The sequence below is a fragment of the Stegastes partitus genome, unplaced genomic scaffold, assembly GCF_000690725.1.
Source record: "Stegastes partitus isolate 25-593 unplaced genomic scaffold, Stegastes_partitus-1.0.2 Scaffold534, whole genome shotgun sequence".
Taxonomy (NCBI): Eukaryota; Metazoa; Chordata; class Actinopteri; family Pomacentridae; genus Stegastes; species Stegastes partitus.
This window is the reverse complement of record NW_007578265.1, coordinates 336050-397732: the sequence shown is the minus strand read 5'-3', so window position 1 is coordinate 397732 and position 61683 is coordinate 336050. Positions and strand designations below refer to the sequence as shown.

General features: G+C 39.8%; 1 protein-coding gene across 1 annotated transcript; it reads right to left on the bottom strand.

The window, feature by feature from the left end:
- Nucleotides 1-3393: 3393 nt before the first annotated feature.
- Nucleotides 3394-51091, bottom strand: acsl6 (acyl-CoA synthetase long chain family member 6). The gene is made up of 21 exons (XM_008287996.1): nucleotides 50886-51091; nucleotides 37314-37534; nucleotides 36146-36260; nucleotides 32340-32404; nucleotides 28548-28649; nucleotides 27694-27793; nucleotides 26792-26970; nucleotides 25364-25396; nucleotides 24359-24410; nucleotides 18873-18946; nucleotides 18601-18678; nucleotides 13075-13209; nucleotides 12511-12645; nucleotides 11694-11789; nucleotides 9088-9160; nucleotides 7188-7276; nucleotides 6719-6835; nucleotides 6461-6604; nucleotides 6143-6244; nucleotides 5971-6042; nucleotides 3394-5557 (listed from the first exon to the last, which is right to left on the bottom strand). Exons 1-21 carry the CDS (start codon nucleotides 50929-50931, stop codon nucleotides 5417-5419), a joined length of 2169 nt encoding a protein of 722 aa, XP_008286218.1. The 5' UTR covers nucleotides 50932-51091; the 3' UTR covers nucleotides 3394-5416.
- Between the last annotated feature and the right edge of the window lie 10592 nt (nucleotides 51092-61683).

Here is a 61683-nt window from a genome sequence, read left to right as displayed (position 1 = left end):
GGTTGTGGATATACAAAACACACACACACACACACACACACACACACACACACACCATAGGTTTCTTTTCTGAAGATCTCTGGGGAGGGAAGGCTGCTGGAAGATCCAAGGGAGTACCAGTCCTCCTCCTCCTCCTCTTCTTCTTCTTCTTCTTCTTCTTCTTCTACTTCTTCTTCCTCTTCCTCCTCCTCCGAGTTAAAAGTGGTGTCTGACTCCATGATAGAAGATATGGCGTTTCTGTCCTCATCTTCTCCACTTGGCATTTCATCATCTCTCAAAGCCTCTGGGCTGGCAGTCACCTTACTGTATAGGTGACCTGATTGAGACACTCGAGATGTTTTATTAGCTGGTGTGGCGGGCGAGGAGGCTTTGTGTTCAGGCTTTTTGGTGAATGCAGGGATGCTCAAGCGCAACACAGATTTGCAGTGGACAGGACGAACGTCAGCCTGTACAAGTATAGGATAAGCATGGAAAGTGAGGAGAGAGTGCAGCAAAACAAATTTGAAAAACATTAGAAAACTTAAATTATAGAAAAATTAGAAAATGATATTTACATTGAAATATAATGACTGCACTGACAGCTTCATTAATGCTCCTTAACATTTGCCCTTATGGCCTTTACCATGAATTTCCACATAGGGAAACATGGTTTTGTATGTCAGTACAGTAACTCTGCGAAAAACACTGGTAGACATCTGAGTTAGTTGCTCATAAAAGGGAGGAAAATATAAAATATGTCTTAAAATCAGCACACTTACCCACTCTGGGTTGTTTGGTTGGACAGTGGGATCATTCATGTCATCTACCTCATGTTCTTCTTTAAGTGCTTCATAATGCTTGCTGGGCAGAAATCTTCTAATTGCTTAAAGTTTTCAAAGCAAGGATGTAGAGATTACCGAGATGCAGCTCATGGTTTAGATAGATAGATAGATAAACAGATAGACAGACAGACAGACAAATATTCATCTCCTTGTGGAAATTCATGGTATCCAGTAGCTCACACATGTTACATTCAAGAATGATCAGGAAGCCAATGTACAAAAAAAGAACGTGCAATATATATGTATATTACAATAATAGGCATAAAGGTGCATGGTGAACCCAGGATTACTAGTTTTATTGCACAGTTGGGTTGAAACCGTTTTACCTGCGTTTAAGCGTTTAAAAAAATTATACCTATTGGAAAAACCACTTCAAAACAATTGCTTGTATTAAAATGAGTTTAAGGTAAATATATTCAGAAGCTAAAATGAGAGACAATTTCTGATTTATTTCTGAGTGTTTCATTCTTACCGTTTCTTCTGCTCAGTGCTGGTTTCACGGGTGTATCTCGTTTGTTAGTTAATCCACTGAGTCTAACGCTGCGCTTGCATCGATTCATTTTGCAATGAAACGGATTTCCAGCTCAAATCTACACTTCCTCCTGGGTTAACTACCGAACTTTCAAATGGCTGTAGCTCAGAAATGCACCTGTTAAACGCCCAAATAACGCCTAGAAGTGGAGGATAACTGTCTGGTAACTGTCCTTAACGTCACCTCGCTTACTGCCGTATTGTGCGCTGCTTAGCAACCAAACACACCTGCAGACTCAATAAACCGCTGATAAATAATCCAAAAAAAAAAAAAATTCACATTGCTGGCCTAGATTTTTGTGAAGAAAACAACTAATGTTATTAATACCAGCGCTAAAAAAAAAAACAAAAACGCTATTTCTTGCAAACCTGAGTCATGAGTAGTAACCCTGCTAACCACTCACTACTGCCATGCGGTAAACTCGTTTACCTTGTGACATTTGTGACTCCGGTTTGCATGAATATAGCCTAAATAAACAGGAGAATAAGAAAGTCCCTGTCATAGCATGAGAGGAAAACATTCTGTCAACAACAAATATTAGGTTTTTCACAGTGTTGCTGTTTTTTCTTCTTTAAGTTTAAAGTTGCTCTGATTTTAGCTAACATAAATGTTAAACAACACATTTAGAAATAATTTACTTGCTTTTGTTGTTGTTGTTTTGTGTGTTTTTTTTTTCAATGGTTTGGTTATTTCCAATTAAATAAGATTAGAACTTTACTGTAACTTATTTTTTGTCACTTGACATAAAATTCCAATAGTGAAGAACTCAAGCTAACCAGCTAGCACTACAGAAAGCTAATATAGCAAAATCCTATTATTGTTAGATAGAGTCAGCAAGTTAGGTTTTCTTTGGTGGATAATAATACATTTTGAATGCTAGTTAGCTATAAACTGAAACTGAAAATAAAAGGGAAAAAACGGGAAAAAAAAAAAAACAAACCAACCCACATTCCTATTTTTGATCTGGTAAACTGTTTCCTTCCATACTACCATCAAATTCAGTTTCCTGTGATCAGGAGTTACATCATGTTAACCTATGATTCAAAATACGAAAGCAGAGACATTTCTGTAGTGTAAAAACAGTAGACTAAACACATTTGGTTTGAAATTCTTAAGATTTAAAATTTGGGAAAAAAAATTAAAAACTATTTTCTAAAGTTGTTTGATCATCGTGTAGTTCAAAGTGTGCAATTGGCTATTTCACACAAAAAAATACAAACGAACAGAAAGTGGCCGAGAAGTAAATACATTTTTTTATGTTGCTACTTTTTCTTCTTTACAGCCTCATTTATCATGTCATGATCAGATTAATCTTGTGACCTTTTATACCCTCAGGTTGATAATCAGGGGACAATTCTGTCCAACTATACAGGTAGTTTAAACTTCCTCTGCTGGATGAAGGCAGCAATCTAATCATTTATATGTCAGTTGCAGGTGGTATTATTTAACATTTGTCATTTTTGTGTGTTTCCTCAATGGCGTATTTTTCTGTTATGGTATTAGTACCCCTAGTCCAAAGGGTAATGTAATTGTTTTGTACTTGTACTGACAGCTAGATGTTCAAAATAGGACCAGTATGCAAACAGCTTTGAATACACAATACAAAAATGAATAAGACACTCATTTAAAATCATTCCAGAATATCTTTTATTTCACTGCCCTCGTCCTATTCCCCACCCTCCCTCATCCCTATTGCTGCACTCAATCATTACAAGGATATGGTGCTGATTCCATTTTACAGCAGAATAGATAAATAAATAAGTACAATTCATCTCACTACACGCAAAAAGAGAGAAAAAAAAATCCATTCAAACCATTGATTTAATAAATATGCTTACATCTAGCTGTCCTCATTTATGTACATCCGCATTGTTTATGCTTTGGGACGGTAATCAACTTAAAAAGCTTATACATTACTTCTATGTGTAAACCCTTTCAAAAAAATGTTTTCTTTTGTTTAAAAGTTGATGTTTGTTCTTTTTACCTTCAGTGAGTGGAATTCATCATCAGCTTTGTCTAAAGTTACAAGGCCCAGCGCTGGCAGCTGTGGCTGTTGGCAGCTGCAAACAACCTATTAATGGCCACAAAGAAATACTTGTCTTTTTCAAGTCAAATGCCAATGGTCTCAGCATTGCAGGGCAAACTGCATGCATTGCCCTGAGCCCTGGTTTTGCATGATTTCCTTTGTTTTCTTTTACCTGACATACTCTTTGTGCAAAGATGGGTGAAAAGAACGCTGTGATTGTACCAACTGTAAAGTGTGAGCCTCGATGACTGTTACACTGGGCCAGTCCTTTACATAAACAGGGAGCATGCACGCTAAACTTCTGACCACAGCCATGTAGAGATGACTTCATGAACGAGTGAATACGTGACATGAGTTGTGATTTGGATGTGACTCAGACATTGAGATGCTCTACGTGGAAGAATGTGCACGGCAATCATTTGAAAGGCAAAAGCTACTACTCTCTCAACCTTGTTATAGTAATCGTGGTCTTGAACAGAAGGATGTATTTTTTTTTTTTTCATCTACTTGCATTATATCTGGGTTAGACATAACTTTAATCTTTGTGTCAGATCAGGGTGGTGTTTCACTGCCGTAAGCAGCTTTTTGATTGAATGAAAATCTACTGTTTTCTACTGGGGGATGAAGTCCATTACTGTCCTACAAAGTGTCAGCATTATTACACATTTAGACATCTCCTGGAGCTACACTATACACAAAGACATCACACTTGCTGTCGTACGACTTTGTTACTCTTGTACAACTGTCGGGCTGCGTTTGGCTCGTAGGTTCAAACGGATGGAGAGAAGAGAGTGGCGGGAAGTAGAAATGGACTGCTCAGTGCTCATGTGCTGCTGAGTTTCTGCTGCTGGGGACAAGAGCGTATGATTTGTTTAGGTGAACAGCAGGTAGCAATGTATGGAAGATTTCAAATGCCTAAATTAAAACTAATCAAACTAAGCATTCCTATATGTACAGTATTCCTCTTGTTGTATACATTTACAGACATTTAAACGAACAACAAATGTTAAAAGAGCAGTTATTTCATATTTTGTCTTTAATAACTGAATGAATGGTCTTTTATGGTGAAATTAATTTTCCATGCCACATTAAAATCAATGCATATACATCGAAGTAAAGCGGCGTATTGCATTTGAAAATGAAATGATTAAATAAATTACCTAATTGTACAACATGACAATCACATTAGGTATTTTTCTTCTTAATGAAATGGGCACTTTGTTGTGTTGTCAGAACAAGAGTGATATTCTCAGCTGTCTGCAGTAGTAATGTAATGCACTCCAAAATTCATTCATCTTGTAGTCTCACATTCAGAGATTAAGGCAATTTTACCTATCAACCTTGCGGGCATCTGATGTAGCTAAACGTACAGTCAGTAGTCGTGTACCTCCAGCTTTCTAGCCCACAAGAAACCTTTGTTTGCTAAAGCTGCCATTAGCTCATGTAAGCTATGATAAGCTCCACTCGCGGTTCCAACCCAAAAAGCGATTTCATTAATTCCCTCAAAGTGATTGGACAGTTGATTGCTTTTCATTTTGGCATTGACACGTGTCTCCACCTAAAAAAAAAAAAAAAAAAACAGAAAAAGCTTCCTTATACTTCCTCATGTAAACCAGTGACAATGTTTTGCATTTAATATTGGCAAATGAATGCTGCCCTCTGCTGGACAACACTGAAATGCACCACTTTGTAGCAAGTGTGCTGATACGTTTTTAATGTGGCGTGGAAATTCATGTCACAAATCAAGGAATTTATTCAGTTATTAACTATTTGAATTAAATAATTATCCTTTTAACGTATGCTTTCAAATGCATGAATAAAAAGGAAATACATATGACAATGTGCATTGTATTTCATTTTCTTTCTTTAATTTGTTTTTATCTAGGCATTTTAAATCCTCTACAGTTGGGCCAGTTTTGGTTTGCTCTCCAAAAGCATGTTAAGCCTCAGGTGACACGTCTTTGTCCCACTGCAGGTCACTGGTCGAAGCAGATCTTAGAGTTGGGATGCTCGGAGGAAAATGAGGTTCGCCGGCTTTCACATGGAGATGCTGCTGTAGAGCTTGTCAATCTTCCCCTTGAAGAATTCCTTCAGCTCCGGCCTCTTGGCCTTTAGCGTCGGAGTCAGGAGGCCATTTTCAATTGAGAACATCTCATTGTGGATGTAAATGTTCTTTACCTTTAAAGGAAAATGGAAAAGAATAGAAAATATGTTAAATGAAACCAAGATCCTCCCCTAAGCACATTTGGTTAATAACAGACAAGGATCCCAAGTTAGTGTAACTGTACGCAAATATTGTTGTAGATAACACAAAACCAAGAATAGGACCTGTGTATATACACAGTATTTCATATCGTATTCATCTGGTAAACCATTGCTTATCCAAGGGCACAAGAAGCTACATCAATAACCCTTTTTATTTATCCTAGTTCAACTTTATTGTTTATAACACAATAGTCCTTAATCCTGGAGTGATGCAGATATCCACATTACAACAGGATCAAACAGATCCTACTTGAGATACTGCTGACGTGTACTTTTTATGGTCACAGAGCTTTGAGACTATTGTTGTTTTACACATAAATACCGACCTGCTCAAAAGAGTGGAGGCCACTGGCTTTGCCCAGACGCACCAGATCTTCAAGGATTGCCTTCTTTAATTCCTGTTAGGAAAAGAAGAGAGTTAGCTTTGTTAAACGTCTGTTACCTCCAGCATATTTTACCAGGAGTTTTAACTGAAGGGTAAGTTTCTCAGCCACGTACTGTGTTTTTACATAGGTCCTTGTAGGTGCCCAACATGCCTTTCTTCTTGGCCCATTCAGGCATAACTTCAGGGTCAGGAACCACAATTCCTACCAAACAGGACTGAGAAAAGCACACAAAACATTTGTGGAAAGGTTAAAAAAAAAAAAGGGTACTGATCCAACTTGAAAAGCAACAGAAAATAACACATAGCCCAGATATACTCTCAGGAGTGATGAGTTACATTTAGGCCTTGAAAAGCTAGAATCTGAGCAAGAAACCTACTCCTATCAATATTTCCAGGGTATTAAGATGCTGTGTATGTGGATGTGTCCTTACCTGCAGGCTGTCTCCATGAACATAGAGCTGTGCCACAGGTTCGCTCCTAATGTAGATGTTCTCGATCTTCTCAGGGGAGATGTACTCACCCTGTGCCAACTTGAAGATGTGCTTTTTCCTGTCAATGATCTTCAGCGTGCCGTTCTGCAGGAGAAGATGAACCACAGTAATAATGAGAGGAAGAACTCTTCCCATGTAAGCACAATGCAATTTAAAAAAATAAATAAAAAAATACTCAATGGTATAATGTGTACTCACAGGCAACCACTTGCCGATGTCTCCGGTGTGGAGCCAGCCGTCTGCATCCAGCGTCTCTGCCGTTCTCTCCGGGTCTTTGAGGTAGCCCTTGAACACGTTTGGTCCCTTCACACAAACCTGGATGACAGATTAGATGAACAGAGGTTAGAGGTAAAGTGTATACACTCGCAACCCCATGGAACACATGTATTTACAAATCTGCAATGATAATACGTTGTCCCTTATATAAATCATGTCTGTCAATTTGTGGTGTACAGGTGCTCTAGCAATAATGCCAAATGTTGCTCTCTTGCATGCCTAATATCTGGTCTTGTTTCTTTGCCTGGTATTTTAAGAAATTTAAGTCAAATAGGGTGTTATAGCACTTTAAATGAGCTTACAGTTGGTCTCTGAGATGAAAACACACATACTCTTGCATATAAACATGTACAGTGTGTGTATTTCTTCCTTTTGAAACCACTTTGCGTACCTCTCCCTCTCCCTTTGAGGCAAAGTAGTTCTTCTCGGGAACATCCACCAGTTTGATGAGGTTACATGGCAGCGGAGCCCCAACGTGACCTAAAGATCAGCACAAGTAAACCATTAGAAACTCCACAACTCATTTTTTTCTTGTTTTTTTTTTTCACAATTTCAACAGTTCATTTCTCTCTGCACTTTGGTTCCACTGGTAAACACCAAGGGGGATTACAAATGAATATTTTCTTGCATTAAATACTCAACATTGACCATTTATGACGTTCAAATGAAGTCTAATATGTGGGGGGTTTATGTGTCTATTTAAAAAAAACAAAAAAAAAACAATCAGCATATTTTAACACATATCTCATGAAATATCAGAAGTGAGCAGCAGGGGGTGATGCTAGACTACTACTTTGATTCCACTAAGAGAATGTTCTTTGTTCGTTGTTATTGCCCCACTACAGGTTCAGGCACTCTTATATATTTGTCTGATACCTTGTAGTATCTTATGATATGCAGTAATGCAATTAGTATCCCCCTATACCCTTTTCTTAGTGTTGCTTCATTTATCCTCAGTCTCAAAAAGTATTGTGACAATAGAGTACAGCTTCCAATTTCCAGAAAATGTTTTAAGGTGAGTAACTGTACTTTTCAAAACTGCATCTCATAATATTTCATCAGCAGATAAAGTTGTATGGTTGCTCAGCCATTTATCAAAAAAGAAACAACATCCAGTAATTCAAAGTCAAAGAGGCCTAGATGAATAAATCTGTTGTCTGGAGTCAGTTGTAGAAGCCCACTTTCAGCAATGTTGTCTACTCTTAAGTGCAAAGCCAGTAACTTTTCTACCATCAGATTTTTACACAGTAGAAACTCCTCTTTTAAAGAAACATAATGGATGTTTGGTGCTACATGTGCAGCACATACATTTGTCACGTATTAATGTTGACTTTTACAATTATTGACTCATCACCAGACTCTATTGTGCAGTTGATTATGGCCCTTCCACCCCCCACCCGCCCCCACTGGGTATGTTGTGTAATCAGCTTTCATTGGAAGGAAGAGGGCACTATATTTGTACAAGTGTCATGATTCCAAATTGGTCCAACAACATTCCTTCCACTGATACAACTTCCTACACATACACTTTTAATATGCTAACTTGCTTTTGAGCTCTAAGACACAAAAGTGATTAAAATACATGGTTTATTTAAACTAGATACGGCACATCCAACTATAATTACTAATACAACTGATGTATATATATATATAGACCACATGGGAACTTACTCCAGTGTTCAGTAACACAAAGTTATGCAACACACAGAGAGAGTAAATGCATGACAGCTACTGGTTTTTAGTATTCACTTGTTGATGTTGGAAACTCCCTAATCAGGCATTATGTTTGTTAATAATGTGGCCTAAAAACTCTTTCTTTTCTGTCTTTCTCACACTTCCAGGCCACTCCCGTTTTTTGATCCCACAACTACTGGATACAACAGCCTCTCCCTCACTTTCACCCTGAATTTTTTTTCCCCCACTCGGTGCAATCCATAAATGATTCACTTGGAGGAGAGCAGACACAGCTTGAGTGTCTGAGAAGTTACATCATTTTATGAGTGGCATTGACCCCAACACTGCAGTGGCCTGTCCTAGTTTTGAGCTTCGGCTTTGAAAGATGATGGTAGCGCAGTGCAAAAAACAAAAGAGTAACTTATTAAGTCCATAGATACAGTGACCTCAATTAAACACTCTTAAAGTGTGAGGGTTGTTCATGCTTAAGATTATGACTTATTCATCACTGTAAGACCTTTGAACTGTGTTGCTGCACACAAGTAGTGTGCGGTGATTCGAGCAGAGTCTAAGGAGACCTGTCTGAGGTTTTCTAGGCCTGTTGTGTAAACACTCACCTGGGGTCCAGTCTCCAGGTGTGGTGAAGGTGCAGCCAGCTGTGCACTCTGTCTGGCCATACGCCTCGTACACCTACACACAGACAAAGTTGAGATGAGGGCTGTGTCAAGAACATACTTTACTATCACATGTGCATGTTGCAATCTGGTAGTTTGTACGAAGACCAATTCTAATTTTAGATCCAGAGATTGAGGTCATTTTATCTGATCCCCACATTTTTTTTTGCCTATTTTTGATTTCCATCCACTCCTGAGGAAAATATCTTTCTTTTCAGCTGTTCAATGTTCCACTATGTTCACCAACTGGTCTTTTAGGTTTTAAAGCTTTTTGTTTGAAAACAGCTGACTGCGACGGAGAATCACACAATGAGAGCGGTGGAGAGAATCAAAATAGTAAAACTGCAGGATGGAGAGCTGAACAGGCAGCTGGAACTCACTGTACAGCTCTGTAAAGCCAAATGGAGCTGCAGATTCAGATGATAATTCTCAGCGGGTTCCCCACTACAAACTTATTTATGTTGTCATTTGATGGCTGTGATGGTTAGAGACCAGCCTGGAGAATTTATTATGATATTAAGACTGAGTTGAAGAAACATAGAAGTATGAACACGTGTGTGGGTCTGACCTGGCATCCCAGAGCTGCTCTGAGGAATCCCAGGACACTGGGTGAGGTAGGAGCCGCTCCTGTTATAATCATCCTCAGCCTCCCTCCCAGACTGGCCTGCACGACATAGAAACACATTATTAACACAGAGGGGTCATTATTTTCTGTATGGCAGTAAGAAACCAAAGAAAGTTTCAGGATTTAGTAACATTTGAATCAGAATCTGATGGCAGACAGTCCCGATGAAGCAGATTAACTGTGCAAAGGGTAAAACTCTTAATGAATATTCAGTAAATAAACACTTTTGGGAATATTCTATGTTGTAGAGAAATACTTAAGACACACAAGTGGATACATGTAGGCAGTTATAGCTATGTATCTTTTACACCTGCTTATTTATACTGACACATTTAAAAGATTGGTTGCAGGCTTGCAAGGTGTGAGTCTTTTTGAAAAGACAGTTTGTTTTTTTCTTCAGTGAACATTTGTACTACAACAACACACACACAAAAGCTGTTGTGGTTAAAAAAAAAAATCCTGGTGCCACTCTAGAGCTGCAGTAGTGAGATGTGTAATTTGTTGTTTGTAATTTCAATTTGTAAACTTGCTTTAGAAATACACAGGAATTAATCTAAGTGTGTCATTAAAGGTAAAAACTGCACCTTAATCGTCCTAAATTTTCACACAGTCTCCAGGTATTTGTCCAAATGCACTGAGCCTACAGGAGTATATATGTTGCAGTGTTGTTGTTGCAGTAGGATAACAGCAGCTGTCGTGACAGATGTCTTCAGTGGCACATGTGACAGGCATTGTAGGGCCTTAGGGAAACACCGATTACCTGAATCTTACTGAAGAAGATTTTGTCCCAGATGCTGTCACTACGGATGATCCCGCTGCTGACCTCAGCACCTTTTCTCTTGGCAGCAAAGTTGAGCAGCCAACGCTTCAATGGGCTGTTTGCCTGGCTGAAAATCTGCACAGGAGACAAAGATGACACACATGTTGTGGGGGCTGGAGACAGTCCTGCTTCAATCCAGTTGTTAGAAACTATTTATTTCAATGACTTGCTCTGAATTCTCTGGAAGGAGACACCACCAACTCAAGCACAATAACTTCCTAGGAACTCTCTGGTATAATTTTGGGGTTTGAACTACAGACATAAATACTCCTGGCTTAAACCACAGCTACACTGCTAAGAAAGATCTTTGTATGACGAATAAAGAAACCAATCCCATTTAATTTTCCAGGTGCGACCCTGTGTCACACTAGGAGTTAGTTTCCAAACAGTGCCAGTTTTCTGAAGAAACCCACAGAAAACTGAACAAGCTTAACCACTTCATCTCCAGCCAAACTAGCAAACAGCCATTTCTTTAAAAGCCCTCTGTGTATGTGTTCATCTCACCTTGTCGTACATGCGGTTGAGCAGTCGAGGCACCACAGGGAAAATGGTCGGCCGCAGGGCCTTCATGTCATCTGGGAGGAGACGGATGTCACCCTGATAGAACCCAATCCGTCCTCCATGGCAGTACACCACAGACTGCAGAGACACACACACACACACAACACAAACAGTGAGCTTTATACTAGTAAAGCTATCTGGTATCTTTGGAGACAAAATCTCAGCTCAATAAGGAGAGTTTTTAAATACACTGTTCACCATGANTCCACTATGTTCACCAACTGGTCTTTTAGGTTTTAAAGCTTTTTGTTTGAAAACAACTGACTGCGACGGAGAATCACACAATGAGAGCGGTGGAGAGAATCAAAATAGTAAAACTGCAGGATGGAGAGCTGAACAGGCAGCTGGAACTCACTGTACAGCTCTGTAAAGCCAAATGGAGCTGCAGATTCAGATGATAATTCTCAGCGGGTTCCCCACTACAAACTTATTTATGTTGTCATTTGATGGCTGTGATGGTTAGAGACCAGCCTGGAGAATTTATTATGATATTAAGACTGAGTTGAAGAAACATAGAAGTATGAACACGTGTGTGGGTCTGACCTGGCATCCCAGAGCTGCTCTGAGGAATCCCAGGACACTGGGTGAGGTAGGAGCCGCTCCTGTTATAATCATCCTCAGCCTCCCTCCCAGACTGGCCTGCACGACATAGAAACACATTATTAACACAGAGGGGTCATTATTTTCTGTATGACAGTAAGAAACCAAAGAAAGTTTCAGGATTTAGTAACATTTGAATCAGAATCTGATGGCAGACAGTCCCGATGAAGCAGATTAACTGTGTAAAGGGTAAAACTCTTAATAAATATTCAGTAAATAAACACTTTTGGGAATATTCTATGTTGTAGAGAAATACTTAAGACACACTAGTGGATACATGTCGGCAGTTATAGCTATGTATCTTTTACACCTGCTTATTTATACTGACACATTTAAAAGATTGGTTGCAGGCTTGCAAGGTGTGAGTCTTTTTGAAAAGACAGTTTGTTTTTTTCTTCAGTGAACATTTGTACTACAACAACACACACACAAAAGCTGTTGTGGTTAAAAAAAAAAATCCTGGTGCCACTCTAGAGCTGCAGTAGTGAGATGTGTAATTTGTTGTTTGTAATTTCAATTTGTAAACTTGCTTTAGAGATGCACAGGAATTAATCTAAGTGTGTCATTAAAGGTAAAAACTGCACCTTAATCGTCCTAAATTTTCACACAGTCTCCAGGTATTTGTCCAAATGCACTGAGCCTACAGGAGTATATATGTTGCAGTGTTGTTGTTGCAGTAGGATAACAGCAGCTGTCGCAACAGATGTCTTCAGTGGCACATGTGACAGGCATTGTAGGGCCTTAGGGAAACACCGATTACCTGAATCTTACTGAAGAAGATTTTGTCCCAGATGCTGTCACTACGGATGATCCCGCTGCTGACCTCAGCACCTTTTCTCTTGGCAGCAAAGTTGAGCAGCCAACGCTTCAATGGGCTGTTTGCCTGGCTGAAAATCTGCACAGGAGACAAAGATGACACACATGTTGTGGGGGCTGGAGACAGTCCTGCTTCAATCCAGTTGTTAGAAACTATTTATTTCAATGACTTGCTCTGAATTCTCTGGAAGGAGACACCACCAACTCAAGCACAATAACTTCCTAGGAACTCTCTGGTATAATTTTGGGGTTTGAACTACAGACATAAATACTCCTGGCTTAAACCACAGCTACACTGCTAAGAAAGATCTTTGTATGACGAATAAAGAAACCAATCCCATTTAATTTTCCAGGTGCGACCCTGTGTCACACTAGGAGTTAGTTTCCAAACAGTGCCAGTTTTCTGAAGAAACCCACAGAAAACTGAACAAGCTTAACCACTTCATCTCCAGCCAAACTAGCAAACAGCCATTTCTTTAAAAGCCCTCTGTGTATGTGTTCATCTCACCTTGTCGTACATGCGGTTGAGCAGTCGAGGCACCACAGGGAAAATGGTCGGCCGCAGGGCCTTCATGTCATCTGGGAGGAGACGGATGTCACCCTGATAGAACCCAATCCGTCCTCCATGGCAGTACACCACAGACTGCAGAGACACACACACACAACACAAACAGTGAGCTTTATACTAGTAAAGCTATCTGGTATCTTTGGAGACAAAATCTCAGCTCAATAAGGAGAGTTTTTAAATACACTGTTCACCATGAAGTTGGAATAAAATATTTTTTTACCTCATCTCATGAAATGATTGTGACAATGCGATTTATTCTTGAAAAACTGTGTTGATATCACAATATACATACAATACAAATCGTATTAAAAATGAAACCACAATTTTGCAACCTGTGTATTCAGGCTTAAACAAAATTGGGGGTATTGAACAACAGGATTTAGCTTTTTTTTTCATTTTTCAACCTTGGTCAATGTAACAGGAAACACATATTCGAGGGAATTTCATGCATAAGAATTTCCAGTATTATGGATCAATGCGTTAAGACATGGTGGCATACTGTCCAAAAGCTTGTTGATAGTGTCAATGAGCAGGGCATCTCACTCTTCGGTCAGATCCCGAAGTCAGAATTCATTTTACCTGATAACTGGGACTCAGTATGAAATCACTGAACCTGATCAAAAGTGATTACTGATGTGTATAAATTATATATATATATATATATATACACACACACACACACACACACATATATTTCAACTTTTTGGGCAACAGTGTATAAGTATAGGCATAGATATAGGTAAATGTGTTTCAGAACCTATCGATATAAAAGTCATAAAAAATCAAGTCAAATTATTTCCAAAAATGTTGAAAATTATTAGAAGCAAACTTCACCTCTATTGCAATTTTTAAAACAACAGTCCAAAGAGCAGTAATGAGAAAATAAGCAAATGTGCACAACATTAGTGGGCACATTCTTAAACCCTGACAGGCACTTGTTGGACATGTGACATACCAGTGTATGCCTCTGTCATCAGACTGTGGGTCAAGGTTCTCTTTCCCACACTAGCAAGTCTGAGGTCACATAGCAAAAAGAGGAACTTGTCAGTTTGCATGCACTGTTTCAGTCGTGTTTTTGAATTGTGATTTACTGGATGATGTTGTCTGACCTTGTCGGTGATTTCTAGGCAGAAAAAGAAAAGAACCTACACACTATGATCGACACATTTTATTTCGTAAATTTGCATAAGATTTACATTGTCGTCAAGTTAGTTAAGTGAAAGCGCAAGTATTTATTCTGCTGAAAAATGACTTCTGTAAATAACTTATTACAGATGACATGAGCAACATTTTATCGTTACAGCTGCTTTTAGTGGAGCCGGTTTTAACTACAGTTCACTAGTTTTAGTTCAGTATTTTCCAGAGGTCAACTCCAGTGGTTCATAACATAACTCTCGGTTATGCCACACTCATTTCTTGTGATTTATTTCTCATTGATAGAAGACAAAAGTAACGTAATATGCAAACACTCAAGTAAAGTCCTCTAAAGTCTCTCTCCTGTGATTGATTAAGTCCCGAATAAGTCAGCTCTGTCTATCAAAGCTGCACATTTAGATTTTTTTTCAGTAAAAATAATCCCATCATGCCTTAAAATAACCTAGATTTAATTCTACATGATTGCTTTCTCTGTGACATGTGAATCTATGAGGTCTCTGCCTCTGTCCCCACCACTTCTTGCTGCAGCCCGAGCACACCAGCTCACCTACAGCTCTGTTCAAACACTGTAAAACCACTCCATGCTACACAATAGCAAGTTGTAATATTGGAGTAATTCAGCCACGTGTATTTGAATGGGAAACTAATTCTAAAAAAAAGAACAATGATACAGAAAGCCCCACCTTGCAAGATGACAATTATTTCATTATGTTTGCTACATATGAAACCTCAGAATCAGTCTGAATCTGTTTTTTTTTTTTTTTGAGATGGTCACTGCAGTTTTAAGGTGGAAATGGCTTCTAGCATATCCATCCATCCACTACCTATCCCGCTTAATCCCATAGACTGTATAAAAGATGGACGTAGCTACCGTGACGTCACCCGTTGGTTTCTGCACTGAGAAAATGAAGTCAGCGTTTTGCTACTTCCTGGTTGACATCTTGGATTTTTGGAGCCAGTGATGCAAAAATCGTCGGAGGGGGGGGCGGAGCCATAGGAGCAGCGATTGGTCAGGTGAGATTTAGAGGCAGGCCCTCTTTGCCTGTCCACATTTACCGCCTTCTGCTCGCTTCGTCTGTATCATCGCTGCCGACTGTCAATCAAGCCAGCCACGCTCCTTGCCTCGCAAAATTCAGTATTGATTTATTTTCAGATGGGCCACCTGATCTCTGAATTTGACTATGAAAACTAATAAGAAAAAATCCTGAGCTGTAGGAAAGCAGTATTTCGTGACCTGTGATCACTTCTTTTCCAATTCAAGTCTATGGGAGCCAGGGCTTTTTGGACGTAGTGATATTGCAGGTTTTTGACACTTCCGGGTTGGCTTCATTTTTCAGGGCGGGTTGCTACGTCCATCTTTTATACAGTCTATGCTTAATCCTGACTAGGGTCACGGAGGGGGGGCTGGAGCCTATCCCAGCCGACTTAGGGTGAAGGCAGGGGACACCCTGGACAGGTCACCAGTCTATCACAGGGCTACACTTAGAGACAGACAACCAAACACACTCACATTCACATCTACGGACAATTTAGAATCACCAATTAACCTCAACATGTTTTTGGGCCTTGTGGGAACCTTGAGAGAACCCACGCTGTACGGGGAGAATATGCAAACTCCACGCAGAAATATCCCGGGTGTGAACGCAAATCAGCGACCCTCTTTCTGCAAGGCAACAATGCTAACTACCGAGCCACCTTGCAGCCTGCTTCTAGCATATAAGAAACATAACTATAGACATGTCAAAAGAGTGACAAAACTTGATTTTCACATGAAGTGGTATGTATCCTACATAGTCTGGTTTCTATGTGTGACATTTTCTATCTCAAAACTTCCAAAATGTTGAGGCCAGGTAGTTTTTCTGTTTTCAACAAGGCACCCTCGTGCATATGTTGAAGCATGATTTCTCTGTGTGACATTCATGTGTTAGAAGAGCTCTCAGTCAAGTTAGCAGCAGAGGACATGACTCATTACTCAGAGAGGATAATAATCTGTGAAACCTCAAACTGCCACTACTCCTCACAAACTCTGCATCCTGCACCCAAAGGAGTGAAATAAAGGTGGTGCTGCTGGGAACATTTTTAACAAGTGTGACTCAGAAAAGCAACGTGCTGATGTGCAGTTTGCAAGTTTTGCTGCACGATGGAGGCTATTGCGGATTCTGGTATAAAATGGCAGAAATCTTTTGTAGGTGAGGATTACTTTCTGCTCAGTTTGCCTGGCCTTTCAAAGTATTTTCCATTTTCTCTCACACACACATAACGCACATTTCTTTACACATCATTTGCAGATTGTGCCACTTCCCCCCATTTAGAGGATCAAGTCTGCACACATTCTTTGGTTGTCAAGTAAATGAAAAACGGCCCCACATGTGGTCTGTTTTTTTTTTTTTGTTCAAAGTCACCTGGGGGCACGGCAAAGCACAACACTCTAACTCGCTTTTATTTTTTGATTGAGACATCACAGTTATCAGATCCAGAGCGGTGTGTCTGTGTGGGATTGTTGAACATGCCTCTATTGTGTGATCTGATGCGCTGCTTTCCGGGGAAGTCAGGTGGTTTCCTGTGTCTGAGTCTAGCGCAGTGAAAAACACTGCTTACGCACTACATGCAAACGAACAAGGCTGGTTCAACCTGATGCAACTTGTTTGGCCACACAGACATGAGGCACACACTTCCCCAGAAATGTATACACTTAGTCATTCACTAATTCTAATAAAGATATGTAGACTTTACAGAGCATTAAAATGGTTCAGCGGGGCTTAGGGTCAATTAGGCAGACAATAAAAAAAAAGCAAACTCATCATAAATTTTGGCTGTATAAGTAGTTGATGTCTGGGTTTATGTCTGTTTCCAAGTTAGTGATAAAGAGCAGCCAAAGCACAAACCCAGAAGTCTAGATTGACAGGCTTTGGCTTCAGCAATACACAGTAAATAAGTGCATGATGCCAATTTGTCTCTGGAGTGTAACCACTCTGTTTACTGTAAGCATTTAGTCCAAGCTTGAATGGTATGAAACTACCCCACGGTGGGTTAAAAAAGAAAAAGAACTGATGCCAAAGAGCTACAAGTAAGTGAAGATTTGCTTCACAATTAAACATTTTAGTTTATACAAATCAGCTGCTGCTAAAATGATAAACCCATAAAAAATGTCAGCCACTCACACATTTTGCATGATGATTTAAATAAAAAAACAGGAAAAGCCAGAATAGCTGCACTGTATGTGACGTTGACAGCAGTGCTGATGTTTGCGTTGTGCATTTATGTTACTGGGCTGTTGAAGTCTGATGCAACTCATGCTCTGTCTTTGTTTGATCTGGGTTTCACTGCACAAGTGTGTTTGTGCTTTCTTGTTTCTCAGACAGACAGCTGTCCTCACAGGGACAGAAGTACAGGGGAAACCACTGAACGTGGGGACATATTGTTTCTCTTCTGTTATATAGGGTTAAGATCAGAGCGATATAGACTGTGGTTTTAGCGGTTAAACATGATCCTCATGCTTACATTCAGCCAGGTGTCTGCTGGCATCCTGCAGTGGTGTGACTTCTTATACCTAAACGATTGTGAAAAATACTGTTTCATTTTTAGATTCTGATTTCATTGGTCACTTGAATGCTTCACTGAGTTTCTAGTGGACGGCTTGAGTGTGACAAAAGAAACCCTGAGGACAGAGAAAGTATCCGTGTGGCATGATGGATGGAAATTCATGGAGGTGGTCTCTTACAGTAAGTGCGATTGCTGGATCCAAACTCTGACTAAGATTGAAACTGAAAAATTGTTCCATAGCTGAACAGTGAGTTCTTTCACAGTAAAAACAAGCAGTGCACTGTCCAAAAACTCAGACAAAACTTAACTCTTCAGTCTGCAGTTGCACTAATACATTTAAATATACCAGCTTTGATACAGCAAAAGGATAATAATAATTTGGGTGCATGTAAATGTTTTGTCTGCCTTAACGTGATTACTATTTATATAAAGTGATTTATTGTACATATATGATTAGATTGACAATATTGTATGTGTTTGTGTGTTTTAATAGTCTGGTAGATGATGCAACATGTACACCCCTGGCTGTAAAACTCAGGGATGACATCCTCAGAGTTGGAAAGCGAAACTCAGGAACAAGAGAAAAAGGGAGGATAAAGACTTCTACGCCCACTCTTTTTCCAACCCACACACACTGCATTAATAACGCCCAACTTCAATATCATTCCTCCTACAAAGATCCTTCCTCTGCCCCCGCTAACATCCTGAACTCATAAACACACAACTATCTCATTCCTGTGGTCACAGATCTCGGTTCAGCCCATTTACCTCGATAAGTCTCTCAAACATGTGAGCCAGTGGCAGGAAGGAAATGAGGCAATCATCTTGGTTGGGAAAAATGACTTTCTGCAGGACACAGAGGAGGGAAAACAAAATCAGATGACTTAAAAATGAGCTTACAATGCAGCTATTTAATAAACATAGATTAGAAAAGAAAACAAAGACAGTCAACCTTCATTAAGCAACGAGCGGGGGATTGGTATGAAAGACTTCCTGGAAACTACAGAAAAAATAAAAAATAAAAAAATAGGGCAACTCACGTCTGTTACTTTGAGGAAGCCTGAGAAATCTGCCACCACGTTTCCATGGGTCAGCATGACTCCCTTTGGGTTTCCTGTGAAAGCAGACAGAAGAACATGCACCAACATTACCCAGGTGAAACTCCCCTCACCTGCCCAAGGAGCACCCAGTCATCCAAGGAGAAGACAAAAGGAATGTGACATGGAAAAATAAACCTGGCTCAGCAGAATACCGTCTACATTTCCCACACACTTCATGTTTGAAACCCGAGATTGACTTGTTTTAACAAAGGAGCTTTTATTGCATTTTTTTAGCTGTAAAAGTGTCAAGTCTCAGGTGTAGAGTGTATCAGGTATGATAATCAAAAGCACCGCCAAATACTAAAAGCAGAGTCGCAGGCTACTGATTGATTGATGAGTCTGTATATTATATAAATATGTGCACCTTTGGACATATTATTTGACCACCTTTTGTTTGCCCAATAAGCATCCATCCATCCATTATCTATACACCGCTTAATCCTCACTTGGGTCGTGGGGGGTTGGAGCCTATCTCAGCTGACTTAGGGCGAAGGCAGGGGACACCCTGGACAGGTCACCAGTCTATCACAGGGCTACACTTAGAGACAGACAACCAAGCACACTTACATTCACACCTACAGACAATTTAGAATCACCAGTTAACCTCAGCCTGTGAGAGGAAGCCAGAGAACCCGGAGAGAACCCACGCTGCACAGAGAGAACATACAAACTCCACACAGAAAGATCCCAGGCGTCCTAACTGGGACGTGAACCGGGGATCCTCTAGCTGCGAGGTGACGATGCTAACCACTGAGACACCTTGCAGCCTCCAACAAGCCTCCAGCATTGATTATTTTGATAGAATTGTATCATAGTGGTTAAATAATTAAATCATCTTTTAAGAGATAAGAGAATACTTTATAATAATTCCATAATGACGTTATTCTGTTTAAATATATGATGTATTGAAACTGAAAAAAATGTCAAAAATCTCAAATGCATAGTTGATGGCTTAAAACAGGGCTGCAAGGTGGCTCGGTGGTTAGCACCATTGCCTCACAGCAAGAAGGTTGCCGGTTCGTGTCTCGGTGACGACACCCGGGATCTTTCTGCGTGAAGTTTGCATGTTCTCCCCGTGCAGTGTGGGTTCTCTCCAGGTTCTCCCTCCCACAAGGTCCAAAAACATGTTGAGGTTAATTGGTGATTCTAAATTGTCTGTAGGTTTGAATGTGAGTGTGCTTGGTTGTCTGTCTCTAAGTGTAGCCCTGTGATAGACTGGTTACCTGTCAGCTGGGATAGACTCCAGCCCCCCTGTGACCCTAGTGAGGATTAAGCGGTGTATAGAAAATGGAAGGCTGAAACCCTTTTTTTTAGTCCCCATCATTTTGTGCACAAGCTGTAAAGTCAATAGATAGTCCAAGCCACACTATCAGTCAACAATGCCTAAAAGAGGAGAATTGCGAAATGATGAAAAACAAAGAGGGACACAGCAAGAGAATCACTGCTAACCGACTTGGAAAAAAGTAAAACAGCCGTTCATTGCAAAAAAGAAAAAGCAGTATTGCTCAACCAAGATCCATAAAAGAAGAGGCAGAAAACGGTGGTCACAGCAGTCTGATAATTACTTCCAAAGCTGTATATATGTGGTGTTAAAATGTCATGCCATTTTTTATTTATTTTATTTTATGTATTATTCTAAGCCTTATCTGTAACCGCTACTTCAAACATGTCACATTAACTTTTGGGTATATTGTTGTCTCTTTTTTTCGCAAGTTACTCCGCCCCTAAAATGCCCCTACAAGTATATGATTAAATAAATACTTACATTTACATATTTTGATGCCACATGTCATTGTTATTTCAAGTGGAAAAACTCGCCACAGTATGTCCCAACTTAAAACATCACTTTCCCTTTGAGAAAATCCCTACATCAGGCTTCTTGTGTTGTGTTTGGTAATTCCTACAGCACAAAAAAACTGACCTTTTCTTTTTTCTAACTGTAAGGTCATTTCTGCTTAGCCTCCCCTCTGTCTTTTTTCTTTTTTACACACACTGTGGTTTAAGTGAAGCAACGGCTCTTTTAAATAAAGCGTTCCTCTTTCCGAGATGTCATCTGACCCAAACAGCTGTGAGCAATCTTGGAGGCTAAGAATTGAATGCATGTCGCAACAAAGACGGAGGGAATTCTCGAGAAACGCAGGGTCACTGCAGGAAATTGAAGCCTTGTGTCTGAGAGGCTGCTGCATGTCTCTGTTTGTGCCAGCAGGTGGCAGCGTTTCCAGCACATCCTGAATGTGGGAGGAGCTGCAGCTGGTGTCACTTGTAAACTGACACCAGTGTGTCCTCACACGACCTGGCTTTTCTCCATGTCTGCTGCTGGAGTTGCTGCTGCTCTGGAATGAGCTTCACAAGGAGCAGCCGCGCTTCATCGCCCACATGAACAGTTGGCGTCTGACATGATAGAGCACGCTGGGAGTGGACATTTATGTAATGAGGCAAGAGTAAATTACTGTCTCACTATCAGATCACTCCTGATGTGAAGAGATTGATTTACAGTAAATGCTTGCCCTCCTTTTCACCCTGTAAAGTATTTTAACAAATCCTCACGATCCCCCAGCAATTAGAGTGTGTCTAATGCGAATTATAAAGTGCCATTCCTTTGTTGTGTTTTACTTAAGGAAAAAAAAAATCAAAATTAATTTAATATTATTAGAAATTCCATGCAAGCCCTTCTGTTAACAGACACAATAGATTTTAAGTTCTACCCTCAGATTCTGGGTGTTGTTTTGGTTCTTTTCTTTGTGCTTGTCACATTTCCACTCATTTTGAGCTCACTTTTCACTGCAATACAAAGTCCTCTATGCAAACAGCACAACCATCGCTAGAAGTAGTGAGAACTCAGAAGTGTCTTTTGTGCAGTACACTATAGTTATAATACCCTAAGTTAGAAAAACAGTAATAAACAAAAAAAACAAAAAAAACTAAAGTTGAATTTCTGTGTTTATTTATTTTACAAATATTCAAAATAATCTGGAATTACATTTCCAAGTGCCCACAGGTATTACCAATACTGGGGTGGAGGGGAAAAGGTGGGTCCACATATATATAGACTATCTATTTTAGTTTCCATACTTTCCTTCTATCTGCTTTGCCTGCAGTTCAATCAAAAAAACCCTTCACTTTTATCATGTAACTGTTTGTCACAACTGAGTCATGAGCTCAGATTTGTTTTTTGTTTTTTTTACAGAATCTAGTCACTTAAAATTGTTATTATGGGAAAAAAGAAATCACACAAAAGGTCATGATTTTAAGCTCACATTTGTTTTAGATTCTTGATCTAATGGTACGCCACAAATGAGTAGTTCAAGGACAACTGCAAAGTTGATTCTTTATGTTTTTATAGTTTCTGCCTCTGATAAAAGCTGTCCTTTTGATGTGTCTTTTTTTTATTTTTTTAGAGATACCATGACTTTCAAACTTGCTGGCGGGTTTTGGGGTTCGAAATGTGAAGAGAACTTCAAGCATTTACAGCAAAAAGTGCTTTGGAGTCAGAGTATTTATCTACTGAATGATTTTATGTTCTTGAAAGTGCACATTAAATGCCTAAAACAGTTGTAATATGCCATATTTTGAGGACTGCACACATTGTTTTGTTATTAATAACTACATGTTTAATGGAAAGCACTCAATGAGGCCAATGAGTGATTTTATTTTTAGCATGGGTGAGTCCACTTTGAACTGGCACACTGCCTGAATTCAACCGTGTCAGTAACATGCTGCTCCCACTGACTCAGATGAGGTCAACATCTAAAACAAAGCAAAGGGTGGATGGTTTGTGTTTGGTATTAGTTACATGCAGGATTATGCAAATGTCCCACTTTAGAATTAATAACTCATTTTCTTACAAGGAAATGTTAATGCATTGACCGCATTTTAACACATGGTGATTTAGAATCAGTGGCCTTAAAGGGAATTTTGGTAAAAAGGTGTGTCATCAGCAGGTTTTTCTCTCTGACTTTATAATGCAGAAGACATGCTTGTTAAATTAAAACCAACTCTGTTTGACTGTTAGTGTTTTAAACTACTTCAACGGACCTGTTTATACAAGTTCTTATATTTTGAATGTGTTCAGAACACCTTGGTTAACTAACTCTGTCTTATTTTGTTTATTGATGATTCTATTTGGGATCTGTGAAGTCTGGAGGCCAGATCATCACTCTGGACTTTTTGTCATGTTCCTCGAGCTATTTCCTGAGCAGTTGTTGCAGAATGTCCGGGCATGTTGTCCTACTGGTTAACACCTAACCCTGACATTTGGGTCAAAGAAATATCCACATAATGTCAGAGCCCAAAGTTTTCACTTCACCTGTCTGTGAAGTGAATGATCGTAAAGTTGTCACTGATCGGTGCAACTTGTCTAAACCACAGGGAGAACGAGCTGTTTATTAAAGTTTAGTTATGAATCCGAGAGCAGTCAGTATATACTACAGTCGTCCTCAAATGTATTCATACCCTCCCACTGAAGAAGGAAAAAAAACAGCTGTCACTGAAATAAGCTGAAATTGACAAAAGTAATAATACATTTTAAAAAATTAATGAAAATCATGACATTGCTTTTTAATTGTGGTTCATCAGAAATATATATATATATATATTAAAAAACAAAAACAAGCAAATAAGCATGATGGGACCCGTTCACTAATATTTTGTTGAACAACCCTTTGAGCCAATCACTGCAATCAAGTGTTTTCTGTAACTCTCAATCAGACTTCTGCACCTGTTCACAGGTATTTTGGCCCACTGCTCATCAGCAAAGTGCTCTAAGTTGTCTGGGACAGATTTGTTGTTGTTGTTTTTTTGTGTGTTTTTAATTTATTTATTATTTTTAAAATTATTCTTTTCAACCACAATGTAAAAGCAATGTCTTATTTCACTAAATTATAGTTTGGCAATTTTTTATTTATTAGGATTTTTTCAGTTTCTAGTTATTTGAGTGACTATTGTGAATTTTGCCTTTTCTTTAATTGAAGGGTATGAATACATTTGAGGACGACTATAGTATATGTAATATAAGCCAATAGTGAAAGAAGGGGGGCACTAGTTTTATGTTTTTTTTAGCTTCTTGCTTTTTGTGTGTGACTTTCTACTTTTATCAATTGTTCTGTATGCTTATTGCATTTTAATTTTAATTTATTTTACTGAAAAGCACTTTGTAACATTTGTTTTGAAAAGTGCTCTATAAATAATAATAAAATATGTGATATTGCTGCAGCAAGCAGGGGTCCTTGCCCGCATTGTTCCCGCTTCATTTCTTTTTTAAGTTAAAAGATGCATGATGATACGACAGTTCCTGTAAAATGACAGAGATACTGACAGCATTGCCAGCAGCTGGCCGCATCACCTGTGTCCCAGAATGACTGGCATGTGATTTTCTAGCACCGAACACGAATGATGCATGACATGCACGCAAATCGCACAACTACTACCTGTGGTTCCACTGGTGAAACACACAATGGACAGGTCATCTGGTGCTGGTGGCTGTGGAGAAAAAAAAATTGCATCAGTCAGATGACACGTCATGAGACTTCTTGTGAAACTGCACTGACAACACGCAGCTGAATGTATATGTTGAGCTGTATGTGCAATCTCCGGCTCGATCTGCTTTCTCTGCCATCGCAGCATCACCAGCGCATGCAGCGTTAATGAGTATGTTGTCTCTACCCCGTCATCAAGACACTTGAATCAAAATGCATTCAGTGTAGTTACTGTTTCAGGTTGATGTCTCTCTGAATTTGAACTGAAAGAAAATGTCAGCTACAAATTACTATATAAATCACTTGACAGATTCTCAATAAGTTCAGCTGCATGTGCTGTTAAATCATTTACATCCGTATATATGCCAAAAAGAAAGAAATCATCTTCATTTATAATCAGAACAAAACGGTAGTCTACAGCAATGTTCGCCTGAAAAAACAAAAAACATCTTTTTCTATCCAGGTAGCTGGCGACCTGCCATCTTTGTTTTCACTCTAAAGCAGAAAACCTGGGAAATCATTCAATGGATGGAATATTTTGGTTTAAAGAGATTTTACAGACAGAACTATTGATTTTACATTGTACAAAGGGCTGATATGGTTTAAGGTAGATTACTTCCCAGGTTTACCATGTTCACCAAGGCCCTAACAACAGCTGTGCTGGGATTTTGGTGAAGTAGCTAAACTGCAACTTCTGCATTGATCATATGCGGCACATTTTTTCAATTTCTTTCCCAGTGCATAATTATTAAACTATAAGTAGCTTTAAAATGGAATACATTGTCACTAACTCTCAGAATTTACTCCATTTGGCCCAGTAACATTTAGATGAGCCAAATGATTTGTTTATTAAAGCCCACTCGTGTGTGTGCTGAACCATCCTTGTCTGCTAGCATGGATAAAATTGTTGTACAGTGCATTGAGCAAAAAGGAGAATTTGGAACTAGTTGTACTTACTATAGGTTTTCTGTAGTGCTCTCTGCCCAGAGCCTGCAAAAAAAAAAAACAACAACATGAAATGAATATTTCCGGTAAACTTTGGCATGTGCAAATCACTTTAAAATGATATCGCCAGATACAGCTTTAGGGTGATTTCCAATTTTCTATGTCAGTGAATTTTCTAGACCAAGGACTTTAAATTCTAGGTAAGTCTTTGCATTTGTCATCATTTGGGAACCAAAAGTCCAACATTTATGGTTCTCAATGTCAGAATGTAAACACACTTCAGAATGCAGCAGTGTTTTCTGGAACTCGTCTCGCTGCTTTTAAGTGTCAGACATGTGGTAAACCAGACGAGCTGCCTGTTTGTCATGCTGGCACAGTTGAAAGACTTCCATAAAGGTTGATCATTACAGAAGAATGCCAGTTATGTGCACAAGACTGGCAGATACGTTTCCCATGTTCGTATTTGCTTCCTGCAACTCATGTTCTCATAAGCCAATAATTTTTGCAAACTCAGAATGTTGTTTGGATAGTTGCACACTTTGTTTTTATTTCAAGAAAGCTTTTATCTTAATTGTCTTTTAAAAGAGATGCTATTGTCTGGTTAGTGATGATTAAGAATATGAATCACTATCAGTAAGAGAAGCAAAATTACTGTAAATACACGCCCGGATACAAAGGCAGGCCTGTCCATTTAAATACAGTAATGTTGTCTATCTTCCATTTTCTGTCTGTGATTCTGTACCGCCAGAGACGGGCAGATAAGCATCATCTCACTCAACACACACTCATCTTGTTTGTACATGTCCATATCTGAACATCACTTTGTTTTGTCTACCTACAAATTCCGTTTGTGCAAATTCTTGACTCTTACCAGTCTACAGAAGCATGGCATCACTGCAGCTATTACTGCAGGAACAGTCAAATTGCACTGACAGTCAAAGTACAGAAGTTCTGGTTAATCACTAATCTGAATTCTGGTTTTGATGCATACTTTGTGATGAAACACAAATTTATGTCTATCGTGCACAAGGTGGGTGAGAAAGTCCTGAGCAAAAAAAATGAACCACAGCCGGAATAATTCAGCCAACATCAGCCATTTTAAAAGTTATCTTGAAAATATATGTGGTTATTTAAAAGCTGCTGGAATAGAAAGCAGCACCAGAATATAGTAGGGAAAGAGTACTACTTCTTGAATCACAGCAAATATCAGTCAAGTTTAAGTGCAATTACACTGCTGTTGACAGCCATTCAGGAGAACATATCACAGCATTTAAAAAAAAAAAAGAAGTCATTCAGACCATTATTTTGTAGCCTCTGTGAATGAGAAATCTGGTGGTGACTATTTGTTATTTAAAGCAATATGCATTACTCGCACTGAGCCAATTTCCCAATCAAACTCTCCAGAGCTTTGCAGTAATTTGCTTTTCCTACTCATCGTACCTCGACTTCCTGCATGGCCTGCACATGGACGCCAAAGCTCTTGCCGTGCTCCACGAGGGCGGAGTCGAAGGCATCCATCAGGATGATTCTTCGTAGGCCAGGGGTCTCCTTCCGCTCCACGTTATCCAAAAGCACTTGAGCTTTCTCTACTTTGTCGCAGATGACCGTGGAGATGTCAGCTGAAATGAAACAAGCACACAAGAGCCCACGCACCCTTGTGTGAATATCAGTAAAAAAAAAATAAGAAAAGGAACAAAACAAATGCGGAGTGGGAATTCAGGTGAAAGTTTGTTAAATTACTGTTTAACAAAGGAGCTCAGAAAGAATTTAAGATGTCCAGAACATTCAGGTGATCTTGTTAGTCAGCTCTTGTGTTTAAGGTCGATTCAAATTTGAAGTTTTGTAGCTTCTGACCGCAGTTCATTCAGCCAATTCACGGCTCTGATGTTTTCACTATATTCAGTTCAGTTCATTTATTTTCACAACACTTAGATTCAACTCTGTATAAAATCAGGTACATACTCTATACATGTGGTTAATGGCCCAGCAGCCACCATTTGCTACAGAATTACACTGTAACCATTTGAGCCGTTAAATAAGCCTTAATCCACAAAGCAACACATGAACAAGATGCTCTCAGTCACCAGTGAGGGGAGCTCTACTCCTGAAAGCTACTGATGCTGATACATACAGACATACACACACACATATGCACACACACACACACACACACACTTGACATGTACATGTGCACACACACACTGCATCTGTAGCAGCTGTAATTCAAATATTCAGCTACAGGCTTTGTGGTTTATTCCTTCCACGAGGATTGGACTGTTTATTGTGTTTACATGGCCGCCCGTTTACACTCGTTTGACTAGTTTGTGTTTGTGTGTTCTTACCGGTGTTAATGATGAACCGTATAGCATCTGCGCCTAGCGTGTCATAAAGGGGAACCACCACCATGGAGTAGGTGTAGCAGGCTAGCTCAGAGATGATCCACTGCAATCACACACAAGGTAAAGGTCAGAGGTTACAGTTCATGCATACTTTTACTTTCTTAATTCACTTTTTAGATCATGCATATACAAATTTTTCTAGTTCTAAAAAAAACCCCTCTAGTGTGGTGTTTTTTATAGTCTGGAAGACATGTATTGTGTGAAATATGCAGTCAGCATCCAGGCTGAGCACTTCCACCTTGAAACTGCAGTGTACCAATGAATCTTAAAAATACAGACTCCTGAGGTTTCATATTTAACAAACTTAAGGAACCAGTGTGGGCAGTTTGTAGGGTGGGGCATTACATTCCGTTGTTCCTCTCCAGTTTCCAATTCAATCATGCATGACTGAGTGACTTCAACATTACAACTTTCTATCATGTAGCACGGAGCAGTTTGAGCAAGTCTGAGTATCTATGTGCACAATTGAGATAAGGCAACGGTGTAGAGTTACATCTAAGTCATTTTAAGGCAGGATGGGGTTATTTTTACAGGGAAAAAAAAACCTTTAAGATGTGAAAAGTGGTACATTTTTAGGGCTTAAATAATGACTGGAGATTCAATGCATTTTTGCGGTTGAAGAAAGAAAAAAATTGCAATAAGACGAGACCCCGGTATGCCAACATGTATGTGAGCGTTTGTAGCCAATCTGTGTAAAACAGTGAAGCAGAGAACCTGTGAGAAACAGAGTAAAACAGACAAAGCGATGGAGAAACAATACGAAACGAGCACAGATTGAAACAAAGAGTGGCAGTCACCTCAGGTCTGTTCTGAGCAAACACTCCAATGAACTGGTTGGGGTTGGGCTGGCAGCCCTGGTGCAGAAGGCCTGAACCCAGATGCTCCGCCCGGGCTGTCACCTATGGAGTGGACAGATGATTCAAATGAGTGGAACAAAACCAAACAAATGCAGAGAAAATACTTTAAAAAATACCCTATTTGAACAGTGCATAATGTTTCTCTTCTTTATACTTGTATATTTTGGGGGGATAATATAGTAGGAGTTGATAATGTTTCTTGGTGTTGATAAGCTTTTTTGGATCATTTAGTACAATTAGTAGTAAAGGGAAATAAAATGATCTCCTCTGGTAACAATTTGGAAAAAAAGGGACACCCATACTTGTGTTGATCATATGACTTTCATTTTTCACCATTTTTCAGCTATGAACACAACACACTGCACACCACGTTTGGAGAAGTGCATCACATCCTATTGTGTAAACTTCTGAATTGCCGGAATTGAGTTTCTCAAGTTGCCGTGATGAGAAAGGCACGAGTGGAAACATGATTGATGTCGCTGTGTTTGGGCAGCACAGAAAGTTGCACAATAGCCCTCTCCTGCCTTTTCCATGTTTCAGCACAAGTCTTGCACCTTATTTTCCAACTTGGAATAATTAGTTCAGTTATCGTAAAAGGCGGCTTCTCACTGAATGAGAATGTAAGCAGGTCCAGATCTGTCTGGTGGATCTATGAATTACAGCAGAATGAAAAAAAAAAGTAACAAAAGAACCTTCCACCCACAGGTTTCTTGTAAAATAACATGATGTCACAGATAAATGTTGACGATGGTGTAATTCTCACATCGTCTACTGTAGATTACTACATCACTTGTCTAAATGAAATTTCCCTCTAACCACCAACGCCGCTCCAGTGACTTTCCAAAAATGTGTCAGGTTTTCTCCTGCACTCATTGATTTGTCACAACCTGAAACTGCTTCAAGGCCCACTGAAAGTTTTGTTTTTTGGCTACTCCAGGAACTGAATGACGACTACTTTCATATAATATTTAGAAGCAATAGTAATAGAATTGGAAGATGGAACGTTGAGAACGATATGTGTGCTGGTGAGGATATTCTGTTACACTTTATATTTGTAGTTCTACAGCTAAAATCAACCAATAACCTGCAGATTTTGATCCTAAATTGACATTGCCAAGACTGACTTTAGTTCAGGTTTTCACCAGGAATCAGGAATTTCCCAAAAGATCCCAACTCAACTGATTCCTCTAAACATCATCACTCATGAATGGCACAAGCGCTGAAATCATATATCACTACAAATTCTTGGGGACCTCCATAACAGCAATTTTTCGCTGTGCCAGTATTTTTTACACCGAGAGCGCTGTTTGACCTGCGTTGGACGTTTCACCTGTGCTCGACTTGCCTGACCGAAAACTAACCACAAGGTTCCAGGAGACACCGGTGTTCCTGCTTCCTGTACTCTCATCCTTCTACCCCTAGCCTTATTTTCAGCACACACCCAATATTCTTTGTTGTTCTTCTGCAGACTGCTCTGCATTCTGTGTGACGATCAACCTTCTCGACGCAGAGAATAAAATTCTCGAAAGACAGTATTTTCTCAGGTGTCTGTATTTCATTATCACAGGAAGAAGTTTTTCCACCACACCCTGTATGATGTAATATTGAAAATAAGTGAAAATACATATACCATATATATATACACTGTTGCCAATGAAGTTGGAATAATTTCTGTTTTCAGACACAATACTCTTTTTATTTCTGTTTATACACATGAGTAATCACTTTTGACCAGTAACCAGTGATTACATACTCAGTCCCAGTTACCAGGTGAATGAATTCTGACTTTGGGATCTGACTGAAGAGTGGGACGTCCTGCTCATTGACACCATCAACAAGCTGGCGGACAGTGTGCCACCATGTCTTAACGCATTGATCCGTAATATTGGAAATTCTTATGCATGAAATCCCCTCAAATATGTGTTTCCTGGTAAATTGACCAAGGTTGAAAAATTGAAACAAAAACCTTATTCTATTTGTTCAATACCCCCAGTATTGTTTCAACCTGAATACACAGTTTGCCAAAGTTAATTGTGGTTTCAATTGTTTACTGCAATATGTATAGTATGTGTATTCTAACATCAATAAACTTTTGAGAAGATATATACTTTATCTATCAAGAATAAATCACATTGTCACAATCATCACGATAAGACGTAAAAAAAATATTTCTATTCAAACTTTATAGGCAACAGTGTATATACCATCAAAGCATCATGAAGGCTTTAATGCGCACTCAGCTCTTGATCTTGTACCATACCCAACTATGAGCCGGCTCACTGAGCTTCTCTGAGAAGTCAGAAATTAATCAAGCATGACATTCAACCGCAAAAGATAATTTCTCTGTTCAAGAAAGCGAGTAAATAACTATAACTTGACATCTTAATCAAATAATAACAATGTGCTTTACTATTGTTCTTTATTCTTTTTGTAAAACAGCAAATTTGAAAATTCATGAATAACAACAATCATATTTCAGTATTAAAGATATCGTTTCGGTTAAAGAATTTCTACATACTGCTGTATTAACCATTACAGAAACGTAATAAAAAGATTTTACTAATTACCAATGCTGTTCATTTAGAGCAGCTATGACATAAACCTTACATTGGGTGGTGGTCTAATACATTTGTTACATGCTGTATATATTTATTGGTCGTTTATTAAAAGAATTTTACCTTTATTTTGTTTCTCTACATCACTGTGTCAAAAGGACATTAAGTTATTGAACAATAACCTCCACTTCAAAAAAAGTAACAAATATTTTGTAAGATTATGTATGCTGATGTCACCAGGAAGGGTTTTTTCAATTGTCTGTATTTATAAAACTAATAGAAGGAAGTTTTCTTGGCTATTAATTCATTTTGTGTTTCAGTTCTTTCTAACATTGCCATATATTTAATTTTGTTTTCATGTCTCTAAATAAAGTGTATATTTTTGTTAATTCTCTTGCTTCCTTCAGGGCCATTTCTTAAACTAAATTGAATAGAAATCTTACTATACACTATTTAATGTGGGAGAAGCCGGCAGCAGCACCTATGCAGCTTATATTTGTAATCCCAACTGCTGATGATAGAAGGATAATGATTTATAATATCTGTGAGTAAATCCAGTGTAGAAGACAACCTTTATCATATCCAGACAATAAACAGTTCCTAAAGAAGTTCTTGATAACTTCAGTGTATTCTTAATTTAGAATGGTAGTGACCTACAGCAAAACGTGTTTTTAGTCCAGCTATCTATTTATAGCGGTGTTTGCAGACTGCAGGTATTCAGTGGAGGTTGGTGACGGTGCCAGCCTTCGTTGCTAGGCAGACTGAGTCTCTGTGGTGCACAGGTTTCAAACTACACCTGACGGTTCCCTGAAAGAACACTTTATCGCTCCTTAAATGTCATTACAAAGATTATGAGTAATAAAGACATTTCCAGGAAGTCAGAAAGGCCATTTCATAGATTTGGCTTTACAGAAAATGATGTTTGGGCAAATTTTACCAAGAAAAAAAATGCAAAGGTGCCCATGTTCAGATCTCTGAATGATTCATAACTGTAAAAGCAATATAAATTCTGTTCTATCACATCTCTAGAAGCATTGTGCAGCTTTGCCTTGGGTACTTTCCACATGCTGGACATCTCTTTTAGAGTTCCCCCTCCTCTAAAGCTTTTCCGCCTCTCAGATAAAGCTGAAACTGTTGTGGTTACAAAGAGATAAGATGTCCCCTGAGTGGCACTAACCTCTTTGTAGGACATCCATTTGTAAGGCTGGTTAGGGAGCCGCGAGCCTAAGCAAGGTCCATCACCTGTTCAACACACAGGGAGACAAAACCATTGTTAACTGGGATGAAAATCAGTCAAGCAGTATTAAATACTCCAAACAGTTTAACTTTCAGAATCCCAAAAGGTTTCTTGGTGTTTGTTGCTCCTGTCGTATTCACTGTGGACTCATTTTTCACTGCTCCTCTATGGAAACAGCAAAATCATGGCAAGAAGCAGAGAGAACTCAGAAATGTCTCCTGTGCAGTATGACACAGTTAATCCATAAAAAATGGGGGAAAGCTACATTTTATTGATAATGTATTTTACAAAAATGGAGGAAAAAATGGAAACAACAGGTAGAGCATCTCCCCAAGTGCCCACAGGTGTTACCAATACTGGAAAAATAACAACAACAACAACTACGTACTATAGATATTTCAATACCCACAGTCGTCCTCACATGTATTCATACCCTCCCATTACAGAAGGAAAAAACAGCTGTCACTGAATTAAGTTGAAATTGACAAAAGCAATAATAAATAAAAATTTCATATAAAACAAAAACAAGCAAACAAGCATGATGGGACCTGTAAACTGATATTTTGTTGAACAAACCTTTGAGCCAATCACTGCAATCAAGTATTTTCTGTAACTCTCAATCAGAATTCTGCACCTGTTGACAGGTATTTTGATTTTGGCCCACTGCTCATCAGCAAAGTGCTCTAATTTGTCCGTGACAGATTTTTTTTTTGTTTTTTTTTAATTATTCTTTTCAACCACAATTCAAAACCTATGTCTCATTTCACTAAAATATAATTTAGCATTTTTTAAAAATGTATTGTTATTTTTTGCAGTTTCTAGTTATATGAGTGACTACTGTGAATTTTGCCTTTTCTTTATAAGGATATGAATGCATTTGAGGACGACTGTACATTATTACTATGTTTGCATACTTGTCTACTGTTTGCTCTGTGTAAACTCAGCCTGCAGTTAAGCGGATAAGTTCCTGAATAACTGTCATGTGACTGTTAGTCACAACTGAGTCACTAATGACTTTCCATTTGTGCCAAAGAGCACAGAATTATTTTTGTTTTATTTTTATTTTATTTTTTACAGAATCTAGCTATTGCACAAGCTTTTTTTTTTTTTAGCACATTTTTATTTTATTATTTTTACATTATTCTGGCATTTTTGTGTGCGTGTAAAGCGTCTTTGAGTTTCCTAAAAAGCGCTTTATAAAACAGATTTAATATTATTATTATTTTGTAAATTGATTTTGCTTTAACATCCCTATTTTAAACAAAACAGAAAAAACACATCACAGATACAAATTTCAAGGCAATGAGAAAATTAAAAATTCTTTCCATGGCTCTGATAAATTGTGTAATTTTGGTGATTTTTTAAAATATGCCTTTCAAACCTGCAAGTGGGTGTTTCGGGGTTCAGAGGGTAGAACACGATGGAGGTTTAAACAGCTCAGGGTCAAACTTAGCGAACTTTAAAACAGTTGGGAAGGAGTCTGAGTGTGGCTGGAGTGCTGTTAGGAGGAAATATCAGCTCAGTGTTGTGGAAATTCTGGAAGAGGTTGATGTAGGATGAGGAGCCCGACACAGAGAGACATACCGGAGATTCAGATGAGTAGGAAATAAGGTTTACTGAATTCAGGAGAAGTGACACGAACAGAACAGCAGTTCACGCATGCAATGCCAGCATCAATTCTAAAGATCCCTCTTATATCTTTAGTCTTCAGTGGGAGTCACATCCAGATTTATGGGAGAAACGGAAACAAAGATAAGTCGGGTATCATCTGGCCTTGAGAGGTGCATCCTGTCTTGCCTGTCCTCCTACAATGAGGCTTACATGAGGTCAAGAATCTATAGAAGTTACAGTGTGCAAATCTGCTACATCACTACATTTACCTAAGGAGGTCACTCAGGGTTCAATATCTTCTCCAAACAAGACTCTAAACAAGGAAAGTAATTTTTCCTTTCCAATCAGGAAATTTTGACATTTAACAAAATGCCACAAACAAAAGAGAGTCCTCTGTGGGATTTTATTGAATAGCATTCAGTCATCAAGCAGCGTTTCCGGCTGAATGAGTGCTGCAACATTCTCATCATCCCTTTATATACCCATCCTCAGAGAGAACACTAATTGTCATGCCTCATTCATAAATACAACTGATTCTGCTTTCATACATGGGCCATGATTTACCTTTCCCTCCCAAATCCAAATAACATGAGCTCTCTTAGTCCCCTCAGAGGTACATCATCTTAAACTGGAGACTATTCAAGTGCAAGTAGGGTTCACATATCACACAGTAAGAGGGTCAGTTTGATCATTTCTCCTCATTTAGATAACAGTCTCCTTCCTCTGTGACTGCTGACAGAAGATCCCCTTCTGCAGGCTTTGCGCCAATAGGATTTCCTTGTTTGTATCATGCTTGCTTTATCAGAAGTATGAAGTTTTCGAGGACCAGAGACATTAAAATACCTCAGTGCTGAGTGGAACGCAAGACGTGAGCCTGTGTCGGGAACACGAGTAAATAACGAACAAAACGTGACGGTGGATAATGTCCTCCACCGTATCCCCACACTGTGAGTCAGTCACCAAGTCTGAAACTACTTGGCTGTGAGCCCTGACACTGTTACCATTAGCAACGATGGCCATCACCTTGGCAACCACAGGAGTCATTTTATCTCCAGCAGCAGAGCCATAACTGGAGGTTTTAACGGTCAGACCGCATAATTATCAAACTGTGTGCTGTCTCTGTCCACATGTGTGTAAAACAAGAAAAAAAAAAAAAACAGTACAGTATCTCAGTGTGAGTGTGGTTGAGCGTGTGGATACCCTGTTACTGTACATCGAGCCATCTGAAATGACAAAGAAGTTAGATTATTCCCACTGGAGAGTCCCAATAATTATTTGTGAAGTCTTAAAACATGTATATGTACATGGTATTTCACTGCAAGCTCACTTCAGCATTTATATGTGTTACTTTTTTTCACTGCTGAATTACATCTTTTCCTATTTCATCAGTGCCTACGAATGCACCAGGCAGTCAAATTTGAGCACTTTAATTTGAGCCATTTTAATCAAGATAAAAGAGCTAAAACACTGCTACCAATCAAATCTCTTGTGGGAGCTGATTGCTCTGTTTTCAGGTTTAGATTGTGCATCTGTGGCTGAGGATAACAGGACTCATAATTGTTGCTTTCATTTGCATTTTACTGCCGCAACAGTTCATTACTTTGTCTCGTTGAAAATACCATCACAATGATATCACAATCTCTTATTCTCGCTTTTTCACAATATATGTAAATAGTATTGCAGATGTGCTGCTACAAGAATAAAGAGTAAAAGACTTTTAAAAAATCTCTTTCTTGGTTCAGTTAAATTATATAAAGAGAGACTAACAAGTAGTGGACAGATTACTGGTGGGGAAATCTAAATTAAAGTAGAAAAGTATGGGGGCTTTTGATTGATTGATGATTGAGAAAATTGAGGACATGACATCATGTTTTTATATCACCTCCAAATGTGGTACATAATTAGTTTTACACAATTGTTTCAATCACGTCTAGTTGTTTGACTTATGTCATTTTTATTGTTTTTTTTTTTTCAGTCTCTATGTGTTACGTCTCTGTCTCAGCCAGGAGAAGCCAAATGTCGTGTTTTTTTAGGATAAATGAAAAAAAAACACTTGATGGGAAAATCTGTCCAAGTCGTGTGAAAAACATGTACTTTGAAAAGCTTATTTTTCCGCCTCATATCCTCCCACCTACCAGATATATGAAGGCCTCTCTGGAAGACCTCATACATGGTCCTGGCGTCGTCATGGTAATGGGTCAGCAGTTTGGAGTGGTCACCCATCATCGACCTACGACCCCCGTCCTCATGCTGACACAAAGAGAAAGAGACAACAAAAGAGTTTAACGCCATAAAGTCAGGAGGATGTAATTCGTCTCCATCATAAAAAGAGTGTTGCATAGACACTCAAGCCTAAGGGACGGAAAAAACAAAATAGTTTTCCTTGTTCTCCAAATGATAATCCATCTCTTTTGTCAGCTCACAAATGCCTAGCAGAGAACAAAGCTGTGTGTTGTTTCCTTGTGCAGATGCATTCTCTGCAATTACAGTTCATAAAGACAAATAACAGTTGAAGCAAATTCGTTTTTGCAAATGAGTCATTCGGGTTAAAACGATTAAGGGGCCTGGCATGTTATGAAACTCTGAACACTCATAACACATAACTGCATGTGCTTGTACCTACACTTGTCACATCCACTGTTTGTCAGACTGCAATGTCACTTCTTCCAAACACCTCCTCAGGTTATGAAAAAAACAAAAAAAAAAGCCTCGAAGGCCACAAAAAGCCCTTCCGAGGAGTTTACTGACGACAAACGCCACCTGCCCCACCAGTCGGTTAGACAGACCTGTTAAACAGGGTGTGTGTTTACTTTTTGGTTGGGATGGCGGTTGATTAAATTGATAAAACTGTGTGCCTTGTCGTTGCAACAAGGCACCAAACCCTACTTAGAAGGCCTGATACCCAGTTGTTCTCGGCCTTACCTTCGATTGATGCTCTATTATGTATCTTTATTAAACATTGTTGTGTTTTGCAAATATTGCTCCAACAAGCTCACCTGCTTAAAACAGCCTCAGTGTGGCCTGTTGTCCATAATGCAGGGCAAAGAAAATACAAAACCCCAAAGCACTCCCTCCTGCTCATAGCTTGTAGCATATTTCTGCGAGTGCATGAAAACAATTGAAGGTGACTCGAATGAGTGCATCAGCATTTTTATCAAAGGGGAAAATCATGTTAGCTGGACACTAAGAGAGCAGTGTGGGTTGTGCGTCTGCAGCTGCAAATGAGTGAGTGTTATTGCCAGGGATTGGTGAATGCAACCCTAAAACTAATATAAAATGCATCAGTAAAAACGCCAGTCTTACCGGCACCTCCTCGGACTGGTGCAGCAGGCTGCAGGGAGGCTTGATGGGACGGGGTCTGGTGGCCAACCAGTACGCCAGCACGGCGGTCAGAGCGCCAATGCCCACCAGGGTGGAGGTCGGCAGGGAGCGGAAGAACTGGCCGAGCTCGTCCATCTCCGGTATCCTCAGGCCGCTCATCATCTCCTGGGCCTGCATCTTCTCCATCAGAGTGGAACTCAGCTCTGCGGGAAGAAGGACAATCAATACACTATATAATACTATATACATATACTATATAATAAACACTCAAAAAACAAAGAAAACCCGTCAAACAGCACTTTTTAAAAAATGTACATGCAGTGTTATAAAAACACTAAATTTGCATTATGTGTGTTATAACTTGTGTACATCTGTAGAAAAAGTCAGCTTTTTAAAATTCTGTTTTACAGTTTACACGTCTCTAAGCAAGTGCAAAACTGCAGTTTCTGCCACATTAATAAAACTTCTCTTTTCCTGAAGATTTACTTGCTTAGGAGAAATTTCAATCAATATTTATTAAGAAATTTGTGACTTTTAATTACGGAGTTTATGTGACATGGTGTTATCAATCAATACCAAATCAATACTTTATTAAGCTCAGTCAGGTGTACCAGTTGGGGAGTTAAAATAGAACAGAGCTGATACTGAATAACAGAAGTAATCTGAAAAAGCCTAATAATTATTATTGGTCTATGGACAGACTTTTAAATATATTAAATTCTATAAGCTGACAAATAGTTAGATCTACAATAGTGTGTTGCAACTATGGCAGCAGATTTACAGCTTCCATTTGTCTGATCTGCATAATTTTGTAGTGCAGATGGAAAGCCACACATGCAATCGCCACATGGGATGCATTGGCTTCACAGAAAGAAGAAGAAGAAGAAGAAGAAGAAGAAGAAGGGGGGTAAAAACAGACAAAACCACTGTCTGGCATTTGACAAGGAATTGTACCCATAAGCATAAAATAAATGATGTGAGAACGTGACCAACTGCCACAGTCATGCTGAAAAAAAACCACTCTCACTTCCACAGTCAAACTCTTAAAAAAAATGCTATCAGACTTTCACCGTCCCATGTTTTTGCTCTTGTGTCAGTGTGCTGTTTTTTTTTTTTTATGGTAAAACAGTTGATGTAATAGAAATCTAACTTTTCTTATAATGAAAAATGACTTGTGTGCTGCCAAGTGTTCATATTTACTCTAACTGTGTGGTCATGTCGTCCCTTAGCTTTTAGTGCATCAACATGTTCCTCTATTTGTGCACTCTGACAGTTTATTAACTACAATTGTGACTGTAAGCAGAAGGAGCCAAAATGTGTAAATGTGAGAGAGATAAAACAGCTTCGAAAACGCAAATGAATCACACGTTAATGAGTGCTAATCAGTTAATCGATGCATTAAAGCACAGATGTGTGTGGCGGACGTCTGACATTTGAAGGCGGTGAGACGAAACTGTCGTCCAGGAAGTGGTAATGACAGCTCATTACCAATTCTGCATATGTGAACAGTTTTGACTTGAGGTAGACGTTTACCACAAATACACAAGACTTATCTGTCCTCCTGAGTTCTCAGACAGCTTTGCCTCAAACCACTATTTTACAAATACATTCCACCTCCTGCACTGGAATCTAACACCACATAATTTATGCTTCAAAAAGAGAATGAATGAGGGGTCGCCCCCCCGCATTCCTGCTCTTACTGTAAAAAGCAGCCCACAGTAGATTATCTACACTACAGCAGTGACGAGTGATCAGACCAGAGGGTAGATAAAACACACACGTGTCACACTTAAGTCACAGCTTCAGTCTGACACACACAAACACACCATGAGGTGCATAATTTAGCAGAGGAGGCTGCAGCACTGACTGGAGGGTTTCCTTCCCTCCCCTGGGAGGTGAGTCAGAGACAGCACCACCTGATCAAGCGAATAGCGTTGAGGCACTGCTGCAGCTCACAGCCAATCAGAATCACTTCCTGTCTCCTCTCACTGTCTCTTCCCCCTCCACACACACACACACACACAAACAGTCACGGACAGCAAAGCCAATAAGTATAAATATCTGAGGCCGTGGGAACACTGACTTCCTCATTCACCTGTTATTCTGAGAGGAAGCGCTTTACTAAAGGGAAGCTCAGTCATATGAACTTGCACTCGAATGAAAGCAGGAGGCTGTACAAAAATGAACGCAGGACCATTTTAAGTAAGAAGTAGATAGACATCTGCTACTAACAGATCAGAGTTTTGAAATACTGAGATGATGAGTTCAATGACCTCTTTTCTTCAATAAGTAAAGTCTCACCTTTTACATTTCACTTAAAGTTTTCTGTCTTATTCCAAACCCTTTCACACCTTTTTTTGACAAAACATAAAAGTATAAATTATGTTTCAAAGCTTTCTCTACATGCCAGAAACACAATGAATCATTTATCTTTTTATGCTGGCCTCAAAGAATCCAAAGTTTAAGTATCTTGAGTTTAAAGAATACAGGAATCCACGAAATGTTAATTTTGAATTGGAGATTGCAAAATCCTTCATTTCAATTTAATAGCATGTCCTTAGTTTACTGTATAGAGGCTATAACTCTGGCTGGTAATTACACCTAATGATTCATGATGTTTTGTATTAATTTTAGCCCAAAGCGTCAGAAACATGGAGACAAACAAACGAAAACTTGGTGTTATATTGGAGAAGTAGCATCAAATAGCTGTAGGATGGACATATTTGCTGCTTCGTACTGAAAAACACAAGCTGGATGATTTAGTGTTTCTCATAAAGAAGAATATGCATCGCTTCCAACACAGAACAACAGCAGTGTACCGGTGCACCACCAAGTACGTCATAAATAAGATTAAACACCTCGGCTGCGTTTTAAGTTCAGCAAAAGGCTTCATTACATCCTGCAGGAGTCAAAAAAAGAGGTACCACAGCATACTTCACCTTTATGGTTTCAAACTTAATAACAAAACCTTTTCGACGTTAATGAATACCAGCACACACATAATAGTCAACTTTTCTCGCTAATGTGCAGTTTCTACTTGATACACCCACGGAAAACCCCCCCACACACACACAACACACACTGATGCTAATCGTGAACAACGGTCATCACCTGCAGTCATCTGTAAAGAAGTGCTGACACATTCACATACTGTAATATTTCTCATCAACCTCCACTGCTGTATTTCGAGTCCATTGCACAATACCTTCACAGTGAATTCCCTGACGCTGCTTTTCCAATCACTACTTGGATTTGAATGCTCTAAATTTACTTTCTGTTGAGACAGAAACTATCACCTGCAACCAAAAGAAAAAAAAACCACAGCATCCCTCTGATGTGCCTGAAAGCAGCACTGCGGCTTTAACACCGCAGGACTCCCCGCTTCTCTTTATTTTCTACTTTGCTTTCCAGATACACATTTCCTCTTTTTCTGTAGTCCATTTCTTTTTTTTTTTTTCTGTTACAGTAATGACAAGGGGGAATTAGAGCTGCTCCAGTGCCGGGAACTGTTTAGCACAAACGTAAGTAATAGACACCACTCAATAAGGGTTCCAAACTAAACCAAACCGCTTGTTGGCAGCTGTACGCATGCTTAACAATGTCAATGTTAATTCTGTAATGAAATGTCCTGTTTATTGCACAGAGTCACCCACTGTGTGCAGCTGGAGTCTGTTAATCTCTTTAAAGATGTGACAAATTGAGGAAACTTAAAAATCTGGCACAGCTTCAGGTGTTTCGAGTGAGCAGATTATGCTGAGAAATTACAGACAAGAACGTTTTAATGCTTTCAGGACGTCTAAAAACTAAAGTCAAAACGTAGATAATTTATCCAGTGTAGGAAAATGCCATATTTGTATTGCATCCAGTATGTTATAGTCATTAATTTAACTTATTTTAACTGTGTATAGTTGTTTTGATCATTTTTGCTATGTGGGGAAATACACTATTTTGGGAAACACGCATTCTTTCTGAGAACTGTGTAGATTAAGACCACTCATAGCTGTTGCTGATGCTGAAGCCGGGACATTTTTAGCCTCGTTTGACAGAGGGTGAGAAACTACATATAACTTAGCTAAGTTAAAAATATACTGACACGTTTCCTTGTTCGTTTAATTCCTACATACAGAAACGTACACAGCAGCCATCTGCTCAGTCCATCTGTATGTGTCCAGCTATTAGCAGATATGGCAGATAAGGATTATGACTCTCCCCCAAAAAAACTAGTGATCATATTTACATTTCTAAAAATGTTCAATGTGCATCTACACTCCTGTAGTTAAAGCAATAAGCTTGACCTGTTTAGGTAAACACACTTAAACATCTGCTGGCTAAGAGTGAAGAGTGGCGATGAGTTATCTTACTTTTAATCCACCACTCAACTAATTAACAGATTATATTTCACTTCTTTAATTTATAAAGTACATAAGCAAGAATACATCATTTCATAGGAGGTTGTATATCTTGTTGTCGCTTGGCTGGGACAAGTAACATCCTGGAGCCTCCACTGGCTGTCAGGCAACTGCTCAGATCCACAAAAGAGTCAAATACATAACCCTGATTGAAATGAGGAACTGCCATTCTCATATGTTTTCTACAACTTAAATATAACCTAAAAAAAATCTAACTGAATGTGATACAGTAAAAGTTTTGTTGAGTTAATCTTTTGGGTTTTTGCTGATATAAAAATGTGATTTATTTACACAACACATATTATTTTTTTTTCATTTTAGGTCAAAAAATTGATTCCATTAACACCTGCTTGCCTACATGGAGCCAGTAATTTTCTTCTCCCCCGTCATACGATATATTTTCCACGTCACAGTTTACATCCTACATCTCATTTTGCATTGATCCATATTAAAGTCCAGCTGATGTATCTGAACGGGTCTGACAGCAAGATCAATGCCAAAGCCAGGCGAGCAGCACGACACACACACACACACACACACACACACACACACACACACACAAACACACACATGTCAGTGTCATGTCATGTCAACATGTTCGTTCTGACAATACAAACAAAGATTTGAGCTTCAATTTGTCCTAAAACCACAACCGCCGCGTCACTGTCTGAATCGTGATGAAACCTGAAGGGATGGAAGCCTGTTGCAAGCGAGCGACCTTGGTAGATGACATGTTTATTTACTTGTCTAATTGTGGACCTGCAATGCTTCATTGATTTTTGTAATCAAAGTCCAAATTCTCTCAATGACTGTTTATGCATCGCCATGCAAGAATTTAAAAGAGAAAGGGGGTGGGGGTTGTTTAGTGTGTCCAATGGCAAATGTGGCCCGGCTGCAGCGATGACTGAGCCATGGTGGATTAGTTGGCGTTTGAGGCAGAGGTGGGGAAACTGCACTCGACGAGCTCTAAATATAGACAGACTCCATAACCCACTGACACCACTGTGCAGAGAGCTGGAATAGAGGAGGCTAGAGAGAAAGAGAGAGAGAGAGCGGCTGGTTACAAAAGCCTCACTGTGAACAAACACACACATGCAGACACACACAGTGCATCTACATCTGGAGACAATGAGGGGGAGTAGATGGGAGAGGGTGCCTGGGGGGCAGATGTAGTGATAGTAATAATAGTAACAACGCTACTATTGATAAGGCTAAAATTAAATGATTCTCTATCCAGTTCACATAGATTGGTCTTGTGATGGTGTGAGAATGTTTTGCTGTTACTTAGCATGGCTAAAAATCCATCCATCCATCCATTATCTATACGCCGCTTAATCCTCTGTAGGGTCATGGGGGGGTTGGAGTCTACCTCAGCTTACTAAGGGGCAAAGGCAGGGTTGTACTGCTAAAAGTAATGATTCAAACTGTAAAAACACCATAATGGAATACTCAATTGTGTACCAGAGCTGACTGATTATGAGTTGTATTATCTTATATATGATTTTTGACATATAGAAAGTAATCTAACATACTTTTTTTTTTAATGTAGTAAAAAACAGACAAAATCTTTACATTAATTACTAATGGGAGTCAACTGAGCAAGGATTTAAAGATGCTAAAAGTAATGATTTTAACTGTTAAAAAAAAAAAAAAACTTTTTAAAAATCCATAATTGTGAAACAGAGCAGATTAATTAGGATTTTAAAAATTATATTAGACATGACTTCGCACATAAATGACTGTAACAAACAAAATTCTTTTACATTCTTTTAATAACTAAGAGGACTCAACAAGCATTCAAAGATGGTGGTAGACTGGGACTGTGTTGCTAAAAATAATGATTTGAACTCTAAAAACACTCTTGTAGAATTCTTGAACGGAGCTGATTGATTATGAATTTCATTATCTTACACATGGTTTTTGCACTTATTTACAATATTGCGACCAAAATAGGAATAACAAATTGTACCAAGAGGATGTTTGATACCAGTATACCACTTAGGGAGATAATCAAAATATAATTAAACAAAATAATATCTCGTAAACAACAAAAGTAGACAACATTCTGCTAAAATATTTTTAGTATATTAATAACTAAGAGGACTCAACTGAGCAAGGATTTTAAAAAGTAAGTAGACTGGTAATATATTGCTAAAAGTAATTATTCTAACCCTCTAACACTCCTGTGGAAATCTATAATTGTGGAACACATTATTCCGTCATTTACAGAGAAATTTAAAATACAGTTAAATTAAAATAATAAGTAGTAAATGTCTGTTACAGTCTTGTCATTTTATGAATAACTAAGAGGATTTAAAGTTGGTAGTAGACTGGGAGGACCTGACAGTGACTGACAGAGTATTAATGCTGCAGTTCTGGTTTAAATGCAGAATCCAGCCCTAATACTACAAATGACACAAATGAAAGAGAGCCAAATTAAAGTTGACAAAAAAAAGTGACACACAGTTTGTCAGAGAAAACCAGATTGTTGAAAGGATCCTTTGATCTATAAATATGTGAAATGAGGTGTCATCTTACATGGACGACATCTCACTTTGTATCAAAACTCACTTTTTGTTGCTCATGTCTGCAAAGCGATGCTATAAACGCAGCAGTTAAGCATCCTGATTCAGTAGGTGAGGCTGCATCTGCTGATCAGATTTGGGACGCCCACTACCAGCACCTGTTTGCGAAGGCGCAGGCTCTCCTGTGGAGCCTGCAGGGTTAAGCAAAAACCAACGAAATGCCTCAGCGCAGACATCCTCGAACCCCACATCTTCCTGCCCTGAAATAGCCCAACAGCAGCAGGAGACTTGCAGCCTGCCAGACACCTAATTGGCCTCCAGGAGAGATGCAAACATCCAACTGCCCGTCAATAATTCTGGCTTTCTTTGTTCTGCTCTCTTCTGCATTTTTTTTTTTTTTTTGCTGTTTGAGTGCCAATAAAGAAAAAACAATATCCTTATCATAGAAAAACAAAAAAACAAGACTGAGAAAGAGCTGGAAATGTGTCCTACACAGACCTGAGCATCGACCTCTGATGACTCACTAAAACTTTGCCTGCACTGCTGTAAAGTGGAGCCAGACAACAGAGAGACAGGTTTAGAGGTTGGGTGGGAGGCTGTGAAAGGTCCTAAGAATCCTTGCTTAAGAAGCAGCCCTCCACTGCACACCGGGGCTTTGTCCTATTTCAGGGGTTGACTCCTTCACAGCACGGACTGTATTCCTACATGGAAAATTACATAACAGGAAAAAGGAAAAGTCTGGCAGATTAAAGAGACTCCTCGAAGAAATACTGTCTCCATCTATTAAAATTAAGATGACAATCAGCATCCTTCGCTCAAGGTGAATTCTGGGCGTAGCGTGGCAACGATAAATCTAAAATCACACCCACGAAAACTGGACACAAACTGAATGCCTTCAGGTGTTTATCAGCACTCTCAGAATTAAAATCCACTCACTCAAGAAGGATTTGATGGAAAGGCAGCAGATTTGATTTTGAAATGTTTGCTTTTCCTACAAATGGGAGACAATCAAGTGCATTTTAATCGACGCAATCAGGCTACGTGCAAGACATTTGCATGGACGCTTTGCATGAACAGGGTCAATTCTCCACTGCAGCCTAAAGCCCTGCGTCGTGCTCAGCTCTCTGTCCCATAGTGGCCTCAATAACTCACCCCGGGGACACAAACACACACATGCAAATAGGCACATACAGGTCTTTAAGTCCACCCCTGTCGCCTTCTACAAAGCTTGTTGCTTCAGCTGGTGCTGCAGAAGAACAGCAGGTCGGCAGCATCCCCATCAGCAACAACAATGACCTTCATCAGCATGTGAACTCAGAGACCCGTCTGTTTAATACGAGCAAAGAGCACATCACGCCAGCGAGAGTTATCTTCATGGCACCTGCAGCAGAAATTCTGTTGAATTTACAGCTGTTTGCTCAAGGATGAGAAATGTGCACGCAAGTTGCAATCTTACGGTTTACAATGATCTCTGATTCTATTTAGACACCACAAGGTTGGTTCTTCAGTGTGGTTAAAAGATCTGAAAAGGCCAGTAAGTGGACATTGAGAGAGGTTATTTTGTTCCAACTCACTGAGACTGACTTTTTGCATTAAAGCGACTCACAAACTTCACATTATATTTACTATATTCTCACTACTGCATTGATTGCTGACGTACACATGTCTGTAAACTCCTCTTGACTGGTTTATAACGTCGCTTATAAAATGCTATCTGACGACAATTTCCTGGGATTTTCTTTGGGATGTTCAGTTAGACCATCTGTCACATGTCCGTCACGTTTTCAGACATAACGGAGAGCGACTAGATTGGTATCAGCTAACACTAAGATCAAATCTAAACTGAAGTATCTGATAAAAACAGAATAAATAGTGAGCAAAAATGGAGGAAATATTGAAGAATGACACGCTTCTTTTAAAAAAAAAGGAAGTAATGTCAGATCAGCGAGAGATCCACTTGGCCGCAAAGCCTGACAGATGTGCACAGTACTGAGGGAACATAATACAGACTTTATCATATCTATTACAAAACATTTAGTGCGCATACTGTGCATGAGCAGCTGCGTTAAAGAAATAAACATCTGAACTGTTCATACATGCTAGCAGACATTTGAATGAACCCCAAGAGTGAGGAGGCCTTTATCTTAAAGGGCAGGTTAAATACAAGCGAGTGTAACATTTATAGCTGCACCCAAAAGTCAAAATTACATTAAGATGTTGGATTTAGATGAATTTAACTATGGTAGGATTTTACCAGTTGATGGACATACGAGGGTGTAGCATTTCTACCAAAAGATCTCATCTATTTATAAGACGCTGACTCAAATATGAATTACATGAAGCAAAGAAAATTCACAGCTGCATCCACTTCTAAAAATATGTAGCAGCTTTTTGGGTGGAGAATTTGACTGACTTTATACAATAACAATCCCCCAAATGACTCAGCTGAAGTGCCTCTAAATAGTTGCATCCCAAAGGTCTTATAAAAGATTGGAGGGCCATAAATGTGAATCACACAGCAACACTTTATTCAGCCCATTCCACTGAAATTAGTAAAATTGATTTTTAGCCATGACACTCAAAGCAGCAGCTCCTCGTCGTGTCACCTGCACACCAGGAGGATCTCCCAGAGGAAGATTTAACTCAGCAGGAGGGTTTTGGTGCAGCACCGCGAGCTATGCGGAGATGAGCGCTTGTGAATGGGCCAGCTAGCGTTCCTGTGACCTCTGAGGCTTAAAGTGGAGGAAACTCAACCACCCTTTCGTCTTTAAGTCCCGCCCCATCGGCCCATCCGAGCGCCGTCACCAATGATTAGAGTCCAACGTGGGGAGATTACACCCTATTAGCACAGAGACAGATGACCAGTAGTAACCTCACTACAGCACTCTATTTAAAGACATCCTGCTCAGCTTTCTCTTATTCTTTACGTCCTTTTATTGTTGCTTTGCAGCTTGACTCACATCAATGGATTCTGTCTTTCTTTTGTTTTACGCCTGCTTTTTAACCATCAGCGCTTAATCATCCTTGCACAGCACCTACTCTCACTCTCTTTTAACCACTTATCCTTATCTCTTGCTGCCATTCCTCCGCTTAGACCCCCCTACTGGACTAAAACCCACAACTTTTTTCCGGTCCTTGTCATTGAGGAATAACTGCACAGACACTGTAACATCCTGTGCATGTGAGACAGTTATTTCCCCTCCAATACAACAGATAATTGCAGTTACAAGGTTTTTTTTTTTTAAAAAAAACAAGCTGCAGAATAAAACAGGAGCAAATTGAGCAAGATAGATTGCTATATATAAGACACACACACACACATATATATAAACTAAAAGAAATGCAGCGCTGAAGCTAAAGTAAAAGGACACAAACAGCTCAAACAAACTGCAAAAATGCAAAGCAGGCAAAAATATCTACACTGTAATTGCATTGCAGAAGGGTTAAAGCAGCTGTGGTCTAGGCAGCGGCACTTACAAAGGCGTCGGAGGGAGCCAGGCAGCCGGTGAGGTGTGTGATGTGTGCCTGTGTAGGTGTGTATAATGTGTGTGTATGTGTGTGTGTGTGTGTGGTGTGTCAAGGGGCATCAGGCGGATATCACATCGCCCTGTGCAAACTAGTGATTACCTTCCCACTGCCACGGGGCCAGATTAAGCTGAGGCAAGCAAGAGGAGGGCAGCGAGATGCGTTTTGGCCTGGTTTGGGCCTGGCTGGCTTCCGTATCACACCACCCTGAGCTCGACAGACGCTGCACTCTCTCTCACCACACCCACCCGCCCCTCCCTCCCTCCGTCACTCTCTCCCTCTCTGACACCCTCCCACCTCCTAAACATGCAGGCTCATCTTCTCCTTCGCTAAATGGAAACGATTCACAGACACACACGCATACAATGACAGACAACACACATGCATGTGCAGGCACGTACATGCAAATGAGCGCTCGAACGTTTAAACAAATCCCCCACATGTAATGAGGCAGCTCGCAGTTTAAGTTTGACTATCAAAGAAGCTTTTAAATCTCAGCCAATAGGACTAAGGCTGCAAACTCAGACCAAACAAGAATGGCACTGTGCATTACTCAAAGCACACAAGAGGATGTGAGAGAAGGCACACCGACCTGGTTCAGCACTTCAGGGCCGAGCCATTACCCGGCATCCGACAATATGAGGAAGAGTGTGTGCTGAATGCTGACACAGCAATAAGCCACTCATGGGGAAAGCTGCCATGTGGCTGTGAGAGCACTCAGACTGGGTAATATTATTGATTATTATTGACAAGGACGGAGGCTTTAGGGTGTCATATTCCTGCAGTCTGTCTTAAACCTCACCGCTTTGACAAAAAAAAAAAACTCTCTTGACACATAGCTAATGTTGAGCAATTAATTGATTTCAAACTGAAATTAGAAATGATGCAATTAGGAAATCGCAAAAGGCTGCACTTCAGGATTTCATTTATGTTGCACTGTACTCCTTGTGGCAATGCTCCATCACATGTGTTAAATATTAACACAGTGAATATGGAACTGAAGCTAACACAAGTCGAATCACAATATCAGCCAGAAAAATCACAATTTGACCCAAACTGTTCAACCCTAAATGTAATCGTACAGGAATTCGTCTTGGTGTGCCTCATTACTCCTTGCAAAAGTGCACAGTCACAGACACTTATTTCCCAGCAGGAAAGACCAAACCCGTCGCATTTATCCTGTCATAATGTGCAGTCATGCAGCATGTCTTTAATTTGCAGGTTCTGATTTCAACATTTTCCCAATCTCCCTCTCCCTCCTGTTACAGTTTCCATCTTATTAACGACAATTAAAGCCAGCATGTCACACTTCATAGTCAAGGTGGTCCTCCTGTGGTGGACATGAGGCTTGGAGAGGAGCTCTCATGGCTAAATGCTCAAAGATCATTGGCTGCCTCCTGCCGAAGGGTGGGGTAAAGCCACCACCATCCTTTTAATTAAATATTGAGGGAGGAAAAAGAATAGGTTTACATGCTGTGTAGGGCTACACTAGACGGTGATTAAAATGAATTATTGATGGGGAGGAGCAGCAGGGTGTTGGGATGTGATGACAGGTGATAGGTGCCACCAAACCTCCCATGGGGGTTCTTCACTGTATTTTTTAACCAAACCATCCAGTTTACACACACAGACACAAAAAAAGATTTGTGCTTACTTCTGATTGGCTGCATCAGTGATTAAATATGCAACACCTGCAACCCTGTAACAGCAAATTTTAATATTAATGCACCAGCCAAAATGCCAGCTGTTGCTAGATGTGTGTCACTTAGCAACCAGGCAGACAGACAGGGGAATAAACTGTTCAGCTGGGCCTATCTGCCTGTAAATCTTCGCTTGGCACACAATCTGCCACCGGTATCCATTAAACAATCATTTGGTGAAGAGGTGCGGCGTCTTTCATGGCACGTTGGCACTGCTGAGTCTTACAACGCCTCCAATCTTTAGCACGACTGTAAAATTCCGCTTGAAAATGGATTATATTTCATAAAAATCTCATCAAGCGCACTGGAGGTCAACGACCGTCTCCTCTTTGGAACGGCCCTGAAATCGCTGCGTAAACCGGGGTGGGGGTGGTGTCGGCTAAAGCGGAGCATGCTATGCTCGCCTGGTTTTGCCGGTAGGCCGCAGGATTTCAGCACCCCTCGCTCCTGGACAGCTCCGTCCAATCAGCTGCGCTCTTTCGAAGCGCGTCATCCTTCCTCATCCTCCTCATCCTCCCACCCTCCATCACTGAGGCATGGCGGAGGACATCACAGGCAAAATGCTGACTTTCACAACCGGCTTCCTGGCCAACTGACATGTTTTGTATGAAATAAAAGCACGAAAGGTGGATGATTGTGCAGCCTCGTTTGGGTAGAAATGCACTGTGCGTCAAAGATAAGAGGAAAGAGTTTCAAACGCAGGCGACACGAGCTAATAGGGGTTTTGAAATGACGTGCGTCCGGGTTTACGCACAATGTCACACGACCTTAGCAACTGGCCGGCCTTAAATGCTCACGTTTTATCCCATTTGGCTCGTGGCGAGAGCGATCCTGTCTTTTAGTGGCTGGATTTCAACGTAAAACACACGCTATGACACGAAAAAAAATCAACCATATATCATCCAGAATGACCGCATGGGTTCCAGCCGCATGGCAGCCTGTAGAGCTAGTTCCTACCTGATCAGAGGCAGCCTGCATAAAGCCAACCTGAAAGCATCCTTCGATGTTGGCCCCCGATAATCTTTGGGAGTTCTGGAGTAGAAATTAAAAAGCCTGGAGCTGCCACACTGAGATGTTTCGCCGCGTTAACAGGCTACACGTGTAGTCTGAGGAAAATGGAAAATGTCACCGGCGTCATCGCGGTGCAGGCAAAGCGCCAAATGCGGCAACTGATCATAATTTAACACTCGTCGAGATGTAGGAAATGAAACAGCACAACCTTTTGCAAAACGAGAAAGCCGGCAGTTGGATGGCACACAATGTGCCTCAGCCCCTCTGTAAGACAGGTGCATCGCCTCCAGCCCGGCGACGCCAAATCATCACCAAAAAAAACAACAACAGCAAAAAACATAAACGCACCACAAATCCGAAGACAATTAAAAAAAAACAACTCACCTAATATAATCCAGAGCGACCCAGAGACCAACACGAATGCGAGCATGTCTTTCTCATTGAGTCAGCTGTCCCGGTGCAGGAACGGCTCAGAACTGCAGCATCGACTGCAGCAAGTCGCCGACAATCTGGGAGATTAAGGAGGGGGGGCGACAATATATCTGAGACGGACCACAGTGGGAGAGCTGGTGCAAGGGACGGCGGTGCCCAGCAGGTTTCACTGTGCAGAAAGAAGGAAATAAAAAAAAAATACTGGACAGTGTTGACAGAAGAAACAGACCCCGACAGGCTAGTGCAGCATCCTTCCTCCTGGTGGATTTTCCACCTTCACCTAGTTGGCTGCTGCGCAATGGCAGACACCCCTGCTGAATTTCAGTGGCTTGTAGGTCGGACAGAAAATCCGATCGACGCCAAGGTTATTGGGGATGATATATCTAATCTTGATGCTGAAACATGAACCATATCTTCAATTTCTCCTCATATTTGTTGTAAAATAATCACGCATTTATCTCAAGTTGTAATCCGTGGCAGCCGATTGGTTCAGTGTGGATATTTTTGGGTAAAACATTTGCCTCTGTGAGGTTAAACTCTCTCTCTTATGCAAACATTGACTGTATATTTTAGGAGGTCTGTTTTTGTTTTTTTTTTAATATTGATTCATTTCAGATAGATCTTTGGTACATCACGCCATCCCTGCAGCTGCTCTGACACAGAGTAACGTTGCATCAGGATCACGTGATACAGTAAGACACTCCCAGTGAACTAAAGTAACCTTGAGAAAGGCTGACAAAGAGACAGAGGGTGTGAGGGAGTGACATGATGATCAGAGAGACTCAAAAAAGAGGAAGAGAAATAAGAAATATGCACTTTAAAATGTCTCCATTGTCATTTCAAGCAACTTTACATGTAAATGCATCCCAAACGTTTAGAATCTGACTGCCTGCTTTGCGCCTTTCTCTGCAAAAAAAATGATTCGCCTGTGAGCTTATTTACCTCAGAAGTCTTTACAGAGCAGCATGCTTACTGTCTTATTGTGTTGCTGCCGTCATGTGACTGACCTTATTAAATGGGTCACTTGTAAGGACCAGCAGCTACTAATCTGTCACTTGCGGCACCTTCCTGTTTCTTCTCTTTGATCCTGCTGCAGAGAAACACACATGAGGCAAAAGAACAAGCGAGTGTACAGAGAAGGGAAAGCGTTACCTGCGATCTGCCAGAAGCTCACAAGCCGAGTGACTGCAGTTTAGGGGATGGCACTGAAATTGATTACTGAGTTTATTTATTTTGCCATCAGATCAAAGTACACACAACACACTGACACCCAACAAAAGGCCCCCCTGCAGTGCGAACATTCAATAAACTGTCATAAATTATCATAAAATAGAGCATGTTCTCATTAAACCACAGATGGGTGGCTGGAGGTCAAACAGATTAAGTTTCTATATACAGACAGGTACAGGCAGGAGACAAATTAATGGAAAAATCAACATAAAGTGTCTAGATGAAGGTGTTGGGTCACTATGTGCTGCCAAAACAGCTTCAATGCACCTTAAAATCTTGATAAAGGTGATCCCTCAGAACAACTTTGTATTGATTTGCAGGGATCCAAACCATGCCTCTCTACAGAGGACAACAGAGCCACCGGATCCCCTCACTGTAGGGGTCAAGGGTTTAGGGTTTTCCTTTAATTTGTCACTCAGCTGTACTGCCCTTCACAGGATGCTCAGGAATAGGGGACTATGTTATACTTTAAGGCCAAAATTGAATTTACTTACACAACACGTGGTAAAAGTACAGAACCCTGGAAGGGACATGGAGAAAGAAAAAAAAAAAAAAAAACAAGAAGAGGGGGGGAAAAAATAGAGGTATCTTTTGTGAGATCTCGCAAAACTTTCTCGGGATCTCGCAAGAACTTTTGCGAGATCTTGCAAAAGTCACATCAATCTTACTGGATGTTTAGTGAAAATTGTGCCTCTTACTAAGAACTGCGTGAATGTCTATATTTTAGGCCATTTCAAAATAAAATTCAATAAAACTCCCGTACAGGTAGGTGTCCTCCATCGTCGTTTCTCCATAGAGCCAAAAAGACCCAGGAGTAGTCTTCTTCTTCTTCTTTTTCTTCTTCTTCTTCTTCTTCTTCTTCTTCTTCTATTGATTTGGTGGTTGGCATCCAACGTTCAGGTGCATTATTGCCACCTACCGGACTGGAGTTACCTATAGTTTTGCGAGATCGCAAAAGTTACCTCTGTTTTTCTTTCCTCTCCCTGTTTTTTTTTTTCTTTCTTTCTCCATGTCACATCCGGGGCTCCGTATAAAAGCAATAAAACAAGCTCAAAAGCCTGCAGTGATGCTAACAAGCGCCGTCAGGATGTATTTAGCCACAGCAGTGATGCTAGTTGCTAAAGTATGCTATCATGCTCACTTTGGCAATGTTACAGCGGAAGAAGGGAAGATATCATCATTTTTCAAGTATTGCGCAATAACAAAGACGTGAGGAGAAAAAACTGTTTTAAAAAAGTACAGTATCTTTGTAAAGACCCAGCGAAGCAAAGAGATTCAGATACAATTCAGAGATTAAGGTGCAGGATGAAGATGGCTGCCACTGAAAGGAGAGGTGGTTGGTTGGGCTCCATTTCCAACCTCTATGTTTTAAGGCTATTCGACTTTGTGGTGTTCCCACCATGTGTCTGGACTTGTGGTAAGAGGGGGATTTCAGCCAACTTATCCAAAGGTGAATCCACAAAGTATTATCTGTTTGGACATGGTTTTTTCCATCCTTCACTCTATCTGGTCTCCCAGAAGCCTGTGCAGAAATGGCCGGGGCAGGTCTGTCAAGTCGGCATCTCGGCATGGCAGAGCCTACACAATCAAAGTACTAATGGTACTGCTACTCCTGGCTAGGATATACACCTTAATCCTGGACCTGGTGCGGCTGAACAACAACAGGCCTGCTCTGTGACAGCACAAACTGCTACATGCAATAAACTCAGGCTAACACCTACACAACTACCTGATCTGCGGCCCCCTCGGCCCCGGCTAATACCTGGATCACCTGGTTCACTTGATTGGCTGCTGCTACCTCGGACCCGGCTAACACCTGGACCACATGTTCACCTGATCAGGTGCTGCGACCCCGGACCCGGCTAACATCTGGACCGTCTGATTGGCCGCTGCTACCTCAGCCCCGGTCAACACCTGGATCACCTGATAAGCTGCTGCTACCTAGGACTCGACTAACACCTGGATCACCTGCTTCACGTGCTCAGCTGCGGCTACCTCGAACTCGGTTACCACCTAGATCGTTTGATCGGCTGCCCCTGTCATGGCCCAGGGCAACATCCGAACTGAGTGGTATGGCTCAACTGTCACCTGCTCGACGTGCACCGGATACGTTCTGGTTCCTCTATCAGTTCTGTGGACCAACCCGTCGGCACCCGGACCAGCGGCACTCTGCGGCTGAGTCAGAAGGTTTCGGAACTCTCCATCTGTCAGATTCTGTTGATCACGGCGGCACCATGGCAACGCTGAATGGAACCGATTCACATACTTTGCAGGAAGCAGGAGCAGTGAAGCAACTTGTAAATGTGATAAAACCTGAAAGTCGAGCTACACAAAAACAGAAACAATATTTACTCTTCCAAACCGTTAATCATGCCCGAGTTCTATGGGACCCTAAGTCCAAACCAAAGGTAATCTTAGGCGGACATTTAAATATACACAGTACAATCCCGACAAGAGACGGGATATCTGCTCTGCTGCTGGACTCAAATCTGGACTTTCTCTATCAGAAGCCTGGTTACATAGTAACATACCCACCAACATGACAGACATTCCAGGTTATCACTCTTTTAGAAAAGATAGACAGGGAGGGAAGGGAGGAGGTGTGATCATTGACATCAAAGAAAAGTTTAAATGTCAACTGGTCGATTTGAAAACCCCCCGTTGAATGTATAGCTGTTAATGTTGTTCTCTCACCAACAATGAACTTCAACATTGCAGGACTGTACAATCCACCTTCACATAAGGTATCCTTGCAGAATGAGTTAGTGGTTTTGATTAAACAACTCGAGGTTCACAGAGAAGCAATATGTTATGGGGATTTCAACATTAACTGGTCTCGTAAAAATAACATCCATCCATTCATCCATCCATTATCTATACACCGCTTAATCCTCACTAGGGTCATGGGGGGCTGGAGCCTGTCCCAGCTGACTTAGGGTGAAGGCAGGGGACACCCTGGCCTGGTCACCAGTCTATCACAGGGCTACACTTAGAGACAGACAACCAAGCACACTCACATTCACACCTACAGACAATTTAGAATCACCAATTAACCTCAACATGTTTTTGGACCTTGTGGGAGGAAGCCGGAGAACCTGGAGAGAACCCACGCTGCACGGGGAGAACATGCAAACTCCACGCAGAAAGATCCCGGTGCCCCCACCGGGACGCAAACCGGCAACCTTCTTGCTGCGAGACAACAGTGCTAACCAACTGCACCAAAATAACAAACAGAAATTTAAAAACATCATGTCTAAATTTAATTATCAACAAATGATGGACCCACCAGGTTAACTAAACACTCTAGAACACTTATTGATATGGCATTTACGAATAAGCCAGAGCGTATAACAAAAACCTAGAATCTTAACAGGGCTTTCAGACCACAACTTGATACTTACAGTCAGAAAACTTACTAAAAAAGCGACTACAATATCTTGGAGGTGCTGATGTTGACAAAATAAAATTGATTATCCCCAAATCTAAAACCCTGCAGTTTGAAAATGACTTAATGAATCAAAACTGGGACCAAGTCATGTCAGTATGTGCAGTGGATCAGTGTTGTGATTCTATAGCTGCAACAATCAGAAAATCTATAGAAAAATTTACAAGGCAAATCAAATGTAGACAAAAAAAGACTAACCTACCATGGCTAAGCAGAGAAACAAGAACACTGATGGAGGCGTGAGACGCTGCTTTAAAGAAATCATCAACCTCGAATCTTCAAACTGATCACTTATTGTACAAAAGCTTAAGAAATAAAGTGGAACAAGAACTACGTAAAACTAAAATATCTTACGATAGTACAGTGATAGATAATGCAAGGGGTAAAGCACTTCTCTATGGAAGCACTTAAATAACTTAACCAACAGAACAAACAATCAGAAGGGGGTAAAGGAACTCATAATTAATGGCAAGTCTACCAATAATAATGCCTCCCTGGCAAATGAATTTAATTCATACTTTGTGGAGTCACTGGAAAAACTAACAAAAGCTTTGAGCTGCCAAATGTTTTACACCATGGCAAAGCCATAATTTCTACAGGTTTACTTCATATTAATGAGATAAATGAGGAATCAGTTGCTAAGATTATAAATAAATTATCTAATTCTAAAACTAATGATATTTACAACATGAGTACTGCTTTTCTCAAAACATACAGCAATATATTAATAAAACCACTGACTCATCTCATTAATCTTTCTATTACATTCTTTCTTACATTTCTTGTATTTATATGTACATTTTTTATTTTTTGTTTTTTCCTGTGTCGTATCTGTGTACGTCTGTTGAAAGCTGCTATCAACGATGTGAATTTCTCCACTGTGAGATAAATAAAGGCATATCTTATCTTATCTTATCTTATCTTATCTTACATCCTGTAAATTTCCATCTGCTTGGAAAAAGGCTGTCCTAGTACCAGTTGATAATCAGGAAGTCGGGATCATATAAATAACTATCGCCCAATCTCTATTTTACCTGTCCTGTCCAAAGTTCTTGAAAAAGTAATCGCAACACAACTCAGGACGGTCAACTTCTTCATCCACACCAGTTTGGTTTCAGACCAGGCTACTCAACAGAAACAGCAAACTGTTGCCTCACTGAAAATATTAAACAGAACCTGGATGGGGGTAATGTTGTGGGAGCAGTTTTTCTTGACCTCAAAAAAGCATTTGATACAGTCAATTATACTTTGCTTTCATCCAGATTACTCTCTTTTGGTTTTTCCTCTGAGACAATAGATTGCTTCACATCATATTTGCAGAACAGAGAACAATGTGTCAAAGTTCACCAGAACACATCAATGTTTTTAAATACCCACGTGGGCATTCCACAAGGGTCCATTCTTGGTCCCTTATTGTTCAGCCTTTTCATTAATGACCTGCCGATAAACTGCTCCACTGCAGCATGTCAACTTTATGCAGATGATGCAGTTGTATATACGGCTGTCAAGACACCAGCACAGGCTGCGGACATCCTGTCTTCATGTATGGTTAATGTCCAAGAGTGGCTTGTTCAAAATCACCTCGTATTAAACCTGAAAAAAACAGTGTCTATGTGTTTCTCAGTTAGGAAATCAAACCCACAACATTTTAAAGTTAACATACAACACCAAGAAATCTGTTCAGTGACAGAATTCAAGTACCTTGGGGTTGTCTTAGACCCTCAACTTAAATGTAATCTCCATGTAAAGAACATTTCAAAAAAAGTCAGAAAAAATCTGAACTGCTTCAAATTAATCAGAAATTATATTCCTAACCAGGCAGCTCTACTGTACATGCACGCCATGATCTTCTCGAATATCTCATCAAGCTCTAAAAATTATAGATAAAAAACCAATTCGATGGCATCACTGTCATATTTTTTTTTAAAACACAATTTTTTTGAGTTTCATCGATCTTTGCTATCTCAAATTAATGTTTAAATGCCTCAACAAATCAGCGCCACAGCCATTCTGTGGATTCATCCATAGACAGGACAGCAGCAGGGTCACCAGATGTTCCACCACCAACAACCGCAAAATAGCTTAGCGCAGAACTACATTTGATCAGACAGCCTTTTCAATTCAAAGGCTGTCACATCTGGAACACACTACCAAATGAAATTAGCGTATTAGCAGATTTTAAAATTTTGACAGCAAAAGTTAACAACTGGCTGAAAGAAAAACAAGAATGTACCCATCTATGACATGCATAAGGTAAGACTGACTGGTTGTTGTGCCGTTTTGTGTGTGTGTATGTGTGTGCAGGCAGGTGGGTGGGGGATTATATGTTTATAATGTTGTCTGTGCTGTTTTTGTTGGTGTTGTTGGACTATTTTTTCTGAAAAGCCCAACCAGGGATGGGAGTTGAAAATCAGCTTAATGCTATACACTCTACATGCAATACATCAGATGTTTTCTATGTAAAAATGCATGGTCCCTGTTCAAACAAATAAATCAATGACATGAAAAAAAAAGATGACAATTTAAGGAACTTTGTAGATTGTTTTTTCATCTGCAGGAGAAAAAACCCAAAACAAACAAACAGTATTTTTTAAAGATGCTTTTTACAGCATTAAAGATAAAGCACTCCCTGCCCGAGCGACTCTCTCCAAGAGGCGCAGCATCTTTTACTGCTGTCCTTTTAATCATTTACCACATTTTCAACTCGGAGAGCTAATATATCGTAACTCTTTTAAATGTTATCTAATCTAAACGAATGTGCTTATTAGGTCTGAGATTTAATCACAACACTTCATTAGAGATTATTTAACATTTAAATGATAGATTCAGTCTAACAGACCTACATGGGTAAACAAGTATGAATCAGTATCTTGCATGCAGTCTGTATTTTATAACAGCTGGAGATAACATGGTGCAACCAACAACTTACAGCAGCAGAAAGGGGTGAAGGTGAGGGCAGAGATAAATGACAAATGGGAAGGAAATTAGATTTTAGAAAAGGGTTGAAGATCAACAGGGGTTGGCGCTAGGGGGCTGAAACCTTTCATGGCCTTCACATTTTAGGCCTTTCTTTAAATTAAGTACTTGCCTCCAAGCTGTAGACTGCTTATTTCACTAAATCATAAAAGGTTAAAGAATTTTCACAGTGGTACATACTTTATGAATAAATAAGGGCCAGTAAGTGCATCTGCTGTAATTACATTTTAGGGGCTTGAATTAATAAATAAATTCAGGAAAATTGATCTTCAGTTTACACTGGTGTTCAAAGAAAGTGCATCACCTAAGAATTTATACATTTCTAACCTTTCCTTGCAGTCGTATGTTACATTAATGACAAGAACCACAGACAGAAACATACCGACAAGATTTTCATTGTTCAGTAATTACAGTTGAAACCAGAAGTTTATATTTACTGTATGAATAGACACATGTCCTTGTTTTTGTTTTTTTCTCACTGTCTGACTTTAAATCAGACCAAACTTTTCCTGTTTTGGGTCAGTTAGGATTACCAAAATTATTTCCATTTGCTAAATGCCAGAATAATGAGAAAAAGAATTGTTTTTATTACTTTCTTCAAAGTCAGAAGTTTACATACACTATCTTAGTATTTGGTAGCATTGTCTTTAAACTGGATTTTGGCCCATTCCTCCTGACAGAACTGATGTAACTGAGTCAGACTGGCTACCTTGCTCCACACGCCTTTTCAGCTCTGCCCACAAATTTTCTACAGGATTGAGATCAGGGCTTTGTGATGGCCACTCCAAAACATTGACTTTGTTGTCCTGAAGCCACTTTGTAACTAATCTGGCGGTATGCTTTGGGTCATTGTCCATCTGGAAGATCCATTTGTGCCCAAGCTTTAACTTCCTGGTTGATGTCTTGAGATGTTGCTTCAATATTTCCACATAATGTTCTTTCCTCATGATGCCATTTATTTGGTAAAGTGCACCAGTCCCTCCTGCAGCAAAACACCCCCACAACATGATGCTGCAAGCTTCCTCCTTTTTCCTCCAAATGTAACGATGGTCATTATGGTCAAACAGTTGCGTTTTAGTTTCATCAGACAACAGGACATGTCTCCAAAACTTACAGTGTTTGTCCCTGTGTGCATTGTCAAACTGTAATCTGCCTTTTTTATGTTGCTTCTGGAGTAATGTCTTCTTCCTCTCTGAGTAGTCTTTCAGCCCATGTCAGTATAGGACTCGTTTCACTGTAGATAATGACACTTACCAGCTTTACCAGCTTCAGCAGCATCTTCACAAGGTCTTTAGCTTTTGTTCTGGGGTTGATGTGCACATTTCGCACCAAAACACTTCATCTCTGGGACACAGAACCCGTCTCCTTCCTGAGCAGTATGATGGCTAGACATTCCCATGGTGTTTATACTTGTACCCAAGGATGAACCAGACTTGTGGAGGTCCACAGTTCTCTTCCTGATGTCTTGGCTGATTTCTTTAGATTTTCCCATGTTGTCACAAAAGGAAGCAGTGTGTTTGAGGTGTGCCTAAAAATACATCCACAGGTGTGCCTCCAATTAACTAAAATGTTGTCAATTAGCCTATCAAAAGCTTCCAAAGTCATGACATCATCATCTGGGTTTTCCCAAATAGTTTGAAGGCAGAGCATACTTAGTGTATGTAAACTTCTGACTTTGAAGAAAGTAGTAAAAAATTCTCTCTCTCATTATTCTGGCATTTAGCAAATAGAAATAATTTTGGTAATCCTAACTGACCTAAAACAGGAAAAGTTTAATCAGATTTAATGTCAGACAGTGAGAAATAAGGTATTATGTTTTTTTGTACAGTGTATGTAAACTTCTGGTTTCAACTGTATATTCGAGAGGTGTTTTCAAAATTTTACAAAATGAGCATTTCATACAGCAGTTTTAGCAAACATCGCATTCACAGATTGAATGTTATCAGGAGCTCTGTATTTTAAATGGAGAACTAAATAAAAACTTCACCAGGCACCATCCTGACACAAACAAAGGATGAGGGATGAGCCTGTACAGCTGAAAGTAACTGTGATGCAATATTCTATCATCCTCTACACATGCCAATCTGATGCAATCTGTAAGAAATATTTTCGTTTACTTTGGTCATTTGAATGGCATTTGCAGTTTTGTGGCTGATGTCCTCTTGTTTCAACACTGGTGTAATAGGATTTGTGACCAAAAAAAAAGCAGCCCGTCATTCAGTTTCAGAGGGCAGAAGTAGTTTTGGGGTATTTTTGCTTGAAAAATCATTTAAAAAGTTATCAAAATAGATGACAATTGATTTTCTATTTTGAACAGTTGGTTAATCTAGTAACTATTTCAGCTCTTCTACCTTTCAAATACCATCCAGGGAAGCTATGTTGACTGAGAGAATTAAGTAAAAATTCTAAAAATCAGCGTGTTTGGTAATAATAAGAGATGGCAGCAGCTCAGGGAACAACAGAGAGGTAATGATCTGAATGTTATGTCCGAGCCACTCACATGTCAGTCGTCAGATTCTCTCGTAAGTGTTTGAACTTTCAAGTGGAGAGCTTTGATTTATCCCGTCAGACATCTCCCCCAGGCGTTGTTCCTATTGGATGCACTTCTGAAGTCTTGAACACGTCTTTAGACATGTCAATACCTTCTTATAAATGGTGCAATTAAGTGCAGTTAATCACGTCGGCTTGACCGTTTCAAAACTCAATATTTGTTTTTTTATTTTAAAATGTGACAGCTTTAATTGTTTGTTTCTTATCACATAAATGTACATAAAACATTCAAAACTTATCAAAAAGAATGCAGCGATAAAGATCTAATCAGAGCCTCTCATCACATTTTATTTGTCTAAGTTGTTAACAGGTCCACTTGAGATTGATGTTCCCTCAAAACATCTCAAACACCTGTCTGAAGCTGTCTTAGTTTTTCTCCCATTAATCACATCACAACCACTTAAACTCATATTGTGAACATTTTTTAGGGGCCTGCTCATTCGTTGATGCATCCGTGATTTCGGGGGGATTTTCTGCAAAGGTTACTTTTAGGTATAAAACAGATGTACTTTTGCTTAAGTACAGCATTTTCTCATTTATGTAGTTACT

Excerpts from the sequence above, each read along its gene's own strand:
- acsl6 (XM_008287996.1), bottom strand. The coding sequence starts at position 50,931 with ATGCTCGCATTCGTGTTGGTCTCTGGGTCGCTCTGGATTATATTAG. Across the intron at positions 37,535-50,885 it reads GTCGCTCTGGATTATATTAG|AGCTGAGTTCCACTCTGATG; the intron begins GTGAGTTGTTTT and ends TTCTTCCCGCAG. Across the intron at positions 11,790-12,510 it reads TCTTCTTCAGTAAGATTCAG|GCCAGTCTGGGAGGGAGGCT; the intron begins GTAATCGGTGTT and ends TATGTCGTGCAG.